A 71,107-nucleotide genomic window follows, 5' to 3' on the forward strand; every position below is an offset into this window, starting at 1 on the left:
CGGTTTTGGGGGGCGATAAATTATAACAAATATGATAGGTTGCAGCCCTCCAAGTTTAAGAGTGAGAACTTCAAAGGAGTTAAATTCATCACAGCGTACTTGATGACATTTAAAATTTTTCCTATACACGCTCACTAGCCCACCACCACGACCACTGACCCTCGGTTGACTAAAACAATCATATTGAGGCGGACACAGTTCAGCTAGCTGGCTATAGTCATTCATTTGCAACCATGATTCAGTTAAAAACATAAAATCTAGATTTGCAGACAAGATAAAATCATTTAAGATAAAAGTCTTACTTGAAAGTGATCTCACATTGAAGAGAGCCATTTTAAATGAGTTTGTTCTGGGTGCTGGAGTTGGTGCAGTTGTCCTAATCCTTAAGAGATTACTAATATTTCTGTGTGGGATGTGCACATTTCGGTTTACTGGTCTATGCGTGATGATGACAGGAATGGAAGTCTTTGGAACAGCGCTGGGAGCAGATGGCTTTACATGCCAGCAGGTGGAGACAGTTATTAGTGGCAGTGAGGAAGAGATGTGTTCAGTGAGCGGTGGTGTGTCCTGCCAACACCTCCCATCCCTGCCTGTCATTATACAGGCAGGGATGGGAAAAAGGGTCTTCCATTGTTTTACTTGTCCTCCTTGTCCTCTATAGACCAATTACCATCCAGAAGACCTAATGCCATGAATTTACGAACTCGACACAATAGGTGGCGGTATGCACCTTTAAAGTTCTGATCCGCCGATAAGAACTTAGAAGAAGAAAACTACCTTATTTTGAAAGGATTGTAACCCGGAAATAAATAACTTCACGTGTTGGTGTGTGTGAAAATGTCTGCTGGCGTTGCGGTGAAAAGACCCAAAACTATGCCCTCTGAGGTACTGTTACACTATTATTTTAAATAAAAATGACTTTAAACTTTCTCTACGTCTGTAATTTGTTTCTGGATTTCTACAGGCAGGGGACAGGGTGGACTGGAAGAAAAGGAAAGCAGAACGTGAGTAAACAGCTAACTTAGCTAACGTTAACTACATTTAGCGAACAGCCTTCACCTAACGTCACAGTTTGGTTTGATACACAAGTTACAGTAACATCTTTTAAGCGCTACAACGCAAAAGTAAAGTGTTAAAATGTCTTTGTTCGGGAATGAATGTTTGTTTTTAACGTTACAGTATTGTAATATCTGAGTATTTCATGCGGTGTTTCAGCATGTGTTTTGCCATCGCATTAATGTAGAATTTATGGTGATTTGTAACTTAAGTCAGTGTCAAAACATTTAACAGTTGTCAATTTAGCTCCAGCACTCAAGTATCACAGCTGGATTTTATTTATTAAATGGACAGGGTTTGAAATAGTCCAGTTTATTTGTATTGCCACAAATCAAAAATTTGACCCAAAGGGCTTTTACACTCTGTTGAGCTGATAGTGCGTCTCTGTTCTTAGACCAGTGGTTCGCAATTTAGCGGTCAGGACCCCCATTGGATCTCTAGATACATCTAGCATTACATAAAACCATGTATATATTTTTTACACCTTTTCTTTCAGCATGGGTTATAGCCAATTCTGTGGTTTTTTATTACTGTAGGTTTTATTATACTGAGATTTATTACTGCAGGTTAACCACACAAACTGCAATATACAGTGCAACAATAAGAATATAGGAATAATCGATAATATTGTAGGCTATATTTATCAAAGTATTAGGATCTAGATGGATGTATTAGCCTACTGTAGATTGGCTACAACCACACAAGCTGCAATATACTGTAGGCCTACAGTGCATTCATAAGAGGCATTATCGATAATATAGTATATTTTACAAAGTATTGTGATCTAGAAAGATGTACACACTTTCATTCACAGGTGATAACACAGGCCTTGTTATAGGCAAGGACTAAAGATAGATAGATGTAGGCTATTACTGTAGAATTATGATACAGTAGATATAACCGACTGCAACCAGTGGTCAGTGTGGCAGCGACCTCTATCTTTAGCGCCCCTAGTGGCAGCGACCACACCGACCAGTGTGGCAGCAGTGTGGAGCCTCATCTCATGCCCACACACACAGCAGTCCACAACTTGCCCCAGATGTCTGCGATATTGCAACAAAGTTTGAGTTTCAATAGCGTGAAAAATGCCACCAAAGACTATTGCTCAAGGAGAGACGCAATTTCACCCTTTATGGTAGGTATAATATTTAAGTGTTGTTATTATTTTACGCACTGATGGCCGCCGGCACACAGTAGGAAGCATATTATCATGTAATATGTAACATGTAGCGCTGTACTAATTGGAGGATGCATCAAAAAGCCAATAATGCAAAACAAATAAGCAGCAGTCAATACAGAGTCTAATTCTAGTTTCATGTTCGCTGGTCGCGGCCTTAACCTGTTTGTTCAAAACTGTGAGCACGATAGTGGCTGATGGTAGAGAAGTGCAGACATCCTGTCAGTCATGCGGTGCGCAGCACAGTCAATCAGATCTATGTCAGTGGTGTAACACTGGACAATGTAGAACACATCATGCATTGTAGTTAATATAATGTAGGGACGGAGACTTTAAGAAACATAGTACATGAGACAGGGCACGAATGGAGTTTAAAATCACCATTGAGGACAGGACGGGGCTTCAGGAAAATAAGAAGGGGATTGGTAGATGATTAAAGGAATCAGAAAAAAATACACTTATGTTACATAAACCATGTTTATTTTTATTTTACTGTGGAGTAAAAATCATGCTTTGTTTGAGTTGCTGATAAACTGGATATTGCCTCATTTTAAGGGGTCACGAGCCAAAAGGGTTCAGGACCCCTGCCTTCGACCATCAATTTGGATATCTCCACTCTGTCTACCTACTCTGTGTATATGTCATTTTCTTATCAATGTCATTGATTCTTCCTCAATAACAGTAAAGGAGGCTAATAAGCAAAAGAAAGAGGCCAAGCTGATCAAACAGTTGGAAAAGCAGAAGCGGCAAGAGGCCACGGAGAGAGAGAAACTTGAACAAGGCCAAAACAAAAAAGGTAACCTTTATTATCATGTCATGGTTTGCTTTTAGCCCACAAACCTGTGTATAGAGTGCTGTAATGTGTGATCAATATATATCTCTTAGGTCGGGCTTACACAGTGAGTGTGGCCCTGCCAGGTTCTGTCCTGGATAACGCTCAGTCCACTGAACTTCGTACATACCTGGCCGGACAGATCGCCCGAGCCTGTGTCGTGTTCTGTGTTGATGAGATTGTTGTGTTTGACGAACAAGGGGAAGATGTGAAGTAAGTTAACTGAGAAGGTACAATTAATTAGTAAAGCACTCCCTAAACCACCAGAAACCTATAGAAAAGATTTGCATCTTTTTTTTTTGTCTCACAGAAGCGTTGAAGGAGAATTTAAAGGTGTTGGGAAGAAAGGGCATGCTTGTATTCAGCTTGCCAGAATACTTCAGTACCTGGAATGTCCACAGTAAGTAGTAAATGTATTCTGATCACCAGTATCAATCCCGTTTTATCAGATTGTGATTACAGTTTATCTTCTCCACTAGGTATCTGCGCAAGTGGTTTTTCCCAAAGCACCAAGATTTACAGTATGCAGGTAATAATCAAATTTCATTTCCTCCTCCTCAAATTACCTATTAATTATTTTTTCTATAATTTCTAAGCAATTGTATGGGGAGTGTATTATCGATGACATATAATGATATCCACAGAAAGTGTACACTGAATCTAAAAAATATGTTTATCGGGCACTAAACAGTTTCAAAGTAACTTTAATTTTCTTGTTGAGCTGTACAATTGAGGCCAAAATTATTAGTCCGCCTTATGAAATTATACAAAACTCTTGATTTCTCCATGGAAATGACCATTAACAACAAGTGTTTTATAGTTTATTTGTTTCCAACATAACAAAGACTACATGTCCAGTAAGTTTGATTAGGAAATGTTGATGTTGCATTGAGTTGAAACAAGAAAGGGCAAAAATGAGACGTCGACATCGACAGAAACATTTAAAGCCCTGCCTCATGAATGAAAGAAAGCAACATCAGAATAAGGTGGAAAATGAGAGTTGCCAGGAGCTTTGGCGGCTGACCTGATGGCACACTAGATACCTGATATCTATGTATAGATTACATTATAATACCAGGTATAAACAAACCCTTAAATGAAAGCAAAAGAAGATACATTTTCACAAGTTATTGGTGGGTTTTTTTTCTACCAGGTTTGCTTAACCCTTTAGACAGTCCTCACCACATGAGGATAGACGATGAATCAGAATACCGGGAAGGAATAGTCCTCGACCGGCCGACTAAACAAGGAAAAGGCTCATTAGTCAACTGTGGAATGAGAAAGGTGAGCATGTCCCAGTAACTGTTACTGTCACCATCTGATGTGAACACTATGATCGTAGATATTGTTGGCATTTACAAGGCAATACGAACTGTAGGTCTGCATCTAACAATTATTTTCATCCTGATTAATCTTCCAGGTATTCTCTAGATGAATCGATTATAAAATGTCAAATAGTGAAACATGCCCATTAAAATGTGTGTTGTTTTGTCCAACCAACAGTCCAAACCCAAATATATTCTTTATATTGTGTTTTTTTGCTTAAAAAAATTACCCAAACATTTAATGAATTACCAAAATTGTTTCTGATAATTATACTGTTGCACGATGATTCATTTCAGCTCTAATAGACTGAATTATGTCCACGCACTCCCGCAGGATGTTCGCATTGATAAACAGCTGCAGTCTGGACTTCGAGTCACAGTACAGCTCAATCAGAGACAGAATCAAGGTGTGTGTGTGTGTGTGTGTGTGTGTGTGTGTGTGTGTGTGTGTTTGGTGTGTGTGTGTGTGTGTGTGTTTATTTTTTAAAATTTTTTCTTCTGAGAAAAAAATTTGTACATCAGTTCCGTGTGTGTGCGTGTGTCCATCATCCTCAGAGAGCAAAGTATGTAAAGGTGTGGTGGTGGCTCCTCACATGCCCAGGACTGAAGGAGGTCTCTACTGGGGTTACAGTGTCCGCCTGGCATCTTGCCTCAGTACGTTCCCAATGCTCACAATACACTCCTATTACTCAAACATATGCTCAAAATGTATTTGTAATAACAGCCTTGGCCCTGCTATGACTGCTTTATCCTCACTTGCTGTTGGTTTTTTAATACAGGTGCAGTTTTCACAGAAAGTCCATATAAAGAAGGATACGATCTGACTATTGGCACATCAGAGAGGGGCAGCAACATGGACCAAACGACACTGTCACCATTCAAGTAGGTTCAGAACCAATAAGATGTTAGGGGAAGTCGGAGAACTTTTTTTTATTAGCTATGCTAGCGGCATGGCGGTGTTGGTCTGTCGGTCGTTCCACTTTGGTCCAAACTGAAATATTTCTATTGGAGATTGCCATGACATTTTGTTCAGACATTCATGGTCCCCAGATGATTAATCCTGTTAACTTTAACGTTTTCCCTGACTTTTCCTCTGGTTCCACCATGATGTTGACATTTGTGGTTTTAATAAAATGGCTCATCAACTACCAGAATTGAAATGAGATTGAATGTATGTGCCAAATACCTGCTAAACTAATTACATTACCATCAGCCTTAGCTGTACTTTGCCTTGACTGCTAATTAGCAAATGTTACCTTGCTAAAACACTAAACTGAAATGGTGGATATAGTTAAACATGCTAAACATCAGGCATGTTGGCATAGTCATTGTAAGTCAAGCGATACTGTGATTCTTAAGGTGTTTGTTGACATTTTTGCTGCTTTCCTGAAGTGCCCCGATCTATTCAATAATGGCTCCTGTCACATGTGGCTTGTCTATTCAACATTTTAGCAACTGACACTCTGTGAGTCTGATCCATTTTAATGACTGTCCCCTTGGTTTTTATACTCCATTAGTAATGAGTGATAGCCGGCTTAACTATCACTGGGCTAGTCACAGGAGCGTTGATTTGAATAACCTGATCGCAATTCACTGTTCAGTGACACCACTTGCAGCTCTGGAGACTGTGACCCAAATTTGGAGAAAAAATTTAAGTGCTTAATGCTCTTGCTTATATTGATCCAAAAAAAAGAGCGCTTAGTATATATTATATATTATACTTATATGTTATATTAGCAGCTCCATTTGTAGTCGAATGCTTAACTTATATTTTTAATCTGACTGTGGTAACAGAAGGCATTCCTGAGCTTTGTAAGACACCCTACGTCCTACCATTGCAAAAGAGGTCAATCCAATGAGCTAAATAATTATCGACCAATTTCTAAACTAAGGTGTTTAGCTAAACATGACTGCATTTAAACCTGAGTACTGAAATGTGGAAACTGACTCTTTCAAGTGGAGCAATCTGCAGAAGGTTGTAAAATTAGACAAGCTTATTCCTTTTAATCAATTTAAGTCTCTTTTGACTGACAGAGCAGTGTGAATGTTGAATCGGTGTTGTCTCTTTATGTCCTTGGCCTGTTTGTTGCATCATTTGTTGTCTGTAACTTTCCTATGCTTTTATTTAATATGTTCTTAATCAGGGCATCTTGTAAAAGAGATCTTTCTCTCAATGGCCTTCCCAGTTTAAATAAAGGTTAGCATCTAGCTCAAAGCACTGCTGTGCCTAAATACAGCCTCACAGAGCTGCTAGCATGGCTATAGACTCTTACTCTTATAAAATGAATGGTATTTTCTCATTTTGTTTTATTAATTTAAACTCTCCTTCTCATTTAGGCATCTTTTGGTAGTTTTTGGAGGTCTTCAGGGATTGGAGGCCAGTGTAGATACCGACCAAAACCTGGACGTGACTGACCCCCGTGTTTTATTTGACCTTTACCTCAACACATGCCCGGGTCAGGGCAGCAGGACCATTCGCACAGAGGTGAGGGCATATTAGATGACATATTTGTCAAACCACAAAACATTGCTTGACTAGATAAATGTACATTCTTTGTTCATAAGGAAATGACTTTCTGTTCGGCTCACCAATGCGGGGGAGTAATTTTACTTTTTTCTTTTTTCTTTTTTCTTTTCAACAGGAGGCCATCTTAGTTTCCATGGCAGGGCTGAGACCGAAGATCACAGCTGCCTTTTCAGACATTTCCAATGGTTTATTAAAGAGTTAGTGATGGAGGAAAGTAAACAGAGACATGCTGGCAGACATTTTGTCATCTTCCAAATTCCATAATCAACCTTTTAGCGTTACTTACTGTTAAAACAACTAAAACCTCAAACATCACATTACACACATCAATGCATTGAACTGTTAGATACCTGTAAAATGTTAAGTCTGTATGTCTTTTGTTTTTGAATGGCTCAACAAATTGTACATATTTAAATACAAATACTATCCACGGGCTTGAACTGACTCACTGACTGTATTTTTCAAAGCATGTAATTAGTTTTTTGATTAAAAGTACCAGAACAACAAGGACAAAACATTTGGCACTGAACTTCTGAGTTAAATTTTCATCAAAGAACTCCACACTCAGCTTCAAGTTTCTGAGCGAGGAGATCAAACACTTTCCTGCATTAAGAGAAAGTCGCCCACCTGCTTCTAGTAACGTTTGTAGATTACAAGCCTTTACAGCTCTCAGTTTGTGTTGTGGGTGCAATCACTTTCCAGTCACCATGCATGCTGCATGCATCTACCTAAATTTTATTTTCCATCATATAAGCCAGGCCCAGATTTATTTTAATGCCAGATTTAAATGAGGCTTGCAGTATTCTTCTAGGTTATTTGTGAGGCACCTGTGTGTTATTGTGGATAAGAGTGATATGCACTCAGTTTCCAGATTGCTAGAACACCTAACGGAAACTAATGCAGTCTGATGCAACAGTCCTGCAATAAATCCTACCTTCACGAAGGTTACTATGTTCAGCTTCTGTTGAAACTGTTTTAGAGAGGTGCTGAGTCAACGTTTTGGTAATTTTGGAGCCTGTAGTTGGTGGTGCTGTTGAGTTTTATTCACAGGTAGTCACTGAAACTTATTCTACCCTCATTGGTATAAATTTAATGGTCAAATTTTTAGAAACTTCTGATCATGACTAATGAAGCACATTTGCGTGTAAAGTGAAGCAGCAGGGCCTTAAGATCAATATTCTTACACATTATGTCCACAGGTTAATTATTTCCACAAGGCAAAACAGTTTATGAAATTACACCCTTCTCTGCTTCACATTTTAAATTTAAAATTGCAATTTCACTTTTAATTTAATCACACTGAGAGCAACATACTGATACATATCATAACACTACCATGATGCATTCTGTTGACTATTTGAACTTAAGATGCATGCGCTGGAATGCCACTGAGGTTAAAAAAAAAAAAATACTAAAAAAAGTTTTAAGTTCATGAGGCAGTTTGTACGTTCATAGTCTCTAACATTAAAATCAACATCTAGTGCAGCAAAAAGTTTACAATGCAGTAGTAATATCAAATTGAGGGTAAATCACTTGTTTGGGATGAACAGACTTTAAAGAACTTCTGTGTAATGTGCAAATGTGGATCTCTAGGATACATTTGGTGCCACAAAACTTGTGCAATCTGAATGTGTCCAGTAATTGCAAATGAGAAATACTGACACACCAACAGGGTTGTAATTATTTAACGCTGTTGAATCAACACAGATGAAATTCCTTAAATTGAAGGCACCTAGATGCTCCATCCTCCTAGTGATCTAGGACAATGACATAGGTTACCCAGGGCTGGATTGTGAGCCTCAAAACCTTACTTTTGTTTAAATCCAGATTATAATGCATCTGTAGCACCAAGTACAGAAAGTACGCCAAGTTTATTTTTGTAAAGCACTTCCTAGAGAAAGGTCACAAAGTGCTTTACAAGAGTCAATTTAAGTAGGATGGCATTGAATCCTTGGTCAGACTGTTCTCTCACTGATGTCGGTTGTAAACTCGAGTATACAACTGACACCTCTTAATTTAAATCACCATTTTGCCAATTTTAGACACTTATTTAGTTTTACCGACGTAAAGATAAACACTGATGCTTTTGGCAAATTTTTTTGAATGAAAGTGTATGTGGAAATCGTGATATTATTCAAGCCAAGATATTGGGAAAAGCATGCTTTTGGTATCAGTTCAGGCACTGCTTTCATAAAATTTCAAATGTTGCCCAGCCCCATTACTCACATATTGCATTGTGGAGCTCAAATGTACATTGTAGACATCAAAAACATGTACCGGTATATTAAGTTGATTCTCCAGTCATGCTCTTGACCAGTGTCTATAGAACTAGAGTTGGGTCTAATACTTAGGATCAGATTAATGCAAAGATTTCATTTCATTAGACATTGTACTGTGTATGACTGTGAATGTGACAATAAACTTGATGTGATTGATTTAGACTGCATTTGTGGTCTGCTGAATCTGACTGCACTTACTGTAGAATATAATCTCTGTATAATGGCAATCTGACAGAATATAGGGTTTTGTAGGCCACTTGGTCATATCTAATAAGAATGCTGGCGGATATGACCCCCCCCCCCAAACATGGGAAACATAAGTGCATTTCCAATACAGAATAACAAAAATATTATAAACATGTAAAAATTAATCTTTAAATTCATTTTCTTTTCTATTTACATAATTGTCAATACAATTCTTGTCAGATGGCCGAGTGTTTTCAGGAACCTCTCAAAACTGAGATTCTCCTCTTTGCGCGACAGAAAACATTCCCAGACATCCAGTCATTTGGTCCAATAATGGTTTTTCCAAAAGCTTTATCATCCTCGTGGCGCTTCCTGAAAGTAGCTGTCATTCATCATGTGGCTATTTCAAAGGCTCATTCGGGGAAGTTAGAAAGAAGCCCATAGCACTCAATCAGGCTCCTGTGCGTGCAGAGATCTCTTTGTGGTTTTCACTAAAGACTTTTCACCAAGTGGGATGAATGAAGGTGATGTTGTACTGCTTTGCCCAGCGTGCAAACACGTGTTTCTCTGTAATAAAGCGATGGTGGTTCCCTCTTCGGCCGCCCTCATTCTGTATGTATGTTAAACATTCTTCAGGTCCCCTGGGCTTGTAGTAGTGGTAGGGCATCTTTTTGGATCCAGTTTTTTTACTAGAAAAAAAGAATGATTTATTAATGATTAGTTTAAGAGCTTGTTTATCTGTGACTTTTAATGTGACAACTAAGGAGTTGATAGTGTCTCAAAGAGTCTACGTAAGATGATTAGTGCAATCATTATACTTACCCACAGTGGTTGGGTGGAACCATCCCATACACTTTGATATTATCACATATCTCGATGGCTATAACCATGGTGAACCAGCCTGTGCTCAACCATGAGTGAGATTTTTGTCTGAGCAGAAAAAACGAAAATGTAAAACATAGTTTGTGAAAGTTACATTTACCCAATTTGGGGCTAATGCACAATAAGATATGACTGACGTTACAGTAACTCCCTAAAAAAACTCACCTATCTCGTCCTGTCTCCCTGTGAAACAGATTGTCAAATCTGCGCATCTTGCTGGCTGTGATACTGAAACAAGACAAGTTGGTGTAGGTCATGCTGACTCTCTGGATCAATCTGTACAAGGTTCCTTTGGCCTCCTTCCCAATCTTGTTTGGGGGTCCCCAGAAGATAATCACAGGGTTGCTGTCTGGCCGTTGTAGGAACTCATTAGGCCTCCGGACCACCCTGAACACACTAGAGTGGGCTACGACCCTCAGAGAGGTCTGGTTCCCCACGTCAGTCTCGTACCCCATCGTTGGGGCGTCATTCATACGAATCACACACTCCGTACGGTCAATCTCTGCTCCTGCTCCAGTACCCAGGACGTGGCTGGAGCTCGTCACCAGTGCACAGTTATGACAGCGTAGGGTCATATTCTGAAAAGAAAAGACAACATGAAACTTTGTAAGTGAATGTATTAAAAAATACCATGAGGTTGAAATGGTTGGTTCTTTGGCTGGATTTAAATGATTGGTACACATCCAGTGCCCATGGCAGGTCAACATTTTAATTTGTTCAATACTTTGGTTTATGGCTAAATACCTGCAAGCCTAATAACATTCCCATCATCAAGATGCTGATCAGACAGCATGGGTATTGCACAGGTGTGCCTTTGGCTGGCCACAATAAAAGGCCACTCAAAAATGTGCAGTTCCATCACACAGCACAATACCACAGATGCTGCAAGTTTTGAGGGAGCGTGCAATTGGCATGCTGACTACAGGAATGTCCACCAGAGCTGTTGCCTCTGAATTGAATGTTCATTTCTCTAACATAAGCCGTCTCCAAATGCGTTTCAGAGAATTGACAGTACATCCAACCAGCCTCACAATCGCTTTGCATAACCAACGGTCTCTGCACAAACTGTCAGAAACCGTCTCAGGGAAGCTCATCTGCATGCTTTGTCCTCATCAGGGTCTCGACCTGACTGCAACTACGCAAAGCCATTGAAGAGGAGTGGACCAACATTCCACAGGCCACAATCAACAACCTGATCAACTCTATGCGAAGGAGATGTGTTGCACTGCGGCAGGCAAATGTTGGTCAGACCAGATACTGGTTTCCGGATCCCCCCAATACAGTGAAACTGCATTTTTGAGTGGCCTTTTATTCTGGCCAGCCTAAGGCACACCTGTGCAATACCCATGCTGTCTGATAAGCATCTTGATGTGCCATACCTGTGAGGTGGATGGATTATCTCTGCAAAGGAGAAGTGCTCACTAAAATAGATTTTGACACGTTTGTGAACAATATTTGAGAGAATTTGTGTACATAGAGAAAGTCTTAGATCTTTGAGTTGATGTATGGGGGCAAAAACAAAAGTATTGCGTTTATAAATGTCGTTTATAATTTTGTTCAGTGTACTTAGTGCTAATTAGCAAATGTTTACATGCTAACACACTAAACTAAGATGGCAAAGACAGTTAACCCTGCTTAGAATTTAGCTCAAACCACCACAGTGCCACTTGTTATGCAGCGTTTAAATAACTGAGTTAAGTAGCTGAGTTAACAGACATGGCAACACTACTGAGAATATTCTGTAGTGTTCACATGCCTGTTAAATTTAGAGTACTGACTGTACAGGTGCTGGTCATATAATTAGAATGCCACGCCGCATTGCTGCAGTAATTCAGGCAAAAGGAGCCCCAACTAAGTACTGAGTGCTGTACATGCTCATACTTTTCATGTTCATACTTTTCAGTTGGCCAACATTTCTAAAAATCCTTTTTTTGTATCGGTTCTAATTATATGACCAGCAACTGTAAGTAAGTTCACACTTTCAGCGCACTTCCTCTTTTTCCGAGTGCAGCAGCAAAAGAAAACATTTCACTTCTGCACCCTTCGCCATGCCCCCTGATATTTACAGTTAATCAAATCAACTGCAAACTAGTATACAAATCACTCCATGAGTTACATTGACATCCAGCAATCCAAACATATGCGGTTTTCTTCATCATGAAAGTTTAATGAAGTTTGTGTAGAACCTATAAAGTACCTTGTTTCCATAAACGGGCACATAACCCTCTCTTCCAGCCCACTTCTTCAAATCTGTGGTCCTGAGCGCATGATTTGTGGCCACGTGGAAGGGAGCATATACTTCATCGATGACATTGTTGGAGCCATACAGGATGAGGAGTGTCATGAGGACGAAGAGGGCCGCCAAGATCACCATCCTGTGGCTCTGTTGTCCCTGCAATGTAAACAGTGATGAAATGTAGTTATGTTACATTCATTTTACAAATTTAAAGTACTTGTAGTTCACTTGAGTATTTCCATTTTTTGCCACTTAATACTTATACCCCTCTACATTTCAGAGATAATGAATGTACTATTTACCCTACTGCATTATCAGTTATTTAGACTTTGTGTGGAAGGTTTTTCTAGGTAGTCGATAGACCTAAACTTGAAACTTTGGGTCAAACTACACAAACAAAACACAAGGATGAGATGCAGATAGGGTCCACATGCCACTTGGATAATTCTAATGCAATATGACAGATCACAACAATGTTACAACTGAACATCAAACTTGGCACAGGACTTTTATACCTCAAAACAAACCCTCATAATCTGTCTGTGTGTGTCTGTGTGTGTACCTTACTTAGCTGTTATGTGTACATGTACGTGTGTCACAACATCCTGTTGTGTATGTATGTCTGTGAGTGTGTATGTTTGGGACTTTCTGAGGGGTGACACACTTCAACACTTTGATCACTGTTGCTGTAACATCAAGAATCATTCTTTCCCACACATTCTAGACCACATCCTTTTTTGTAGTGCTTGTAAATGAATGCATAAAAAATCTGTCGGAACCAGTAAGAAACTACATTCAGACACCAAACAACAAAGTTATGATTAACATAGGCCTATGCAGAGACTCAGCCTCAAGTCACTCTCATAATGGTTTGCTGAATTGTCACCCTTTATATTATAATTTCCAACATTTGCATACAAAATGTATGAGGATTCTTTAAGCTATGATGCATTAAGAATGAAACTACTCAGTAGTACATAAAATTAATCAATTTAGATGACCAACAAAAGTTTTATCTGCAACAGTTTTTGATAACTGATTAATCATTTAACAAATTTTTCATGCAAACATGTCAAATGTCACTCTGGGTGAGTGTGAAGGCATTTCTCATTATGTTCTGATGTTTTACAAATTAAAAAAAAAAAAATCAGCAGATTAATCATTAATGAATCTTATTTCAAAATTAGCTCCACTTTTACCACAGTAAACACAACAGTAAAATGCCGCTTACACCTTCATTTATGAGTAATCGAATGATATTGTGTATAATAGCCACTGAGTGACAGCATACTTTTACTTTTGATACTTAAAGTTCATCTTCTTGATATACTTTCTATGCAGGACTAGTATTTATGCAGCGTGGTATTAATACTTTTACTTAAGTTAAGTGATCTGAATACATAGGACCTCCACCACCTGTATTGACATTGATAATACTTGCATGGATGCAATACTCTTTGCACTAAAGCTGCTGATGGTGATGAATTGCAAGAGATCTGGGTACCGCACCCTGTCTTACCTTGCCACCGAGTTTGAGCCCCATGCTTTCTGATCACGCTGTGTACCAACACACTGGCGGTAGCCGTCTGTCATCATATCTGACAGGAAGAAAGACAAAAAAAACTGCACATTGAAATCCATCTCTGATCGTTTTCTGGCACTCCTTTCCAGATGATACCAAACATTATAGGCTATTTAAATTCTGGTAGCCGAGATGTTTACGTGTCAGTAAGGACAACGGTGTTTCTTCAACACATAGGCTATTTACAGTTATTGATAACTTAAATAGATAAAGAAATCTGCTAATGACAGTGTCACAGCTTAGCTATTATTATTTGATCTAATATTTACCTAACGCCATAGACATACAAGAGAATAAAATGTTTTTTAGATTTTTTAAAAATACCATCCTACGCAGCTGTTTGCAGTCCATTGTTGACGTACATACGGGCTACTGACCTTCTTTTTTTTTTTAAAACAATCAATCTGATATCCCGTATTAACTGTCATGACATGTCAAAGTGTCTTAATTAAGACCAGTGTTAATCTGGTTTACCGTTACATCGCCTTTGCGGTCCTGGTGATGTCCCCCTCGTCTCTCTCGTCTCCCATCTTCCTGCACCACTTGCTGACGTCATCACCACGTCTCTCACTGCAGCACGGTTTATAATGTGAGATGTGGGCCGTCTGACCGCTTTACACTCGAAATTGAAATTTGGTTGTATATGAAGGGGTTATATATTGATGTATAAATGTACAAAATAACATTACAGGCGCCTCTTAATTTGAATCTTAAAAGGTTAACCCCAAATAGAGTTCATCAATTGACAAATTTGTGGATTGATACATATTAAGGAGTTTGGAATGGATTGTCTGCATAGAGGGCTTTTGAGGGGTCAAAACCATGTAAAGTTTACCAGAGAGCTTAAAAGTCATGTCTGAATTTTCATTTTCTTAATTGAATTTTAGGTGATTTTTTACCATTTTAAAGCCCTGTGGTGCAAATAATCCATTAAAAATACCTCATATTAAAACTGATTTATTTATCCATAAATCATCCCTTTAAAACCCCATTCAAATACCTCAGTTACATCATAATTGATTGGTGAATTAATGTAATTTTAAAATAAAAACAATTTGGGGTAGGCTATATGTATAAAATATATAGACAATACCATTCATTTGAAAATAAAAAGTGTAGTCCTTACTAGAGTGTGTGATAAAAAATCAAGTATATCAAGCATGTACACACCCACTGTCCAGGGAAGAAATCTAATCAGTGAAAACACACGTGTTGGTCGATCTGCTTAGAGCCTTTAAAATGAATTTCCATGTGTAGATACAAGTCAGCTGGTTCAGAGGTAAAGTCCATTTGTCTACACAAAGTCAGCAAACACACAAGCAGACTGTATTTGACAGCATATTTATTCATGTTGACCAATTGGTCAAGTTTACATACAAGATTTTACTTTGCACATTTCACCACATAGTCCACTATTTATGGTTACCCCAAAGTCATGAATAATATGTTTTAATTCAAACAATCCATGTCTGAAATATCCAGTAAAATACTTTGACACAGTAGTTTGCTCAGTAGTGCAAATACTATTAGTAGTCTTTGGAATTAGTCACAAAATAAGCATTGTGTAACTGAAAAGGCAACGCTATGTTTTTCATTGTAAACAGGCAGCAAAATTTAAAGGGTAAACTATTTTAAACTACATGTCTGAAGACAAGTAACAACTTTAATGTGTATGATATTGGGCTTATTACATTAAAAGTTAAAACAAAATACCAAGGATCCTATTCTTAGCCTTCGACCACAACTTTCTGTTGATTTCTTTCACAGGTTTAGGGCGCCACATAGTGGAAGCAGCTCTCCATATCCCTCCAGTGAAATACAAACAATACACATTAACCCCGAAGATCATTCTCACTGTATTTAATACTGTGTTTTTGGCCACTGATCTGCATTAAACCTGCAAGCTGTATATCAGAGGACTGCTGTAAACTACAAGTACAAGGACAGTAGATCTGCAGTTACATTTTAATACTGTCTGCTCTGTGGTTGGTATACACATGACATCATAGATACATGTAACCGTTCTCCATCACCCCTGTTTAACCACTGATGTAGCACGACTGTAAACTGCATAATCACTCTTTGGGTTAAATGGCACTCTCACATAGACCATTTTGGTTCAATGAAGTGCTTACTACTACAGTTACTACTTCAAGCCTTTAAACACTGTAACTGGTTGCAGTCAGGGTAAGTAATATTCAACTTTTCAAAAATAACAATAAGTAGTTTATAAAGAATAAAGTATTAGCCTGAAGTTGAATGAAGTTGAATTCATTTGTTGTTGTCTGCAGTATGACCATTAACTGCTGAAAATGGTTGAACAAAGTAATTGAGATCAGTGAACTTGAACTGACTGAAAACTTGAAAACTGATGTACATTTTTGTAAACTATTTTCATATATATATATACACACATACACACAATATACTTCTTATTTCAAAGAGTAAAGGTGCATACAGTAGCTGCAGGCCAGACTGCACCCTAAAATAAAACAGTGTGCAGAATAAGACTGAAAGTCAAGGCACATGTATAACTACATTAAAAAAGCTTCCGTTTGGTGGCTTACTATTCTTAATTAGCATCTATACTGACATGTGGCTATACATAACAGATGTATTCAGTTATATTTGAGGGTGGTCCTTCACCACCTGTTACCAGTTAAATGCTGGTAAACTTGGCTATATTAAGCATAGATACAAAACTGATTTTATATTTATGGTTGTAGATAATTTCATCCACTGTGGGCTGGTATCAAATGGGAGCCTTTTCTACTTGAAAACTGTTGAGTTGGTAAAAAAAAAATAAAAATAGAAAAGTCAAATGAAAGCTGGTTTCCACTTGATACATTTCCTGGTCAGGCAACACTCAAATCTTCAGCAAAAGGATCAAAAGCCAACCAGTCATAAAAGTGACTCCCGCTGTACAGCAGTTTAATATTTCCTTCTTTAGAAGCTCCAAGACGGGTGTTTAAAGTCCATCCTGTGCTGTGTGGCCCATCTGGCATAGATGGCCTTCTCAGTGATGAAGCGATGGCCCCCACGCTTCGTGTGCTCGTGGACCCTGTACATCCTGCACTCATCAATTCGGTTCCCCTCATAGTAATGGTAAGGAACAACATTGTGATTGGGTCGGCTGACAGGAGGAGTAAAGTACAAGAGGTAGGTAAAGGTTATTTAAGATACTCAAATGTGAAAAAGCTGGAGCTTGAGTAGGAGATCATAAAATCGGGTCTCACCTGCAGTAGTTATCATCGATCATTCCATAAACATGAATGCTGTCACACATGTCTATTGCCAAAATCATTGTGAAGAAACCAGTACTGAGAAACGCCCCCGTCTTCATTCTGAGTGAGACACCAAACATCTGTTAAAACATTTTAAAAACTCTTACATGACCAAAATTAAAACCAAAAACTAGCACCTTACATCATTGCTGTTTATATTATTATTATTTCTATAGCTAAGCAAAGTTTGCGTGTGTATTTTGTTTAATAGCTTTTATTTTGTTATTTCTTGTACACACGCAAGTACCTTGTTTTGAAGGGAGCTTTGTGACAAATGGAAATGAATGGTAAAAAAACGTAACACTCACAGAGACAGATAATTATACAAACACACATGCATAAATTAAAAAATGTTGCAGTGTTTATATACAGTTATTTATATTTGTATGGTATTTTCCTTATATATATGTATTATTAATATCATCATTGTGTTTATGTACAGGTTTTTATTCCACACTTCCTTTAGCAATGTCTGTTTCCCATACCAATAAATCCCTATTGAATTGAACTGAATAATAAATAAGGATGAACACAGAGCATTATTTTTAATATATTTAAGCTATGTGTTTGAAAGGAGTTTCAGTTTATTTAAAGTTAACTTACTTTGTGTTGCCAATATCCAATTAATGAAACGGAAATAGGTCCTACAGACTTAATTTTTATTCTCTTGCCTTTGTTTACTTTTCTGTTAAGCTCTTACGCTGGTTTGATGAAATTAAGCTTCTTCTTTTTTTTTTTATTTGACTGCGATGCTAAACTCAAACTATACCTGTTTTTTCCAGTTTCATTCTGAAAAACCTTGTCACAGTACTGGATCTTCTCTCTAGTCACAGCGTAGATTCTGACGTTAGGGTACTTCCTTGCTATTTTCAGCAGAGTATTGAAGATGCGTCCTTTCCCATCTTGCCTCATGTTCCTCTCAGGACCCCAGAACACATACGTAGTTTCGGCTGACTGCTGGAAATAGTAGAGCTCGTTTTTCACCAACAGGGGAACACTGGTGTGAGACACAACCCGAACACTGGTGCGGTTCCCTACATCTTTCTCATACCCCAGCGTGGGTGCATTGTTCATCCGGATCACGCACTCGGTCTTGTCTATCTCTTCTCCAACGCCAGCTCCAAGCATCTGACCTGAGCTGGAGACTAAGGCACACTGGCTGCAGTGCATGTTCAGGACCTGTTGAGGAAGAGGACAGGATAAGAAAGTTTGTGTTAAATTTCTATTGTTATGCTGCCACAATTACAGAAGTCCTCCAGAACCTACACTGGCGAGAGAACCTTCTTCATAGCTGCACCCTCCCTCTGTAACTTTCTTGGACTTGGACTCACATATTCGTTTCAAGCAGTGGCACCTGGGCTGTGGGAAGCTCTGTTGATTCTTTAAAAAGCAATTTAAGACTGTTTGGATTTTACGGCTGTCTAGTTTATGTTTTTCCTATGTATTTCTATGTTTTTGTGTATTGTATCTCATTTTATTGTGAAGCACTTTGCGATTTTTATCTCTGAAAATGCTATGCTATATAAATAAATTTACTTACTCACTAACTCTGAAAGCTGTTTGTTGTGTAACCCCAAACCCTGGCTCTCACCTGGTCCATCCTGCCGGGGGTGATCTTCATGTAGCCCCTGAGCCCGGTGCTTTGCACAGCAGTGGCTGGACCGACCCGTCTCATCACATATCCAAACCAAAACAACAGAGAAAGGCTCAGGCTAAGCAGGCAGAGCCAGCGGAGCATCTTTATCGGTCGGGGGAAAGTGGAACATAGCGGTTTAGGTTTGAAGGATGCACATCCGGACATGCAGGCTAACTTAATAAACATCTAATATATGAGTACGCATTGAATTAAATAACAGACTCGTTCTTACCAGAGAGTTCATATCAAGGTCTTTGGGAAAGCCCTGCTCCAGAGAGCCCGGCGGCGCTCATTTTTCCAGCCGCTTAACGTGAGGGAGAATCGGCGAGAGAGACAAGCCCAGCCACGGACGAACCACGATCAACAGGATTCATATTTAGCCTACAGATTTTAATGGCTACTCTCAGTCCGGTGAGTTCTCAAGTCCAGGATCCTTTTTCTTTTCAGTGTAACTTTAGTTTTCATTGCCTGGCATACAACAGTTCTGCTGTTATTGTCTAACGTTAATCTATAGTTGGTTAAATGTACTATTATCTGAAATCTGTTAGTTGTTTACTGTTATCTCATCTGGTGTGTTTATTTACACATCCCCTCCTGAAGATTTCTAGAACCTCAATGTGTTCCTCTCTCTCTCTCCAGCACAGAGCTTCCGGTACGGCTTTTTCACACAACAAGTGTAATCTGAACACAAGGGCCTACAACCTTAGCCCACAAAAATACCCAGGCAGCAAAAGGCAAATATACATTTATACAAAACATGGCCATAGAAACTATTGTACGCCTATATTTCGACAACTACAGCATAAAATACATAGGCCAACGCACTTCTTCTGTATTTACCTGTCGCGGATGCTTTATTCTGAAATCTAGATCATATGCCAAAACCGGAAACAACCGCGACAACTGTGTATGCCGCCTTCATGTGTCACTCGTAAATTTACCGTTCCACAATACAAAGTCGCAGAAATGATTGTGGGCTACGAAGACTGTTCTCAAGCGTCCTCGTTTGCTTGTTTATAAAAGCACTATTATATGGCGGGTCTCTGTATCAGAGAAGAACGCCCAAAATGTAATTTTATATCCAGGAGCAAAAGTAACGTAACACAGAAAGGAAGCTGCTATAAACTTTGAGATTCTTAGGCCTCTTATTATTATATATTATAACATGGTATGTATATATTATATATTGTATAATAATGTATGTGATTATTTATAACAAACATAACTCCTCTACATGTCTTTCGTGTTATGTTAATGGATTATTTACAAATACACGCCTCACAGGAAACTTTCTGACAGTTTTTCCCTTTTGAGCTGTGTCCATGCAGGGACGGTGCTGTATGATCTACGACCTGATTGGATTGTAATAGTTCGTACTCCTCTCACCTTCCATCCGATTGGTCAAGAAAAAAAGCAACACTCCGTTCTCCTTCTCCCATTGGCTGGCCGTCGCGTCAGTATTCCTGCTTTTCTGAAGCCCTTGCCCCCGAGAGAAAAGGCTAGTGTGCGGCTTTCACTGACTGTGACACAGGTATGTCCTTCCCTGCCGCCTTAGATGCTCACGGTATGTACCTATGTGAGGGATTATGTTATTAGTTGTGCCGCTGATGAGCTGTACACAGAGCCACTGAAGCCTCCGAGGTGTCAGTTTAAAGCCCCACAGGATGATGCTGTGATGTGAGGTGACAGATGAGGCTGAGCTAGGCTAGCGAAGTGTGCTAGCTAACGTTAGCATGCTCGCCTGTGAGGACTGTTGCCTACTTGCTGGTTGTGATTTTGGCCAGTCATTAACACATTGTTCCAAGACAGAGCTCAGACTAGATATGTGTTTTAGTAAAAATCGAACGTTTGATTCATGGTCTCCGCTGCCTGGACGGGCTAACTGCCTAGGTTGCTATTCACCTTATACGTTTGACAAGTCTCCCTCAGCTAACGTTAAGAGCAGCCTCTCTGTCGGACTGGAAAAATATTGTTATATTTTGGCCGCCGACGTTTTATTGTATTACTCAGTTCTGCCCCAAGGTGTGAGGAAAAAGTCAGCCAGTCTAGTGCTGAAGCCGCTCCTGCTGTTTGTCAGTTACAGTAACATTAAGTGAGGGTTAGCCTGCTCCACTGGCTGCATACCAATCAGGGTAGACAGATAAGTCGCTGGAAGAATGTCATGTTGCTCTGGTGCTTAACTGTTAATGTAAGCGTGATTTTCCCTGCTTAAACCATTGCGTGTGTGTGCGTGTGTCAAGGGTGTGTGCCCTGAAGCCAACACTCCTGTTTTAGAGATAAGTATGTCTATTGATGCCATGTCCTTATCATTACAAAGCCTGTGCAATGTAATGCTGCTCTGAAGTAGGAGGAGGCTGGTACACTCAGATCATTTCCATAATTCATGTCTTATCATTTGTAGGGTAATAAATCTACAGTCAGACACTGGATCAGTGCAGGCCCAGGAGTGTATGACGACAGACGGCTCATCGGCAAGCCCCTGAGCTGGCTGATCTCAGAGCAGAGGGGGAGACCTTCTTTAGGGTGAATGTGAGGGAGCTTTGGACAGCTGTGGCCTGAAGGCATTTCAGTATCTGAGATGTCAATCAAACAAGCAGAGGGGATGTCTATCGCCCAGGCTCTGGCCATGACGGTAGCAGAGATACCGGTGTTTCTCTATTCCACATTTGGGCAGGTAAACCACTTTGCATGTACAGTTAAGTTTTGCATCTCCATACACAAGAACTATTTGCTATCCTGTGTCAACTTGTTCAATAAAACATTTGCCTCTCCTGCTTTCAGTCCATATTTTCCCAGTTAAAGCTTACCCCAAACTTGAAGAAGGTGCTCTTTGCTACAGCACTGGGTAGTGTAGCTCTGGCGCTCACCGCTCATCAGCTGAAAAGGCGGGGGAGAAAAAGGAAGCAGGTAACACAAGGGAAGGAGGGCCAGAAGACAGTGGGAATACCTGAGGCGCTGATGAAGACAGGAAGACCCTCATCATTAAAGAGAGGTGTGCATGACGTACTGCTTCAGTTTTGCTTTGTGGTTACTGGTGTATCAACATCTACTGAGAAATATGCCAACAAGAGGATGTTTTTCTCTGCACAGGTCCGTTTCCTGGCCGACAGATGATGAGTCCCAGCACTCGCAGCAATGACACCATGAGTGGAATTTCTTCCCTGGCCCCCAGTAAACACTCAAGTTCTTCACACAGTCTGGCATCTGTTAGTTTCACAATTTGCTACAAATTATATTAAATGGTTGCTTACCATTTCCCTTATTCCACATTTTCCTAATGTGTCTTTCTGTGTGTGTTTCTGGCATAGATGCGGGTCCCAAGCTCTCCAAATCAGTCCGCCAATCCATCCACCCCCTGGGAAGCAGAGCCTGTGGTGGAAGAGCCAGGAGCAGTAGAGGATGCAAATGCAGAGAATCTCTATTTAATGGGTAGTTATTTACCATTACTCCTGCTTTTATAAAAATGTAATACTCAAGTTGCATGTCAAATGTGGTGACATTTTTTTGCTTTCTTACCTGAGAGATAGTGAGAGGGACAGAGAGATAAGCTATACTTGCCACTTTGTGTTTGTTAAGTACTTTTTAGTCAGAAATAACGATGGATCATGAAACAAAATCATCTGTTTTGGTGACAATTGTAAAAATTGCTCCATTGGCAGAATGTGGAGGGGAAAATATTCACATGTGCATTTGGTTTGGCTTCTAATCTTTAGATCTTGATTATAATGTAAAAGGTATTTGTCTTTGTGTTGATACCATGTTAGTTATAATTATAATACAGCATGCATTTTCTGCTTGTTGGTAATGTAGAACAAGTGGAGGAAGTCTAATATATAATCAGTTAAATGTTGGACTTTTGGAGCCAGAGTTCTGTTGTTTGGCATTCGGATTATCCTGCAGGAATTCTGTCATTCCCCCACACACACACACATTTTGCAACTGTACAGACTCAGGTCACTTAAACCTCTGAGGAACTCTGAGGCTCTGTGCCACATTTGTTCAATTCTAGCTCAAAGTTTTGATTTTCCTGCTCACAAATAGACAGTTTAGTTTAGTAATCACCCTTTTTCTTGCTAGGGATGGAGCTGTTTGAGGAAGCTCTACAAAAGTGGGAACAGGCCCTGAATATTCGCCATCACACACACTCGAACTCCAGTAACAACAGCCTCGCTCTGCAGGGGGCAGCGCGTGGAGACTTTCCTATGGTAACCATCGAACAATCATTAACAGTACAGACTGGCTGAAATTCTTGTACATGTGTGGATAACTTTACACTCAGTGCAGTTGTGATTTCACCTGCTGTACTTGTGATGCTCTTAAGTGACACCATATTTATTTATTAAATGCTATTAAGTATTTAATTAACTATTTAAGTAATTAGGTAACTTTAACTTGTTTTATGCTTTCCCCCTCTTCATTATAGGGTGAAGCCCGTAATAAAGTGTTTGCTGAGAAGTTGGAGACATTACTGCACAGGGCGTACCACCTACAAGAGGATTTTGGCAGCACCATCCCAACAGACAGTGTGCTGGCAGACTTTGGTAAGAATCATATTGATTTTATGACTTTAAAATGTGTAAGATATGTTTTGTTTAAAACAAAAAAATTGTTATAATGTAAGAGTTTGTATATATAGTGTTTCAGAGATCTCTTCTGAAATTAGCATACTAACCAGCTAGCCCTGGCCCCCGTCCTGTCTCATAATACCACTTTGTACCTCAATAGATGATAGTCCAATAGTGTAGCTCAGCTCAGGTCTGGGATTAGCTAATGGAGGGTATCAGGAGAGGATGTAGCTGTCCTGATGCTCTGTTCTTGCCTGTCAGCAAAGACTGTTACACCAAACTCCATTCACAAAGCTCTGAAATTAAAGTTCCCTTGCTTCTCAGCACACATTCTTCTGTCAGAGTCTTGGTCGGAGCCACTGTAAAGAGGCCCACCCACACTTTCTTAAATTAATTATTAAATAATATCGTATATAGGTGCTCCCATGCAAATATTTTGATTGCAAAGAACTTTGTGATAAATAGCAGTGCAGTTTGTGGGCTACAGCTCCATTGCTTCACATTGAAACAAATAAAGTATATACAGTGAACAGAAGCAGTAAGTAGCACAGCGATTCGACAGAACACCTGAGCTCCGACTGCGTAGTCCCACTCACTGAACATTCAATTCGGCTGGTTAACTTGTGAGCTGAGGACGGTAGTTTGTGAAGGATAAGCCAGTCAGCTAAGAATTTAGTTGGATACGATGGATACGATTTTAAATGTTTAAGAAAAATAGCAAACAAAGATAAGGCAGTCAATGTTGATAATGTGGTGGGCTGACACAAATAAATCAATGAATAGGAAACACTGGAGTTGCAGCGAAAAAAATAACTTGTTTAAGGAGAATCTTGGCGACTGGCTGGCCTGCACTATCATCCAGGCAGAGCGCCTCTTCAACCCCTGTTCTTAGTAGTAAACCTCCCCAACAACCGAGTGTGCAAGTAAATCTGTGTTTTGATTCTTGCCCTGTCAGTCAGAGTTTATGTTGCTCCTTTGGCAGAGAGTGAAGGAACTCTTATCTTGCCTCAAGTGGAGAGTTTCCACAGACTTCGAGATGATGATGCGACCACTGTTACCTCTGACGAGTCCTTCTTCTCGGCTGCAGAGGTTAGTTCCTTTCCATCATCACAGCAGTCGCTGATTTACCAACCCCCCCTAGTATTTGTATCAAGGACACATACTAGTACACTCTTATGCCTTGCAGATGCATTCACAGACTAAACTGAGGTATATGTGTTTCTTTTCTGCGCAGCTGTTTGATGCCATGTCTCTAGAAGAGGTCTACCAGCCACTTAAGCCAGCAGCTCTGTATGAAGAAGCCTTGTCTCTGGTCCGGGAGAGCAAAGTGGCCTATAGGTCCCTGAGGTAACACTGAAGTGTAACATCTGTACCTACAGTAAATACTTAAAGCTGCGCTAACCCACAGAGAAGTATCACCCGACTCCGCTTTACCCACACATCTATGGAGAGTTTAAATGTCTTTTAGCACATTGTTTAGGTTTTATGGTCCAACACTTTGGCAGCTGTTTTGGTTCACCCTCACTGCTCTCGTCACTGTCATTTCCAGACGTAGTAGCAGTCAGCTGTTTCCTGCGAAATAGCTCAAGTCAACGCACTGTACGCTATCTGCCCAGCCCCAAACAGCAGACAGAAACAGTTAGCAACTAGCTGGTGAACATAATGGAGCTAAAGAGCCAGATGTTTCCCACAAACGTAAAAGGAGTGAAAATTGGAATTACATTCATCAAGTGGCGACAAACATGCCACCAAATGAATGCTAATGTTGCTCTGTGTCAACTGGATGTCTAAAAATATAATTGTTTGGATCTCCCAAGCTGCCAAAAAGTCAATTTATAGACCTCTGAATGAACAGTAGCAAAGAGAGGAATAACGTTTATTTGAGCTTCATACGTCTCTCTCTCTCTTTTTCACCAGGACGGAATTACTTGAATGTTTTGGTGACCAAGACTTCCTTGCCAAGCTTCATTGTGTGAGACAAGCATTCCAGGTCAGTTTCAGCTCACATGACTTACCCATACTACATAGATCATTCTCTTTGCTCAGATGATTGTGGTTGTTGTGATGACCCACAACATTAAGCCATTTCCTAATGTTTTGAAACTGCAAACATCATCAAAACACTGCTCTCTGACATTACTAGTGGTCAAAAGCTTGGTAGCTTATAATGGTAATCATTTTGGTTATATACACTGTCACATCCAGCAGACATTGCATTAAATCTTTCAGCATTACTCAGAATGTAAAGAACAAATAGCATTGCGAAAATACGTTGGCTGCAGTGGTCTGTGTGACCGTGGGACCATAGGGGTCTGTGAGCGTGACTGGCTGGCCACCTTGCCAGCTACCCCCTGGTCAGCTTGCTAGCTACACCTGCTGGGACTTTTGAGCTCCTCTACTACAATTCTCTGACCAATTTTTCAGTTCAAGCCCTACAAAACCTACAAGGTGAAAAAAAAACAGCTGCTGCAATCAGGAGAGGGGACTCACGGTGAAACATGGATGAAACTTTGGTCATTGTCTCTGCTTTGTTTTCTAGTCTCAGGCAAACGTCTGTGTTGCACTTTACAGTGGAGTATATATTTCCTTTTGGCCCGTGACGATGATTGTACATTGGTTTTCAATGATCAGATGGACAGTTTACTACATAGAAAATAGACTGATAATGCTTTTTCTTTTCAGTTTCTGTTGTTAGATGAAAGTCACCGCACATTTTTCATGGAGACCGGGAAGCAAATGATTACAGGGTTAATGGTGAAGGCAAACAAGGTAAAACATTACTCATTTAGAGCCACACTTATTAACTTGTCTTATCTGGATAAAGTGTCTGCTTCTGTGGACATCTGTAACTAATCAGTTCCTGTGTAATTTTTTTGCTTCATCACAGAGTCCCAAAGCCTTCCTGGAGAGCTATGAAGACATGCTGCTTTACACTCAGCGAGAGGAAACGTGGCCCATCACTAAGATGGAGCTGGAGGGCCGAGGGGTGAGTAATAATGCCGTTCTGTTGTCAAACATCCTGCAATTGTTAGAACCTGTGAGTGGTGTCGTGAATGTAGCTCAAAGGTCTGTCAGGCTATATTACAGGGTCAGTCTTTCAGACAGCAGAATCTTAAATAAATGAGATTTCACTTTTGAATTTTCTGTTTACAGTTTTGTTCCAACTATGTTTAACGATGTGTGTATTGGTTTATTCATGGGAATGGCGATACTGGGACTTGATACCCTGTGACAAACCTGAATTAAACTTGAAGTACGGCCTTCAGTCAGGTTACTTTATGCTTTACTCGGTGTAAAGCTCACTTTTAGGGTCACATTGTAGTTGTTTGGGTAACTGACAAATATTCCTATAATCCTAAAATCTTTCTATAAATTATTCATTTGGTATAATATGAATCCGATCTCTTGAAAGATTTCCAATACACATGCAGCCATTTTTGGTTTCATTTTCAACTCAACATAAATGTTGAAATCACCTCCAGTGGTTGATTAATAAGCGTCATCATGAAATAAATAAATCATGAAATTAATTTTAAAAAGCCCGCTTCAAATAGATACAGAATTAATTAAAACACATCGAATATAGTTGGAGGGGAGTTTTATAGTAGTAAACATATTTCTTATTTATATTGAACACTGATTTATTTTGATATATTTCATGGCTAATTTGTTTATTTCAATGCCTCCTTACTAATTTAGAGAGAGAGATATTTATATTTTTTATTTGATCTTTATTTATTTAATTTCTTATGAATGTATTTCATCCCTTATTTATTTATTTATTTATTTATTTGTGTATTTATTGTCAATTTATCAGTGTAGTTAATATAATAATCTCTAATCTTCGATTTCATTCTTGCCTTTGTTGGCACGTTGCTACATAACTTGGGAAATTACTGCCACCAACTGTTAATCAGTGAAATAGTGTGAACTCATCAGCAGGACTGTGTCTCACACAAATAAATAAAGGGACCCGCTCTTTTAAATATTGCTTCTCATTGGTTGTCATGTCATAATCCCTGCAGGTGGTGTGTATGAACTTTTTCGACATAGTGTTGGACTTCATCCTGATGGATGCATTTGAAGACCTGGAGAGCCCTCCCTCCTCTGTGGTAGCTGTGTTGAGGAACCGTTGGCTCTCTGACAGCTTCAAGGAGACGGTTAATTTACACACACACACACACACACACACACACACACACACACGTCCTTGATTATGCCACTGATAGCTTAGTCACAAGATACTCTAATAACGGAGTTGTTTTTCTGTCAGGCTCTGGCGACTGCTTGCTGGTCTGTCCTAAAAGCGAAAAGGCGTCTTCTTATGGTGGGTTTGAGTGCTTTTTATTGCATTTTTGTTTGTCAAACCATTTTGTATCTTTAATTCTGATGACTCCTTACTCTCCATAGGTTCCTGATGGTTTTATCTCCCACTTCTATGCCATATCAGAACATGTGAGCCCAGTTTTAGCTTTTGGGTTTTTAGGACCCAGGCAACACTTAAGTGAAGTGTGCACTATCTTCAAGGTGAGAGGATACGCAACTAAGAAGTGCTGTGATTTTTGTCAATACTTTGGAAAGCGAATAACTGTGGTGTAATTTAAAGGGGCACTCCAACGATTTTACACATGAGGTTCAGTTTACTTGTCATGAGGAGGACTATATAGCATTCAAAACATTTGTGTAATATCTTCAAAAGTCTGACAAATAACCTTTCATGACGTCATCAGGGTTTTCTCAATTTTTGCTTGTCAGATTTATAACAGAAAGCCTGCGTTACAAACTTGGGGTGGAGTTTGAAAAATGTTGGTGTTTCTCAGGCAGGTAGTTTCTAATGAAAGATGCTATTAAGTTGCATTTTGTGAAGTTTAGGATCCAGTGTTGGGGACGTGACTCATATTAGGGGCTAAAAGTCAGGATATCTCAGCCTCTGCCGCTTCAAGTTTGACTATTTAATCAGTTTCAGTGCTGCTGTGTTGGACTTCCATAAAGTTGTTAGGCTTGCAAGAGACACAGAGGAGCCTTTCTGTTATATATTTTTAGTCTCCCAACCCAATATGATGGGGTTTTTTTGATTTGACGAAGACATTAATGACTCAAGAGTTTAAGTTAAATAACCTTTCTGTGTAAAATCGGTGGACCCGTTTTTAAAGCTAGAATCACCATGTTGGGTACATAACCGTATCTGTCCTATTTCTCTCCTTCCCTCTGCAGCAACAAATCGTGCAGTACCTTAAGGATATGTTTGATCATGACAAGGTCCGTTTCACCTCCGCTCAGTCCTTGGCTGAGGACATCCTGAACCTTTCCCACCGCCGGAGTGAGATTTTACTGGGGTATCTGGGAATCAATAGCCTCGCGGAGCTCAATGGTGGCCTGCCCAGAGACACAGAGGGCACTTCAGGGCATAGCTAAGACGAGTACGGTCACTAATGGCTTCAGTGGGCTCGTACAGGCCAAATGCAGTGGACTGACCAGTAGGGAACGGCAAAAACTCAAGGCTCAACACTTTTTCTTGTATCTCCATTAACACTGGATGGAATCATGCTCCTGTGATGCACTGAGAATCAGCGTTACTCGTTCATCCATCTGAGTCCATCAAACACAACTACTGTAAGAGGATATATTTTCACCAGATCTACAGTATCACTCGTCCTTGTAGCAGTGAACGTGAGCGGATAGATAATGTGATGTAATCAGTTCTTTGTTGTCAGCTGATGTTTTGCGTATCAAGAATGCCTTCTGTAGTCACATAATTTCAGACGTGTGAGGACTTGTCTCTGCCTTGTTGGATGACTTGGATACTTCTTAAAAAACACACCAGACAGAACTGCTCCCACCACGTGAAGACTGGGCCTTCTTCGTTATTACTCCACATGGATCATATGTCTTCTGAGAACCAGTAATCTTGCATTCATCTGACTAGTGGGAATTGAGCAGGATATCGCAGTTTTCGTTATGTGAAAAGAAATAGTGTGAGAGTCTGTCAGTATTGTGCATTTGTATGTTTTATATTAAAGGGGATGGATATTTGTTAAAACCATGATAATCCTGACAGGCTTGGCCAGCTGAAGGCTTGTTCTGCGTGAAAGACATAATGCATTTGTCTGCTCACTGATTGTTCTTAAATCCGCTTTAATCCGAAGAAGCATTTATTCCAATTTGGTTTAATCGGGCACACATATCCAAGAGACTGTGTTGAATGCGAAAAGATGTGTAAAATTAGTGTAGAGTGCCAACATGTTACTCATATAGACTCTGAATTATCCCAAAGCGATATCTTGACCACAGACCACAGTTTTTTCCACACTTGACTTCTCAGTCAAAGTGGACATAGCAGTAATCCAGCTAAGATGCAAGTGCCTAAGTTTTGTAACGTTTGGTCACAGGGATCTCTCAGATTTTATCTGTCAATGGATCACATGAATATTACTAGTTTTAAGTGGCACGGAGGCACAAAAAGAAACCACTACCCACTGCAATGACGCAATACCAGGTGTGAAAACATCTGTCTGAAACCATCACATAGAGCATTATGTCAGTTTTGAAGGTGTAACAGAAAACAAATATCTCAAACCGTGCTCTCAGGGAGTAATATGTTACATTATGACTTGAAATCAATATTAGGATGTGTGTCACTTATTGACAGACAAATATTTGGGCCTAAATTGTAATTGCAATGCATAAATTCACCAACTAAAAAAAATACCAATTGTGACTTTGTTTAGGGAAAAGTATCAAAACACAGTAATATGATGATATAGTACAGTGTTTTTAATGTAGAATTTGGAACAATGGTACTTCCAGAATATGTTTGTCCTGTCATAGAGAAATAAAGAAGCCATAAAATATTTATATTTAAAGTAGCTTAAATAAGATAATTTTGGCTTTTATTTCTTAAAAAATCAAACCAGTTATCAAAATAGCTGGCGATTAATTTAATTGTTTACGATTAATTGTTGCAGCTCTACTGTAAACAAGTATAGGATGTGTGGTTCAGAAAAGAAAATCAGCTGTTTTCACTCGATCACAGCATTGTAGTAAAAGCACAGAGGTAATGTTAACGATGGCTCTGTTCTTATCAAGTGTCTCAGTAAGACGTGACAGCGAGCCAGCATGCACAATACCAGGAGGCCGACATCGAAGCAGCTAAATTATACTCAGCCATCATTCATTTGAATTATTTACACCTGTGCTTTTCATACTACAATGTCAAAATGTCATCCATAAAAATGCCAGAGACTTAAAAAATACAAAATTGATTAGAAACACACATGGGTATTTCCCATGTCTAGAGACATAACTGTGTGTAGCTTGTTTTCTCCCCAGAACATTTTAAAATCGACACAACCTCTGAATGAAACCGTGCCATCTGCTAGGGTTAGCAAGGATATCGTCTTTTTGATTTTGATTTCATGAGGACCTGTAATGAAGAACCATGCATTGTACAGTTAGACTGTAACCTGCACTGATGAAAACCCCTGAGTTTGTGTTTGTATTCCCCAATACTTGTTGGAGCACAGAGACACGGAAGGGGCAGTTTTCTTCTGCAATCCTAACATGGGTAACTCCACTACTATAAAAGCAGATTTGTGTTATGCAGACTGTAGTTAATGTTTGTTTAAGACACTGTCAAATACCTAAGTATCTTATTGAAATATATATATATACATATATAATAAAGAAAAGATGATTTATTTTTAATGGCAGTAGAAGCACAAAATGTATGCTTATGGTTGCCTGCGTGAGTGAGAAAAGGGAAGAGATATCTGTCAAATCATTTTGGGTTTCATAGATTGTGGTACTCTGACTTCAGTAGTTTATCATACAAATAAGCAGAAGTCAGCTTGTTATTCGTAATCATATAAGTGTGATTTGTGGGCTTGATAATCCAAATCCTGCTCTTGTTACAACATGCCTTTGAAATTCAGTGCTCAGAAATGGTTTTTGGACTCTCACATCTGGCAATACAGTCCCATTGTGTTTTGTTAAACTCTACTGGCTATGTCAAAAGTCATCAGCATTGTAGAATTATTTTTGTGTCTGTCTAACATGAGCCAGAACTTCCAACTGTAAATAGGGCTTTTACAGAAATTCATTTAGTTTTTGACACATGTGCAGCTTTTTGTTTTTAAGCATTTTGCACTTTATCAGAAAAGCAGAAAGATACACGAATGTCCAACAACCCCCTTTGAATAATCAATTATGAGAGTTTAACTGTACAAACATATTTAATTATTTATTGCATTGTAGAACTGAAATATTATTGATAACATAGAGCATAAATTGCTGTACTGTAGAGAAACTATCTTTTAAAAAAACTATATTATGGAAATGGTTTATTCTGGTTACAATCCAATGTTTTTGTCTCCATCTTTAAAATGTTCAAATTCTCAGTTTTAACTTGTGACTGCGTATTATCCAATCCCTGATGAACTGCTTTAAAAAAGCTATTCTCCATGTTTTAGTCCTGTTTTTGTAGAGTATCAAGTACATTCGCAACATGCTCACACAGGTAAATGCGATTATGTTTAGTCTTGTGTTGACATATTAGTCTGCTTTGTCCTGAGAGTAGATGATCAGAGATTAATTCCTTTAACAGCCTTTGCATGTTAACAGTGTAAATTCTCTGAAATGAATCAATCAGTGTATCCCTGTAACGTTTAGACCCAGACTCGGCTCTAGTTGTTAGTTTTGAAGATCCCAATTAGAAATTATTTTAAAGAAAATTTTTAGGAAGTCAAAGTTCATGCATGGACTTGACTAGTTAGCGTATATTCAATAGATTATATTGTTTAGCGAGGATTTCAGATGGCCAAAATGTGGAATGAATGATTTTTTTCACTGCTATACATTACAAGTGTCCTATTCATGCCTTTTGTCTTTTCTATTGTTAGATTACAATGCCAGCACAAATGTAAATTGATTTTGATTCTCCATATTAAATGTTATCTTTTCTTATTAAACAACTTGTTTATTATGCCTTTTCCCAACTGATGACGGCTCATTGTATTTCATGTTTCTGTGGTAGAGAGGTGTATTTTTCAAAATGACTAAGAACCACTGGCTTGATAAAAAAGAGGATATTCTGTCCTTAAAAAAGTATAAATGGAAATAAAAAGTGAGAAAAATGGATGAAAGGGGGCCTTTTGATGCACTGAGATGGCTAAAATTGTAACTGTAATTGTCAGACTATGAGATTGTCCACAAGGTGGCAAAAACACTGCAGTGTTTAAGACAGAGTGAACTGATATGAGATCCCAGTTATCACAGTTCCCTATACTCTTATGATTCAAAACAACTTTATACTGAATGTTGCCAGCAGTAGCAAAGGCATAAGTCATGAAGATTTCCCATTGTTGACAAAAGTATTTCCAAATCTTTCTTACTATAGCCAAAGGATATATTTAGAGTTTTTTTAAAGTAAGACGATAAAGATATAGATTTTAAAAGTTTAAAAGTTGTCAGTAGCTCTTACACGGCATAACAGTTGCTACTGGTGTTTTGGCTTCTACTCTTTAACATGTAGTGATATATCCCCACAGCTTTTGGATGGATTAATGTTACCATCAAATTTGGTACATACATCCCCCTAAGGATGAATTGTTATCACTTTAGTGACCCCTTAACCTTTCATCTACTGTCACCATCAGGACAAGTTTTATAGAGCCTATATAGCCTACAAAGACAAAGATGGAGGACATGGTAAACATTTTAATTGCTTAACATGTGGGCAGTATTAGCTCTGTAGGGACTTGGCTTACGAACCGGAGGGTCGCCAGTTTGTGTCCAGCACAGACCTTCTTGTTACAGTATTTCTGTATCCTTCTACTACCATCCCCAAACCGTAGAATCACAGGGCCACTTCTGTTTGTTCTGTTGCCGATGTATGGCTTGGAGGCTTTGAAACTCTGTTTAGTGGTGTCATTAAAAGACATTTTAGAGACTAAAGGGTACACACATCTTTTACCATATGTGCTTCCTCTATTATGTTGCTTTATAATTTACAGTGGGAGCTACAGTCTCTTTATTGAGTATGGAAAGTTAGTTTGCCCTTATTCAGGTTTTTGCTGTTTACTTTGTATGTCCTGTTTGCCGGTCTGTGTGCATCTGTTAGTCAGGGCTGACTTTATGTGATTTGGAAAAGCCACTGAGTTAGTCTGCTATGTGTATGGGTGAGTGTATACTGTCTTTCTCTGTCCAGTCCAGGTGGACACTTTCTCTGTACTGTTTTTGTTCTATGTTGTGTTTTCTGCTACAGCCTGTAATTCAACTGATTAATATTCATATTGCTACATGCACTTCTGTATAACAGTATTTTAGTCACTTTGCATTGATCATACTCAACAATCTTTTCTGGTCTGTCTAGTGATGTTTTGTAGCTGCATGGTTTCCATATCCATATACCAACATTTGTATACCAGTATTTAGATCTATTTGTAACTCATGTGGATGAAATAGGCTGTATCTAAGAGTGTCAATAGACCAACTCTAAAACAATCCTCCCTTTTTCAAGATACTGACACTGTTTTTTTCCCTGCACAGCAAACTACTGTTACTGTGTTTCTTTCTTCTTCTTTCTTTAAACCTAATGCAGTTTAATACAACAGTCCCGCAAGAAATCCTACATTCATGAAGGTTATAATGTTCATGTTTTTGTTGAAACTGTTTTGGAAAGGTGTTGATTCAGCTGTAGGCTGCAGTTTGCAATGCAGTTTGAGTGTACTGGATTAAAAAGAAAGGTGTTTTTATTATTTAGCCTAGACTCATTGATATAAGTGGGGTGGACTAAATAATAGAAACACCTGGCAGTACTATGAAAGATATGACATGTCAATGAAATATCTTTTGGTTAGTTAGTTGGTTGGTCACTTTAGATGTCACTTTTTATACATGTTATAGACTAAACAATTAATCATTTCATGTAGAAATCAGTAGATTAATCGATAATTAAAATAAACATCAGTTGCAGTTCTGCTGTTGGGAATGGCTCACATATCTGTTATAAAAAATAAGTTACAAATTGTTAACACTGTATAATAGGTGGCTTATTACAAAATGGTACAAAATCAATTTTAAAGTATTTGATCATTCAGATTTCAAGTACATATCTGGGCAAATACACATTATAGATGATTCAGGTGGTAAATAATTTATAGCCTACATTAATTTAGAATAACTTTGTCTATTTTACTTATTTTCTTATAAGTGCCGTTCGCTGATTTGATGTGAAGTGCTGGACTTTTGTGTTTTTTGTTCATTCAATAATTCTTCTCTATGGGCAAAACATCTTATCTCCAGTGTGCGGCTGGGATTGGACGGCTCCTGTGCTGCTGGGGTCCGCTTGAACACACAGCTCCGTTCACTATTGGTTAGACACGTGTTTGGGGCGTTTCACTGGGACTGCCCGGTTGTGTCCGGGTAAGATGGCGTTGGAAGAGCAGTGCTCGGCACCACCTCGATGGCGGTCCATATCTCTGACACACGTAGAGTTCCCCGAGGGTACGTAAACTCAACATCTTTCTCTAGCTACTAAAGCTCTACTAACCACCAGCCGCTTAGCAAATTTCGAAGACTGCGTGTTTGCTGCTTACTGAATGGACACGGCCGTTGGTGATGCTGCCAAATTGTGAGACGCTGTAACATCCTAGAGCACAGCGGGGAATGTAACCCAGACTGCAAAATTGTGAGACAGCGCCGCATGCGCAGTTAGCGACGATGTCCACAATGAAGGCTAGCTAGCCTATTAGCTGTGTTAATATCGGCTTTTATATGTTCTCTCATGAATTAGCCAATATGCCGTGACCTGTAACAATTACTCGATACAATTCAGCCATTCCGAACAGCAAAATATGATTTCTGACTGTGGTGGAAATTACTAGATATTTCACCGGATAGGATTGTAGCCAGGGCTATGGCTAACGGAGTAGCTAGCTCCATGGCCTGATACTGATTATAACTAGCAGAACCCTCATTGCACTGAGCTGTCTGATTGATCATATCCACGTATTGTGGTCTTGTTAGTTAGATGGTGGCTTAGCTATCTAACCACAGCAGCTTCCTGCCTGAACTCTCAGTAAAATATTTCATCCATCCGGGTTCAATGAAAACCTCATGAAGTGTCACTCCCATCAGTGCTAGGTGACTTTACTCTGGTTGATGAGTTGCCTTAACATAAGTACTATGTCACTATGTTTTAGGTGATCTAACGGGACGAGTGCTGGCCTACATCAGTCTCCTCCCTATAGCAATCCTTGTGGGATTTGTCACACTCATAGTGTTTAAACGGGAGCTACACACGGTAAGTGCACATGCATGTTGTTCTCAGAAGGAGCATCACTTTTAAAGTAAAGCTGTTTAGTGCCTCACAGGAACCTGAACAGTGGCGTCATGCAGGCCAGAAGTTAGTCAGTTAGTTTTTTTTTTTTTTTTTTACAGATTTCCTTCTTTGGTGGGCTCATCCTGAATGAAGGGGTGAACTGGCTGCTGAAGCACATTCTCAGAGAGCCGCGCCCATGTGCAGGTGAGTGAAGCAACACAAGCTGTTTACTGTGTTGATGTGTAATCGGCAGGGTTGGGCAACATTGCAAAAGCATCACAATAGCCAGAATATTGCCTTCTGATCATTATCCCTTTATCTTTTCAGCTGCAGAGCACCTGCAGTTCATTACAGTCTAGTCTGTCTTCATCACATTGGACCAAAAAACTAAAAATAAAACGCCCAAGTGGGCAATACATTAAAGTTTTTCCAGCATGCATTACATTAAGATAACATAGTTACATCATGCTCAGTTTGGCTTTTGATTAGTGTTACTGAGGCTAAAGTGGTACCAATAGCAGAGTCACTAGATACAATAAACTATTTATAGATATAATAAGCGTGGGTGATATGAGTAAAACCTATCACCCTATATACACTTTTATAGTGCAATATTGAGGGTAATATAGTAGAACTACAAGGATTTTTATGGGTTAGTTGGTTGTCAGAAAATAAAACTTATTTTCATAATTTTAGTCACATGCTGCTTCTGAAATGTGAGGAGTACTTTGCTTTGTCACACATGAACGGGACAACGAATATCTCACGTGTGATAATGAAAGTAAATGTCAGTTGCAGCCCTAATGTATTCTAGTGCTGCAACTAAAGATTGTTTTGATTCTTTTTCAATCTGCCAATACATTATTGGATTCATCATTTTAGTCAAAAGAGCCCGTTATAATTTCCCACAACCTAAAGTAATGTTTTATAATGTCTTGTTTTGTCCGGTCAACATTCCAAAACCCAAAGATATTTAATTTACAAAAGTATATACAACAAGGGAAAAAGTCAAATCCTCACATTTCAGAAACTGGAACCAGACAATGTTTGACTTTTTTGCATGAAATGATTATCAAAATACCTGACACATCAAGGTACTTCATCAGACTGATGCAAAGGTCATATGAAAATCCACACCTCATAAGAGAGAGAGGTTAAAGGCATTACATCAATTTAAACAGTATGGAAATATGTAGTTGTTTTGATTGGACAATATCGTGTTATTGTCCAACCCTTGACAAATATTTGTATATTGTTAAGTGATGAGAGATGCTCACTTTAATTGTAAATGTTGGTGGTTATTCTGATTTTTTTTTTTTTTTAAAGTATTCTGTATTTATATGAAGATGTACTCCTTATTGTAGTGGATATTTTTATCAGGTGCTGTTGTCTTTCTGCAGGGGCTCACACAACACTGCACACAGAGTATGGGATGCCCTCAAGCCATTCCCAACTTATCTGGTTCTTTGTTGTTTACTTCTTTCTTTTCCTTTATTTAAGGTGAGATTGTTTCTTCTTTGCATTTTGGGAGGTTAAATGGTGGAAATATGCCGCTGTGAAGTTCTTAATACTATAGGAACTAGCTAAAGTTTAATGTCCACAAACATCAAATACAGCTTTTCTTCATTTCTACAATGTTGCAATTTTACAATTAAATATTTTTGAAGTTGAGTATATAAAAAACAAAATCTAAATAATTATAATAATTATAAATGGTTTCATTTTACAGGTATGTTTGTACATAAAATGACAAAGCAGAGGAAATATTTTCTGTATTTGCTGTCACTCCATCCTGTCGTGGTGTGAACTCCTGCTGATCTCTCTTTTCAGAATGCATCAAACGAACAATGCTCGATGTGTGGACCTGCTGTGGAGACACATACTGTCCATCATCCTGTTGGGCATAGCCTTATCAGTCTCATACAGCAGGTAAGGGACTCCTGAAATAGCGTCAGCGCGATCTGCTAGATCCTTTTACTGGAGAAGAGCTATTAGTCAGAACTACAAAAACACTTGCGATTGTTCAGTGATGTTAATGAGTGAAGCTTCTCTGCTCACAAATGATCTTTGGCCAGGTACCAAAAAATTGCTCGCATAAAGTACTTTAACCAATAAAATATGTGAAGCTCATTAATCCCAGCATTATTGAGCATTTCCAGTAATTGCGCACTTGTGACAGGTGGACTAGAACATTTTGAGTATGCAGCAAAGTGTAGCAAAGGCATCAAAATAGTGCTACTTCCTGTGTAACACCATTTTCGCTGAGTGAACACACCAAGTTTGATACTATTTTGAGTCAATGCTGCTAGACTTTGTTTAATTTATGACTACAAGCACAATTGGTGTTTCCTTGAACATTGTTCTCTCCCATCCTCAGGGTCTACTTGTTGTATCACACCTGGAGCCAGGTTTTCTATGGTGGAGTGGCCGGTAGTACAATTGGCATAATCTGGTTCTTTTTCACACAAGAGGTGCTGACACCATTATTCCCCAAAATAGCAGCGTGGTAAGTAGTGGTCTCATTTCTCTGCTTCCTTCTTGTGTCACAGGGGGAATATGATTCATCCTCAGCCAGACTAAATGGATAAAACTGCTCTATTATGGCTGCTCTAATAACATGTTCTTTCGATTTCCTTTTTCACAATTAATAGGCCAATATCAGAGTACTTCCTGGTGCGAGACACAAGCCTGATCCCCAACATCTTATGGTTTGAGTATACAGTGACCAGATCAGAGGCAAGGTAAGTTTCCGTCTTGTCACTACCCACTACACCACATTTATAAAGGCCCAGTCACACCAGAAAGTGGCAGTAGTTTACCTACTCACTGATATAGTGAGTGCTCGCAGGGCTAGTTGGTGAACTACTGCAGCTCTTGTGCTATCAGCTAACCTGCTAGCAAGCCTGGAACATGCTAGCACTGGTCAGTCACAATAGCTGTCCGGGCTTCTTTGCGTTTTCTGTGCGCTACACCTTTTATGCCATTTTGTTCTCAAGCTTGTACATAATTAAATTCAATAGAAATTTTTTGAAGAGGAGGAAAAAAGCTCTCCCAACTGGCTTGCTGTGTGTTAGCAAGCACATTAGCTCAATTGCTGATGAGACGTTAACACATTTTCTTCAAAAAAAGTGTTTGTACCATCGACTCCTGTCTCCTAATTGTCTGCAAGCCACGTCTCAGTTACAGAGCAGTTTTATACTTTGACATAGGAGGTTAAATACAAGTGGATGGTGCAACACAGCTAATACACTACAATAGCTTTTTCCATTTTTGACTCTGGCTTGCTGTTCCCTTAAAGGTCAGCACTGTCAAGAGGGCTGTTTTTTCAACAGTGCAAACACATGGATCAGATTTCAGTTCAGAGTTGAACTAAACGCATAAGATTTCCATAGATTTACTTAGTCCCTGCTCATAAATCCATTTGAAATTGAATGGAGCGTGAAACTTCAGTTTTTTAAATACTGGTGTGACCAAGCCTTTAGTATGTTTGAGACCGTTGTAAATGTTGCGTGGCTCAATTCTCTCCATTTTTTCATGTAGGAACAGACAACGAAAGCTTGGAACAAAACTTCAGTGATCTACACAGTTCTTTGTGAAACTTTAGAGACACAGACACTCATGTACACATACACAAACAAACAAATGCTTATTCGACAAAAACACACTGGAGAACCATCTTTTGGACAGACGTGGTTGCAAGGAGTAAAGGGCAAAAAAACGTTTACAGGCGGCGAAAGAGTGCCTGGACCTGGCCCGGAGCCTACAGCCTGAGCAAGTCCGTCCACACGCCTCTCCTCCTTGTACAGCTTGCCCCAAATGCTCTTCAGTGCATGCAAGACTGTCCAAGAGGCATCCTATTTAATGATAGATTAATATATATATGTATGTATGTGTGTATATATATATATATATATATATATATAAACTATAAACGCACGCTGACAGTAACGGTGTTCTGTAAGAGATTCGAGGAGCCTAAAAGGAGGCTTTGGTCAAGTTTCAAACAAATTGGTGGGTGTCATTGCAGCATGTATTTAGTGATTCCTTTTTTAATCTATTCTGATGTATAGCTGGTGGGAACAGGTGGGGAGGGGGGTTGGTTATGGCTAGGTTTTCCATTTTTCATTGTTATATAATAGAAAATGAACAATTTCTAAAAAAAATTGGTTATGATGTAATATAAATAAAAATTTGCACTTTGTGAAATTTACAAGTAAAAAAAAAAAAAAAAACGACTAACACTAGTTAAATGTTAAGACCCCCCTTTTCCCCTCATCAGTCTTTACTTTCTATCTATGACTGTAGGTCCTACTATATTAGACTCCAAAGCTGATCTGCAACCAGTGTAAATTTAACGTACCTTCTGTACTATTACATTGAGGCTATGGTTTCTGTTCATATCCACGTTGGAGACTGAATCAGCGGCAGGCTTCAGTTATTTTTGTTGTCAAACACTTTGAGGTAGTGTTTTCTTACTGCCTCACACAGTAGCAGCCTGGGAGCAGAATTCTGGGAATCAGTTTTTCTTTTTTTATTCATATGTTGTTTTCTGCTGTTACAGAAAACGGTTTCTTTTTACCTGCATTTCCACGATAACATTCCATATAATTTAGTGAGAAAGCATACATAATGACTGCTGAGGGGATATGTTTTCTTTTTGTATTATTTTCGAAGAAAGGAGGAGAAAAAAAAAGCCTCAGGTCAGTCGTAGCATGTGATTATGCTTGATTCCTCACAGCTCACGGCAGCTAATGTTGAAAGCTGTCAAGTGGGGATCTGAAGCTGATTTAAAACTGTCATATCATTAGCTCCACAAAGGGAAGTAGTTCTCTTAGATTATGATTTTTTTTCCATGTGTAACCTATATCAGGCTGAATAAAATGTGTTTATGTACAAGAGATGGCTCAAGTGTCATACTTTGAAATACAGTGGCATCTTTTTGCATTTAGAATCCTGTTGTACTTTGTTGGGTTTTTACTGCAAATGTGGCACTTGATAGTCTGATTTACTGATCGTCTACGCGAAGTGTCTGTGTTATCCCACTACAATACCTCAGTTTATTTGTCCTGATGCATCACTGACTCCACTGGCGAGAGATACAATGTAATGACAGCAGTACTGATGGAAAAGAAACCCAGTATGATAATATAGAAGTAGATGTGTAGACATCACAGCCCTTCAGGAATATTGCAGTGATGCCAGGTAACAATCATACTCATGCCTAAAATGAAATTCTTCCCAAATATACACATATATATATATATTTTTTTTAAATGATTACAATATTTTTGGGAGACCATATGGGCTAGAGTAGGTGACAAATGAAAAATAGCCCTCTGTTAAGTTTAAACAATGAACAAGCTCCTTGTATTGTGAAGGGAGCATCATGCGCTTCTCTCACTGCACACTATTCCCCAATGTGAATGCTCCTTGAGAAAACACTTTTATCCTCTGACTTGCAGAGCACAAAAAGAAACATCTGCCCTATTTAATCAACCCATTCCATTTTTAATTCACTTCTCAGGTCTAACCTCAGGCCATCCCCAAACACCCGTCAGGAATGGGCACAGCCTAGATAAAAATGATGAAGACCTCGCCCTATTTCTGTTTCTGTAAGGTATTTTCTCTGACCTGCACTGTTTGGATGAGCAGTGAGCACTTCTGTAGTAAGCTGATGGATTGAGCTGGTGGAAATTTACTGAGCTGGGCCTGACCGTACAGATGGTTAATGCTTGTCTCACACACTGTCTATGTAATAAAATGTTACGGTAATTGTCAACTTAGCCGTTGTACGTGTACATACAGCATATTACACACTTCCAACAGAGGTGCCAATTATCCCTCAATGCAAAGCCCACTGAAATTTAAAACATAAAAATACTGACATCCACTGGATGAAGCTTGTTAGTGCATTGTTGAGATCATGTCGCAAAGCTTAAAGGGGAGACTGGGGGCAATTGTAACATTTTGTACTTTTTCCTTAATAACTCACAGACTACTTGAGATACACATATATAATATATATACACATATATAAACACATATGTGCACTAATTAATAATACAATTGATATATTTTCACTTATAAGAACAAGACTATAATATTTAATTAAATGCAAGAAGTCGGAGTGTTACCAATTGTAAGGTTTTTTTTGTATGGTTCAAATTATTTTCGATATCAGGCATCCTCTGCTAAGTTCTCTGTTCTAACTTCATAAAATTGCTTTTCACAAGTGAACTAGTCATTCTCTTTGGTTTTGATGGGTCTTATACAATCAACTACCTTAAATCCACTATATAGACAAACTGAAATTGAAAGGAACTTTACTTTTGCAGACTTAGGCCTATTTAACATTCACACTTTCTGTTAAACACATATAAAACACACATTATATTATACAAAGAACGTTGACCTATGTTAATTAATGATTTTATTTATACTAGAACAAATCCATTTTTTAAATACACCCTTTTTTTAATGTAGTTTTACATTTAGTGAAATATGTTCACTTTCTAACAAAAGTATTCAACACAGACAAACAAGCTGCTTACATTGGGCCATGTGGCCTGAACATCGGGGGCAATTGTAACACTGTGTTAACAATTGGCCCCAATGTTGCAGCCATGATAAAATCTTCTTTGCCCGCTAGCCACAACTACTTTAGCATAGCTTGTTAGTGTTAATTGTTAATCTATAACCTAGAGATAAAATCTATGTAAGTTTACATTTGTAGTCATCTAAACTTTAGACACCAGAAGAAAAATACTGTACATCCAAAAAGTTACTTTCATACCTCAAAATCAGTAATCTGTGAAATGATCCTGCTGCTTTTCCACGCAGAAAGAGAATCCTATTGAACATTCACAAGTATGCTCATGACACCTAGATGGCGCCGCAGACGGCCGTCTCTGGATTATGTTCTGTAGTGCTTTTTGTGTTAATAAATTCTGTATATAAACTCTGTTTTCTGCCGTCTCGCTCTTGTAACATTTACCAGAGAAGAGCTCTTAAATATTGGACTGTGTGGTGTAGCCTGACCAGAGTGGCTAGGAAGGTGGTAGGTAGGCAGACTCAAACATTGTATGTTCCCAGAGGTGTTTTATTTACAGTGGTCTGCAGTACACAGATAACTCAACCAACAAACTAACAGACTTAAGAAAATAACTCATTAAACTTATAGCAACGCTAGCAAAAGGCACGTGTTCACAGCAGCACAGCCTCACCTCTTTTTTTCCCCTTGGGAGCACAAATCCCACCATTTATACAGGGTGTTCAATTCACACCCAAACTGCTTCAGCCCATCCCATTCTGATGCAGGTTGATCTACTCCATAACATTACTACCTAGAAATCTCTTAACATTTGGAACTCAGTTACCAGTTCACTCTGCTCCAACTGATTAGAAAACAGGTCAGGGATATTTACACATTTATTTATAATAACCAAAAACAACCAAAAGAAACATTCCTATAAAAAAAGAAAACCCTCTACTTGGTTTGGCCGGTGATGTCATTCATGACCACCCTATTCCTATAAAACAGGAAATGCTTAGGCCGGCCCCTCCCCAAACAATTGTCCTGTGTGGTCAAACTGAACAAAGGAACAAACAATAGTAAGTATTAACAGGAAAACAATGAAACCAGGTTTAAACTTGCAACCTAATAAAATGGAACTGAAACTAACTTATGACTGTGTGTGTTTACTTTAACTTGCAAAATGCAATGCAAACACAAACAACCCAGGATAGTAAGTGGTGCACTTTTAGCTATGGTAAATTACAAAAAATAAACACTTTAGAAAAAAGTTAGAAGGTGTACTATAGATAATGATCTGTATGGGACAGGTGGTGAATAAACCCACTTTGTCACAAACTGCTCACACTATTCCACCACTCTTTATCAAAACTAGAACTTTTTCTGTGTTATTATTTGGAGCAGCACCCACTCTGTACGGGATATACTGGAGACGCCGAAGGGGTAAGCGTGCTGGCGCACTGGTTAAACTGAGACAGCAGGGTTTTCACACTGCGCTCCCTTCTATCCACCTGGCGAGTGTCCGCTCTCTGGCCAACACAATGGACAAACTGCTGCCCCAACAGAACTAACTCGGACTTCTGCAAATCTGCCGCCCTGTGTTTTACCACATCCTGGCAAACTTTACCTGGGATTTAATCTCTTCTGCGCTGATCGTGTAACGCTCACAGGAAAAAAGGGAAGGAGGACTCTGTTTCTACATAAAACGAAGGTTGGTGTACAGATGTCACAGTTTTGAAGAAATCATGCAGTCCTCACCTAAAGACACTATTCATAAACTGTAAACCTTTTTATTCTCCACGGCAGTTTTCCTCGTTTGTTCTGGTAGCAGTTTACATTCCACCTCAGGCCTGTGTTAGTGAAGCGCTACACCTGGCCGACCAGATAAATAACGTGGATAAAAAACCTCCAAACTCCCTGCTCATTGTTCTTCGGGACTTCAACAGAGCAAACCTCAGCCATGAACTTCCAAAGTACAGACAGCATATTTAGTGTCCCATCAGGGACACTAACACACTGGACCACTGCTACATTAAAGGTACGCTCTGTTCCCTGTGCAGCCTTAGGACTCTCTGATCACTGTCTGGTTCATCTTATTCCGACACACAGGCAAAAACTGAAATCTGCTAAAGCTGTTGTAAAGACTGTGAAAAGATGGACCAATGAGTCAAAGCTGGATTTACAGGCCTGCTGTAAATAAACACCTGCCTGAAAATCTGCCGTCATCACACAGATCTTCAACTGATCACTGGAGCTGTGTGAAGTTCCCTCCTGCTTCAAATGCTCCACAATCATCCTCAGACATCCTCATCACCAAACTCACCCAGCTCACTGTGCCAGCCTCCATCTGTCAGTGGATCACAAACTTCCTGACTGACAGGAGTCAGCAGGTGAGGCTGGGGAACATCACATCCAGCACCCAGACTATTAGCACTGGCGCCACCTAGGCGTGTGCGCTCTCCCCACTGCTCTTCTCCCTCTACACCAACGACTGCACCTCAGGAGACCCATCTGTGAAACTCCTGAAGTTTGCTGACGACACAACGGTCATCGGTCTCATCCGGGATGGTGACGAGTCGGCCTACAGACGGGAGGTTGATCAGTTGGCTCTCTGGTGCGGTCAGAACAACCTGGAGCTTAACACACTCAAAATTGTGGAGATGACCATGGACTTCAGGCGGAGCCCCCCTACTCTGCCCCCCATCACCATACTCAACAGCCCTGTGTCTGCTGTGGAATCCTTCAGGTTTCTGGGATCCACCATATCCCAGGACCTGAAGCCCAATACGGACACCATCATCAAGAAGGCCCAGCAGAGGATGCACTTCCTGCGCCAGCTCAGGAAGCTCAACCTGCCTAAAGAGCTGCTGCTCCAGTCTGTCCTCTGCATGTCCATGACCAAAAAGGACAGGGACAGACTACAACGGACAGTCAGGACTGCAGAAAAGATCATCAGTGCCAACCTGCCCTCCATTCTGGACTTATACGTTCCCAGAGTCAGGAAGGGGCAGGAAACATCACTGCAGATCCATCTCATCCCAGACACAACCTGTTCCAGCTCCTCCCCTCTGGTAGGCGCTACAGAGCACTGTACGCCAAAACCAACAGACTCAGGAACAGTTTCTTCCCACAAGCCATCACTCTGATGAACAGCTGATTTCTGACTCACAGTGTCAGGAACAACTCTGTCTCTTATCAGCCACCTGTTTACTGGTTACCACTTATTTTTTATTCATCATTATCTCGTTCTCTATTTCAGAGCTGTTCATAATGTTAATATTGTTATATTGTAGATACCGTATACCAAATCGACCTACCTCAAGTACATAATACTTATTTATTCCAACATCCTTTGCACTATACTCCATCTCACTGTGTACATGCGTACTTGTGTGTATGTACAGTATGTGTATGTGCTCCTGGATATCTCATCCACCTCCAACATGTACATAATAATAATAATAATGGTAGTAATAATTCACTCCTGCATCCTTTGCACTCTGCTCACTGCACTATTACCTCAATCTGTCAATATTGTTTTTGTACATAGTGGGTATATATGTGTTCTCTATACAGTAGCCTGTGTGTGATTTTATTACTGTATTATTGTAATAAGTAAGCACATCGTGAGCAATGAACAATCCAGAGTCAAATTCCTCATATGTGTGCGCATACCAGGCAATAAAAGCTGATTCTGATTCTGATAAAAGCTGATTCTAAAGTACTGTTTCAGTATATCTGCTGAAATTAGCATAGTCAGTTAGTCCTGGCCCGTCCTGTGTTGTAATACCACTAAGCCTCTCCTGGCAGATCATCACACAAGACCTTTTAACTTCATTGTCACAGAAGAAGTGAGGCTAATCCAGGAAGCAGGGTACACGTGGGGTCTCACAAGTATTTTAAAAGTCCTAAATTTCATATTCTAAAAATAAGGCCTTAAAAGTATTAAATATCGCTTACAAAGGTCTTAAATCTGTCCTTTCGTAGGATTAAATAAATGCCATAATGTCATAAATAAATATTTTTTGTGTGTGTGACTTTATAATTTACTCCGTATGGAGTGACTTATGTTGATTTTATGATGTTGTACGGCAGTTTCGCCGCAAAAACAGCTTCTTCCCATCTGCAGCTAGCCTCATCAACAAGGGACCCTCACTGACACTCCCCCCTTGCAAATAATACAAATGTCACTGCACATGTAAACACTATTTCATTTCATATAATGCACAAACCTGGCATATTGCACACATTTGTTGTTAATTGTTAAATCCTTATATATATTTATATTGTCAATTTATATATTTTGTTGCAATACGTCTGCACTACACAAACCCGGAATAATGCACATGTTCTGCAAATAGTTGTATATTATCACCAAAACAAATTCCTCGTATGTGTGTAACACTAGCCTACTTGGCAATAAAGCTCCTTCTGATTCAGATTCTGATTCTGATACAGGTAACGTTACTGTTTCCGTCAGTGTTTAGCTTTACACTCTCGACTGTGGAGTGTTCACGATGCACAAGCTCTGCCATCCAAGCTCTGCAAGTATCAGTCAGTTGTTAGGAAAGAAAACTAAATGTTTCTGACATGCTACTAACAAGCTAACATTAGCTCGTTGAATGAAGAATGGGCAAGTGTCTGAATTTCAGAAGGCCAGAGATATGGACAAGTTGGCGGACAAGGCTGAGGGCAATGGCGCTGAGGTTAACACAACAAGCAGATCTTGTGCGAGTCAGTCTATTTTTTTGGAGCATGTTGTCAGGAATTACACATTGGACCTTTAATGTAAGCTGTCAAGTGTTAAATCACAATATTAGTCCACAGCTTCATCACTGTATAATGTCTGTAAATGTTCGTAATGGAGTAAAAAATGTAACAAATGGAAATAAACAGGGGCAATTGTAACACACTCAGTTTCTCCAAACAGAAACAAGCTGGAGTGATGACACTTAATCTGCACATGCTCAGTAGGATTCTCTCTCTGCCTGCGGAAAAGGAGCAGGATCATTTCACCTCAGCAGAGGTTTTTAACAAAATACTGATTTTGAGGTATGAAAGTAACTTTCTGGATGTACAGTATTTTTCTTCTGGTGTCTAAAGTTTAAATTACTACAAATTTAAACATACATAGATTTCATCTCTAGGTTTATATAGATTTATATATTTATATATATATATTTTAGGTATTGATTAACAATCAACACTAACAAAATATGCTAATATAGATTTTATCATGGCTGCAACATCGGGGGCAAGTGTAACACTGTGTTCAGGCCACATGGCCCAATGTAAGCAGCTTGTTTGTCTGTGTTGAATACTTTTGTTAGAAAGTGAACATATTTCACTAAATTAAAATGTAAAACTACATTAAAAAAGTGTGTATTAAAAGAAATGGATTTGTTCTAGTATAAACAAATCATCAATTAACATAGGTCAACGTTCTTTGTATAATATAATGTGTGTTTTATATGTGTTTAACAGAAAGTGTGAATGTTAAATAGGCCTAAGTCTGCAAAAGTAAAGTTCCTTTCAATTTCAGTTTGTCTATATAGTGGATTTAAGGTAGTTGATTGTATAAGACCCATCAAAACCAAAGAGAATGACTAGTTCACTTGTGAAAAGCAATTTTATGAAGTTAGAACAGAGAACTTAGCAGAGGATGCCTAATATCTAAAATAATTTGAACCATATAAAAACACTCTTAAGTAACATTAGCAGTAAAGTAATTACTTTGAGGTAGCCCTAGGCCTTTACTTTACATACAGTGGGTTAATATGACTTATTTTTCAGTGTTACAATTGCCCCCTTGCCGTGTTACAATTGTAACACTCTGACTTCTTGCATTTAATTAAATATTATAGTATTTTTCTTATAAGTGAAAATATATAAATTATATTATTAATTAGTGCACATATATGTGTTTCTTGTATCAAAAGATGACTTGTGTATCTCAAGTAGCCTAGTCTGTGAGTTATTAAGGAAAATGTAAAAAATGTTACAATTGCCCCCGGTCTCAAAAGTACTTAACAGTAGATGATGGTGGTTGTTTTGTGATATCTGTATTCTGTATGTAAAGGCCTAACTGTATATTTCACATAATGAGTGGTAAAATGGTAAATTCTCAATCTCATTTTTTTTTTAAACAATCTAAAATGTATATCAACAAGGAGTAAAATTCAAAGTTGGACTGGAACACCAGTCACTACCAAATTGATTAGCATTTGTTTCGCGCATGGATTAACACCAATTAACACCAAGTTGTACAGTGGCTAATGTTTTCTGGTAATCTTAAAGTTTTTTCTTGTTACCACAGGGTTTAAACAGGCATTTTATGTATTTGAATATAATTAATATAGTCAGAAATGTACTGGTTTAATGTCAGTATGAGTAGTAGTAAGAGACTGGAGGGATGAACACCACTACATCACTAATTTGCATGGGATGTGCACGGCCCAGGACTGGAGGGCTCTGCAGCGGGTGATTAAAACTGCTCAGAAGATCATTGGTACCCGTCTCCCGAGCATGATATCATTGAGGTGAGATGTATCCATTTCCATTTTCCATATTCTTTCCATTTGTTTTGTCATGACAGATGTGTGTTTTGGTAACTTGGGGTTCTTTGCTTTAAAGAAAAAAAGAAATGTTAACATGTTAAATGGTGTCATATTCCATTCCTTGTACTATCTGAACACAAATTAGTGGATTTGAATCAAAAGGGGTTTAACTGGCAATTTGGATGAAAAGTACACATAGCAAGCAAAGGATCTTGGGGGGATTTATTTAATTATGTAAACAACTTGTTATTTGTATTTCTTGAATTCCCTGCTTTGGTTCGGCTGTGCCAAAACTGCCTCAAATCTTGGATTCAGATCGTCCTATACTACCTCAACATTTATGACAACAAACACTGAAATTGTTGCTCTGATTTGGATTTTTTTGTCAGATTTTACTGACTGGCAAGTAACATTTATTCCAGAAGACATTGGCAAGATTTTCTGAGTGTAATCTCACAGGACACGAGCAGCAGCTCTGAGTGTGTTCACTCTGAGAAATGGAAGCTGTTCAATGTCGCTGCTCAAATTTACCGTTTTCAGTCTTACTGTATAGACATGTGCAGAGTTAAAAGCACATAGGCTGTTTATAAAATATACAGGGTTTTGGTAGATTTACAGGTGGTCACATTGCCTCAAGATGATTTCCTTAAGAATGTAGGAATTCTGCGGTAAAGTAATGTCAGACACTCACCTATAGATGTTCTAACTGCAGCATGAATAACACAAGAAGTAACTTGGTGACAATTAAACCTTTTTAGAATAAATCCTAATCCAAGAAAGGATAATGGACATTAAATCACATACACTCAGGTAGTTTCCCTTATGTCAAAAATACAAGTCATGTCAAACTGGCAGTACTTCATTGGATGTGTTTTATACACAGTGCTGTTGAACCAGTACCACTAGATGGCAGCCATCTTACATCTACAGTAAGGACTGTAGATAGCGCATATTTGTTTAGTACCTATCACATGTTAATACAGTGCAGCTTTACTGTATCATACCACCAACCACAACATAAGCAGACCATCAACATGCATTTGACTCTCTGTGAGTTTTACTAAACTGCTTTTAACCCCTTTAATGGTATTCCATTTAATGGAAGTGAACTAGCCACAAGACAGGATTTTAAGAAGCAGATATTATAAAACATTTATGTTAAAAATATTAAGAAGATGCCCAACACAACCAGCAAATAAATAAATACACTTCAGCCTATACCATTTTTGTTTTGTTATAGTGTCTTACACGTTCTTAGATCAATAAGCAGTGCCGATTCCATTCCCCCGAGGGGCCCAAAGCAAAGTGATACTGAGCAGACCCTCCATACTGACTTTTCACACACTGTCATCATGACACTGATGTACAGTATTTTAGTAAGGATTTCACAGACTAAATGACAAGTCGGCTGGTAAATCTACAGTCGACAATATGATTTTAGAAATAAACAAAAACAAACTTTCATTAACAAATCAAAAGGTAAAATAAGTAGATGCACCCATTAGGATAAAAATAAATGACAAAGGTCCAGGAAAATAGGGTTTCAAAATCACAATTTTATATCAACTCTGCCAACTTGAAACACCAAAGAGTCTGTGATAATTAGTGGCTGAAGAGCCACTATCTCCTCCGCTGAAATATGCAAAGTGTTTGTACAGAAAACTATTGTTTTACGAAATGTATGAGCAGTGGCATAAGGCGCCTTGATGCTGCCGCCCTCAGATTTATTTTATTTGTCTCTTGGATAGATTACAAAACACCACAAACAACCTGCTAGATCTTAAATTAAACTACAATTGTGTTTTAACAAATGTTTGAGCAATGACAGCGCATTAATTAACTTCTCTGTACTGATTTCTTATTCAGTTTTTTGTTTGTTTATTTGGACATATTTATATCTTTTTGAAGTAAAATGGGTATTGTTCATGAGCCAAATGATTGTCTTAATTTTATCCAAAATCCCAAATCAGCTAGCCTGAGCCTGTTGATTCACTACATTTTATGAGAAATCTTGAAAATGTGAAAAATAAATGTTCTTTATTTGAAGTCTTCAGTTTTTACCTACTGATTTAATATGCATATTTTTAGCTAACAAAGTAATATCATCAGCTGTCCTGGCCAGAGACATCTTTACTTTCAGCTGGTGGATCCCTACTCAGATGTTTGTAGTAGAAGAATATGAGCAGATTCCTGCTGCGGCAACAACACTAGCACACTGACTGGAGCACAGAAAACAAGCACTAAACAAACAAACAAAAACCAAATGGTTCTGTTCACTTGGGTTTGACCAAGTCAATTTATATTAAACCACAGGCTGAGCGGCCCTGTGGCAAGGTCTGTCAATTGGTCGGCCAAGACTAAAATATCTTAACAACTACAGGATTGATTGCCATGACATTTTGTACAGATATTCGTGGTCCCTGGAGGATCAATTGTTATCACCTTGGTGATCTCTTTTTCTATCTAGTGCCATTTTCAGGTCAAATTTTTCATTTTTACAATATGTACGATACTTTGATTTATGACAAAATACCTGCAAAACTAACATTCCCCTCAGCCTCAGCTTTACTTTTTGTATTTTATTAATTAGCCAATGTTAGCAAGTTAACATGCTAAATGGTGAACGTAATATAAACATTATACTTGTTCAACATCACCATTGTCATTGTGAGCACGTTTATATGCTGATGGTAGCATTTGGCTTAAAGCACAGCCTCACTGTGCCATTAGCATGTCTGTAAACTCTTAGTCTTGTTTTCTCCTCGTTTATAGGTAAAATTTACTATAAATACATCCAAACAATAATAAAGTTACATATTTATTAGAGGCATTTGGTTATTTGGGCCTAATTTGTCACAGTGAATTTAAACTCTTCAGAACGATTTCTGCATATTTTGGGATATTTTTGGACATTGGGTTAGATTTTACTTCCTATTAAGCAAAACAAACACAATCAGTTAAATTTATCCTTAACATAATGTGTCTCCTGTTCAAGTAACTTGAGATGAAGCCACTTGGAATTGCATTATATCCTCTGTAACATGCACAGATTTTAGTTGACAACTGTGTTCCTGTCCATTATCAAGGCTCATGAGAAATGTCATAATCAATTTCTGTCTATTTCACCTGAGCAAGCAGATCTGCTTCGCCTGACTGCAGCTGCTACTTTATGTGTGGGACCAGGGACACGAAGCCCTGAAGTGAACACCAATCTCAATAAGCTGAGCAGCCATGACAAGCACCCAATAAAGTAGACAAAGCCTACAGAAAACTTTTTATTACATTACATTACATACACTACATTACAACATATTGTTGTTCATGAAGGTTTTAATTGATTCATTCATATTTTGCAAAAGAGAAAAACAAACAAAAAATCCATAGACATTCACAAAGTTTGAGACCAACTCTTTCATTTTTTTGTATTTTCAGTTTTACAATCAAAAACATTAGATGAAAAACTGCAAAACAGTTTGCCTCAGTTGACAACATTACGTTCATGTGTAGCTATTATTCTTACAAATTACAAATAAAACTTAATAAAAAAAAAAGTATTTAATCAGTTTAATTTAGCAGTGACAGTGCACATTAATAAGCATAGATGCAAATGCGCCAGACTTAGCCAAAAGACTATTTTTCATCTGTAGTCCCTGGACAGTTGTTACATAGTCAACCTATAAAACTTAAAAAACAATTATAAAATTAATTTAACAATCTTTTAAAATGAAGTCATGAATGCATGCATTAAAATGACAGATACACATACAGCTATAAAAAGGCAGACTAGCAGTAAGAATGCCACTAGTAACAACAGACAGCCTGAGGCCAGCAACATGCAATTTCAATTTTAGTGTTGACAGAGCTGAGTACTGATTAACCACTTCTTTAAACGGATTTTAAATGAGCTGTATGTATCCAATTCTCCGATAGCAGTTGGGATGGAATTTCATTCTGATGCAGCTTTAACCGAAAATGCAGATTGACTGAAATTACTTTTTCTTAATGGGATAATACAATCCCCTCTTGCTGACCCTCTTGTGCGATGAAATGCAGTTGTTTTTGTAGTAACAAACTGACTGAGTGGGGGAGAAGTCAGTCCTTGTATAATCTTGTACATGAGACAAGCATTTACATATTTAAACAGATTTTTCCATCTCAACAAGTTGTATTTTGCTAATATTGGGCAATGATGAAAACGTACTGATTCTTTGTCCAGAACTTTAAGTGTTTGTTTATACAGTGACTGTAATGGTAGTAGCGTAGTGGCACTAGCCTGTGACCAAGTTGTTAGACAATAAGTAATGTGTGAAATGATCATAGAGTACATATACATTTTAGCCGACTCTGTTGACATGTAATCTCTTATGAACCTAAAATTAGAAAGATTGAATTTGACCCTGTTACATACCCTTTTCATCTGAGCTTTGAAAGAGAGTGTGGAATCAATCAGGATTCCAAGATACTTGTACTCAGATGCGACCTGTAGTCGTTCCCCTAATACGAAGACATCTAGCTCTACACTTGAACTGTTTGTCTTAGAGAAAAACATGCACATTGTTTTTGCCACATTTAGCTGCAAACAGTATCGCTGCAACCATGCTGTTACATAAGCCATGGAATTTGTAAGTCCATTAGCAACTTGTGTCCTACTGCTACCATGTAGATAAATTACAGTATCATCTGCATACATTTGGATGTTGGTGTCAGGGCATACAGATGGATCATTAATATATAATGTAAATAGTAATGGACCCAAAATAGATCCTTGTGGGACCTTGTGATCGATGATTCTGTATTTGGACGGACTGGGATCGATTTAATAGAGAAGATTCTAGCCACTTGAGTGCAGTTGAAGAAACATTTAGGCTACATAACTTGGATATGAGAATTCTGTGATTAACAGTGTCAAAAGCCTTCTTAAGGTCAAGAAACACAGCTCCAACAACACCACCTTTATCTAATAAGGATTTGATTTTTTCTACAAAAAAGCAGTTAGCTGTCTCAGTTGAATAATTGGATCTGACGCCAAACTGCATTGGGTGCAGGACAAAAGAACTAGTATTCAAATAACAAATGATTTGCTCTGCCCCCAGTTTCTCTGCAACCTTGGACACTGTAGGTAAGATGCTGATAGGTCTGTAATTACAGGTAGAAAAGGAATCTCCACTCTTGTAAATTGGAACAACAACAGCCGGCTTCCAGACACTTGGAAACTTTGCCTGGGAAATCAAGAGGTTAATAATTCTTGTAATAGGACTATTTAATGTTATACCATGTTCTTTGAGCATAACTGCATCCGTGCCAAATATGTCCTTAGCCCTAGATGGTTTGAGAGATCTGATTATTCTCATAACCTCTGATTCAGTAACATTTCTTATGTTGAAAGTCAGCTCTGTTGTTTTAACAGGACATATATCCGTGTACTCAGGTGAAAAACACTGTGTAATAGTAGCTACAGAATCAATAAAGTGGTGGTTGAAAGCTTAAGCTACTTCCGCTGGATTATTTGTGAGCTTGTCGTTTACTTTAAGTTCTGGCAGCTTCACTTCTTTATGGTAATTTCCTGTTAGTTTTTTTAGCTGGTTCCAGATGATTTTAGAGTTTCCCTTTGCTCTTTCTATTATTATTATTATTATTATATATTTCTATTAAGAAAAAAATTTCCTTAGATTTCCTCAACATCTTTACCACATTGTTCCGTAATGCAGCAAAGCGCTGTCAGTCATGTATGAATTTAGTTTTTATTGCAGTTTTTAAGGCAAGATCCCTTTCCTTCATGAGTTTTAAAATAGTGTTTTTGGTTCTTTTGTGCCTAAATGTACTGTTAAAATCTTTAATAGTGCTCTCCATTACTTTCGAGAATATTTGACTGTCTTCTATTTGTGTGTCTATTGTGTCTATTTCCATCAGTAGATCATCCCATTTAATTTGCTGAACAGCATTTTTAAAGTCCTCCTGTTTGTTTTTAGGGATTCATATTCAGTGACAAAAGGGCTGAATCGCTTATTGGTTAGTTTTCTGGCCACACGGGTCAGATTATGATCAGACAGTCCAGTTAACACATTTAACGTATTTAAAAATTCTTTCAGGTCTGTTACTAAATATTAAATCAATCTGTGTCCTAGTGGAGTTAGTTATTCTAGTTGGCCCATTTACAAGCTGTGTGAGATTAAACTGATCAGTTATCTGTTTGAGATTCTTTCTAATTGATTTATCCATCCAATTTATATTAAAATCTCCCATTATGATTACCTCTTTATTGAAATTACATTCTCTTAAAAGGTTCTTAAAATGTTCATAGAATCTACTATTGGAAGAAGGTGGCCGGTAGATTACAATAAGAACGAACGACATCTGTGGTGAGAGTATAATATTTAGATCAATACATTCCAGCTCCTTACAGTTTGACCAACTGATTTCATTGCACTGGATATTATCTTTAACATAAATCATAACTCCGCCTCCCTTTTAGTCCACTCTATCTCTCCTGAAACTCTTAAAACCAGGCACATTTGATGCTGCTGAAGGAGAACTTTCCTTTAGCCATGGCTCAGATAAACAAAGAAAGTCTAAGTTAGAATCCGTAATTTTAATACTTCTTATATTCAAATAACCACCTAAAATGCCCCTTGGTTTAGCTTTCGGATCCCAAACTGTCCTTGAATGATTGACAGTCCGAAATACATCCCACTTCCTGTTCTTTGAAATATCAAGTCTAGTCGAGTCTATCATTTGACCTTTAATGTCATCACAGTATTGTTAAGCATGGATACATATACCAAGTGTTGAAAAGAGTATACAGATCCTTCTTAAGTAAAAGTAACAATACAACAATGTAAAACTACTCTGATAGAAGTTAAAATCCTGCTTTACATAAGTACAAGTGCAGAAGTATTGTCAACAAAATGTATTTACTGTTGTAGTATCAAACGTACTGTAGAATGGCCTTTTTCATAAAGTGTTAAATATAGTTGTCTGTCTACATTTGGGTTCTAAAAAATTTACTTTCTTAAAACAAGTGAAAATAAATTTGATTTAAAAACTTGTTGTTTTTTTCAACTGGATTGACTTTGTCTAAAAGATTGTCTCTATTTTGAAATAAGAAAATAAAAGGCGCCTCACTTCACTAGACTTGTGAAAAAATGTGAAACAAACTAATTTACAGTGAAAACAGGCTGGAACATTCTTACTGCCCAATACATACATTGAGAACGTCAGATTTTAGGACTATTATAGGCTATTATAGTTGTGGTCATTTTATTTTCGATGAAGAATCTTAATTAATGAAGTAACTACTTAGTAAAGCTCATAAAAAATGTAGCAGAGGAAAACGAACAATATTTCTTTCTCAAATGTTGTGGAGTATAAAGTAACATAAACTGGAAATGGAAAGTATCTAAAAAAGTTCACGTAAGTACAGTACTTCAGAAAATAGTTACTTTCCACCCATGAATGTACCAGTAAAAGCTAGCATGTTTCATTAATCTATGATTAATAGATAATATTATCTTCACTTTAACTGTAATATTGTTTTCAGGTAAATGTCAGGTAAAAAGCCTTTACTGCCTGAACTTCACAATTGTCTGACTTTGTTTTTCCACAGTCTCTCCACTTGGGGGCAACACACACTGACCCTAGGTACTGTATGTTTTAGAAGGTAGAAGTTCCCTTTTAACATGAGTTGGTTCAAGGACAAAACAGATATTTAAAGGACAACAATTATAGGGAGTCAAAATGTGGTAACATTTTTGTTTGTAGGTATCTTTTTTTTTAGTAGTAGCCAATTAAAGTCTAACAATATTTTTAAGGGCTGGTTTAGGTCTTGTCCAAGAACAAGAAAATGTGTCCAATAAAACCTTCAATAAATTATGTGATAGTCTAGGAATAGTTCAGGCAAGCAGTTGGTGGACTTTGAAAGATGTTTTAAAAGCTTTGATTGCTGAGATTTTTCTCACCTCTAATAGTTTTAGTCTTTATTTAGACACTGAAAGAACAATCAGGGGAAACAGTAGACTCTGTTAGGTCCTGATCTTGCTGGTGAACATGTGGTGCTATTTTTACACAATATGGAGCTTATGTTGCACTCATTTTAATAATGCAGAGGGTAAAGCAAACAAATACAACACTTACACAGTTCTCAAGCCGTGGTCTGGCACTATGTATACCAAATATTGCACCCACAAAACACAACATCTGCTTGTGTACATTGGGTTTTGTAAAAATCCTGGCCTTGGTCTCATACAGCTTCAGAGCAGATCTAATTGCCACAAGTTGTACTCTAATTTGAGTCACTTTCACATCTCAGAATGTCCTCTCAAAGACAGACCAGTTGTACACTGCAGATGGGGGTGAAATCTGCACTGCAGTGAGATTAAAGCAATGGGGGACATTTCTTTGGCGCCTGGCAGCCCTCTTCACCTTAATAAAACAGTGAGCTGAAAACCTGTGGAAGCAAATAGTAGTATGTTAGTCTTAGAAGCGTACTGACCACCTAATTGTGGAATGTATCCACTACTAAATACTAAATATGGCCACAAGTTACTTTAGCATTAAAAAGCAGAATATAAACATATAATAACTGTAATAACACACTGTAATGTAGTTGTAAGCCGATACAAGTGTACAACTCATATATATATATATATATATATATATATATATATATATATAGAGAGAGAGAGAGAGAGAGAGAGAGAGAGAGAGAGAGAGAGAGAGAGAGAGAGAGAGAGATGTAAGAATGGTTATTGCTGAAAAAATGTAGACCCTAGATAATATCATGGGTTTTGATTTTATGAAACTCTATATGGAGTAACTTAAATGTAAGAGGGGTTGCATTGCTTCTATAATGTTTCAGTGAACAGTGATTTATAGAGCTTGGCTTGTGCTTACTGTCCTGCGAACAATTTTTTCTCTGATACTCCTTCCATCTCATGTACTTTGTTTTGCCTTGTACTTCACTTTTTTGCCTTCTTTTTCGCTCTCTTCACAGCCTTTTTCCAATTCTTTTCAGCTGTTTTCTTCAAACATATACTTACCTCCCTGCAGCCCTAGGCCGTCACTTTCCTTCACTACCTAACCTTTTATTTCTTCACCGTCTCTCAGCTTTCTCTCTCCTCTTTCCATTGATCCCTCTATACTTCACAACCAGACCTTTTGTCTTCTTCCCTGTACTCTCTCCTGGTTACCACAGCAGCCAGTAACGGTTTCATGTGATGACCAGTTTCTTGTAAAAAAAAAAACCCAATAACTTTACTTTTGCCATAGGGCAGGAATAAGATACTGAAAGAGTCAGATTTTCTTTCTGAGGACACAGAACAGACAACTAGCGGACCATAAGGAGACACACTGACTTTAACAAGACGACGTGTATTGAATTAGAATCATATACCCCACCTTTAAAGAATCGATAGATTATAAATACCATATAAACTATAAATGATTCAATACAGACTTGAAGGAGACTTTAACTTTAAATTAATTTGATTCTGTGAGATATAGCAACTGCTATGACAAGTACAATGAAAGGACATGAAACTGTGCCGGGAGTGACCTTTTCTCTGTGTTTTTGTTTTTTCCTGTGCTTTTGCTTCTTCTGATCATATTCATCTAAGTAAAAGATAATAACTCCCACCTTCCCATTTCCTGCACTTGCTATCTTTTTATCAATTTTCTATCAGGTCGAGGATCACATTTGTGGAATTATTACATTCAGACTGCAAAATGACCTTAATCCCACAATAAATATAAATATAGACTTTAGGCTTTTGATGAACAAAGCTACTTGAACACTCCCACATACACATGCATACACAAATGCAGCCAGAATAGTTTGTGCCTCTATGGATGGCAATGTTGGTCTGTCACGGCTGGCCGGTCAGTCCACCACTTTGGTCCATGAACTGTAGAAAAGCTTAATGCATTAACTTGAGAAAAAAATTTCTGTTTTTTGGAATTAATGAGATAATTATCTCAAAATTACGAGATAAGTTTTCATGGGAAAAAAATCCTGCTCTGTTTTTCTAAATTAATGAGATACCTCAAAATCCTATGAGAAGCTCTAACCTGCATGGTTGCTGATGCTAATCAGCCTGAACCTTCAGTACTAAGCCTGTGTGATTTCAAATATGGGATCAATAAACTAATAACAATACCATCTACATTTCTTAAAGAGAGGAATATCTCCCAATTCCTTAAACCCAAACCAAAAAAAAAATGGATAAAAGGCGGGACATGTTTGCTTCCATAAAATCAAGCTAAATGAGAGCTTCTCTTGGGATTTTGAGGTATCTTGTTAATTCAGAAAAACAGCAGAATTGTTTTGTCTAGTGGAAACTTATCTTGATCTTCTGAAACATCGTTATCGTTAATTAAGAAAAATTATTGTTTTGCTTAAGTGAATGCAATACACATCCGTATTGCCATAAATGTTTGTGCAGATATTTTTGTTTCCTCTTTGTTCCCGGAGGATGAATCCTAGTGACTTTGGTGATCCCCTGACTTTACATCCAACGCTACCATCACATTGACATTATAGATTTTTTGTGAAATGTCTCGTCAGAAATTGGATGTACGCTATTGCCATTACATTTGGTACAGAAATTCATGTTTTCCTCGCAAAAATAAATGTAATTATTTGACGATCCCTACAGTACGGCTATTTTGGTTTATGAACAAATACCCGAAATACTAATGACATCCCTATCAGCCCCAGCTATACTTTCTGTCTAGTGCTAATTAGAAAATGTTAGCATGCTAACATAGTAAACAAAGATAGTGAATATGGTAAACATTACACCTTTATCAGCATGTTAACATTGTCATTGTGAGCATGTTAGCATGTCATTGTAAGTAGGCCTATAGCCTCACAGAGCTGCTAGCATGGCTGTAGACTCTTATTCTTCTTCTTTGTGTAATGTCTTCTCTCTTTTACTGTTTAAAAAGTTTGTCTACTTTTTCATGCTTTAAATGGATATGCTTTAAATCTTCATTTAGTTGTTTTTATGCCCATTTATTGCATGTTTCCCTTGTGTTACTGACTGTTTCCCCCTATATAGCTTCTTATTATTGCACTGTTTTTATCAGGTTCTGTTGGTGCAAAATTGATTATAATTTAAATTGCATTTTCTGACAGACATTAAAATAACAACAATACTTGGGGCCCCTTGTTACAGTTGCACCTGTCCACTGGTTGGCACTTTTTCCTGTTTCATTTAAATACTTTATAGAGTTCCGAGGCAGCAAAAGTATCTAGTAAGAAAGTCATTTATCTATAGCATGAAGGTGACACTCAGACATACTATGTTAATTCAAAATTATTAAAAGGCCCAATTGAACAGCTGAGGTTGGCTCAAGATGAGTCAGATCATGAGCCTACTTTGTGGATTGTAGAAAATAATTTGCAGTGAAGTGATCACTGATGGTAAGGCCCATGTGGTTCTTTTTAATTAGTGAAAAATAAATAAAGTGCGTGTATTGCACCTGGACTACCTGGCATGATAAATCACATTGCATTCATTTGTTTTCTTGTTGTTGTTTTTTACAGTTTAGGCCTATGTTAAAGCTCTAATCAACATCTTTATGTTGACAATGGATGAAATGACTATGTGTAATGTGAAAGCTGAAAGTTGTACTGAAGAACCTACAGAGAATTATTACACATAATGTAATTATTACAACTCTGAAGTTCCCCTGAACTCTAAAGAGCAATTTAGCATCTTTCAGCTCATTAGCTGGTGAACAGATGGAAGCATTTTGCATCTAAAGAGCCAGATATTTCTCTCAGGAGTTGGTGGAGACCAAAACAGAGCTAAAAAACAAAGCTAAAAGGAGAGTGAATATTGGACTTATATTCATCACGTGGCCAGCAATACAACTCCAAATGAGTCATAATGTTGCTTCCTGTTTCCTGAATGTGTAAAACTGTTTGTCCACATGGCCGCCGTATAAACTTTATAAGGTGAAAATCAATATGTCAGTGTTGTGTTTATAGTTTGTTCTCGCTCCCGTCAAGTGGCCGAAAAATCAGTTAATGCATGTTTAAATGTTTGTTAACATATTTTAGTTTAGTTTGCTTTGCTGCCTTTTGGAACGGTCTAATCTCTAATTAGTATGATTTTTACTGATTTGTCCACACCCATGCACTAATTCTCCTGCCAGAACAGAACAGAGGAAGCTTCTTTGCAAGTTCACCTGTCCCCACTGGTGAACAGGATGCTGCCACTAATGCTTCACTTCAGGTGTGATGCTGATGCCTGCTTTAAACTAGCAATATCAGTTTGCACTATGTCTTCAGTCTTCATTTAATCAAACCATAGTCTTTTGCATCATGGACAAGAATCTTTCACTGCCTTATTGCAAACTCCAGTCTGCTGCCTTCTGCCATCTGGCCACTCTCCCACACAGTCCAGATTTGTGAAGTGCTGCACTAAGTGTTGTCTTTCCAGAAAATTCTCTTGTAGCAGCCAAGGAACGCTGTAGTTGAGTTGGACAGGTCTTTTGATCTCAGTCACCTCCGCCTCGGTCCATTGTTGTCTCTCGCTTGATTTGTGGTTGAACATCCAGCTCTTAGAAGGAAGCCGTACTCTGGACATTTCGATATTCTCTGTGTTCTCGTAAAGCCCTTTCCAGGAAATAGATTTCCAATTCGGTAAAAGAAAATGAAGAAAATACTGTGTTAATGCACAATCCAGACACAGTATGGGTCTTGTTCAGTTCATAGAGATGATGTGACTGGCGTGGGACACAGTTTTCTCTCATTTAATTCAGTGCTTCTGAATACTGCACTGAGTTAAACAGTGAGTTATTCCTAAGGAGCGCCTTGTCATACTTTGTGTTTAACTGATGGAACGTGTTATCAAGTGTGCAGTGATAGACAGCAGTGATCCATTTGAGAGCTGCAGGGAGCTTAGTCCACATGCTTTCCTGATTTCCTGAGCTTTCTGACAGCATCATGAATATTTCCCCATACTGACACCCTTCACTGCTGCGACATTTTTTGTTTTATTCATTTTGAATATTTCTTCACTCTAATTAAACTCTAAAAACCCCACAGGGTGTGTAGCTTTTAAGCAAGAAATTTGACCAAAGGTAGGCCAGCAGCACTTCCCATTTCTCACGGTCTCACCTTTGTTCATCAAAACATTTATTATTAATATGAAGACTAATTTAGTGAATCACTTTGTTTGAGGTTGAATACAAGGAATTTAACTAAAAATGATTTTCTCAAGCACCTTGAGAAACATAAATGTGGTTGTCCATTTTGTTGAAAAACAATCTTTTTCTTTTACTGTACAGTCCAGATTTCCTCTTATCCCATTATCTAAAATTGTACATCTTGAAAAACTCATTAGAAAACACAACAACAGCTGGAAAATAATATTTGCAGTAATAGTAGACCTTTCTTACTGCAGCAGGAAACACACAGGTGCAACAAATAACAGCAACAATGGCTCTTTCCAGAAAAGCAGCCATTATTGATGATTATTAGTTACACCTGTGTTTGTGTAAGTCAACTTGTCCACTGTAAAAAAAAAATAAAAACATATAAAAGTCAAATACTACCAGTATTTTAAATTCCACAGTACGGACATGAATCTCTTTCTCTTTTAGCTAAGAGAGGAATACAAAATACACAGGAATTAGGGAAGTTGGACACACATAGACACAACTACATAGAGCTGTGCACACAAAGACTGTATGAATGCATTAAGATGCCAATCACACCTCCTGGCAGTGTAGGCATTACAACATATATTAATCATCGCCTCTGTGTGCATTGGATTAATTTGCCCCACCTGACATTGTAACATGTTTCCTAAAATTGAAAAATTAAGTCATCTCTGGTCTGTGTGTTACCAGGAACATGTGTGCTTGCCCTCATTAGCTCAATCACTTTGGCAAACAAACCTATACATATTTTAAGTGCATTTATGTCTCTATCTTTTGTTTTGTTGTGCTTTTAAAATATCTATTTAATTTAGTCTTTAATTGCACAAATTATTGGTCATAGTCATTTTAGTTTTAATATACGTCTTTAAATTTGCATACTGCATTGCAAATCTAACAACATTTGGCAGAGCTTTAGCTCTCCTGTCCTTAGGGAACCACCTGGCACTGCTTCATCAATACCATGGCTTGGTGGCAGACTCAAAAAACAACAGCAACAAATGAGATATGTACAGGGTGTGGTACACATCTTTCAAGGACCAAGGTTACCAAGTTTCAGCCTTAGTGGATTGCACAGTGAAATGCAGTTGTAGCCCCCAGTCCACGCTACACACTCTGAAAATGCATGTCATATATTTTAAATCGGAATAGAATAAAACAATAAAATAGGCAAAGAAATAGGAATAAAAAAGCATACAGTATACAGTAACAATGTCATACAATAATAATAAATAACTTACACTTTGGTCAAGAGGTCATCTTCTTAACGTAACACAGATGACTTGGTGAATTTCTAATTATGTAACTTTGCCAGACTGGCGCATTAAGAAGAAGATGCAAAAGACTTGGCAGGTCTGCGGTCTGCAAGGTCTCCTGTGTGGCCTGCACATGCTGAGCTGGTGACCATATTCTCTAATGTCACAATAAATGAATGCACTTTTATTAAATAACACCATGGAGTGGGTTTTAAGTAAAATCCTAACCAAAATTATTATAAATTGGGCTGCATTACATGCAGAGAAAATTTGCAGATTGTCAGCAGATTATCAGATTCCAAGATTAGAGGATGCGTCACATCTGATAACATTAAAGAAATCATTACGGGAAATACATTTGTCTGCTGTCCTAAACAGATTTACACGAGACTATCAATAACAATTTAATCTCTGCACATCCAGTACAGAGATGCAGAACATGTTAGCCGAGCTCTGTGAAAAGCTAGTCATATTTGTGGTAAATAAAACACATTCATTATAATTATTATTTCTGTAAATGTCAAGCAGAAGTGTGCTAAGAAAAACAAGCAGAGACACCACTTCCTGTTGGCTCCTCTCAGAAATCATTTGCTCCAGTACATCCTCATCATCAGTGGCAGTGGTACAGGGTATGATGGCATGGCAGACCTGGTCACAGATGGCACACTTAGGCGCCCCAGAGGCTGCCTGCTGACAGGACACACACATTACATAAAAAACACTGTTATCCTCTGCTTCCGCTTCAGACACTCTGACCAAACACCTCCGTCAGATCCTCCTCACTGATATGTGTACTACTCTTTGGGTATCTGGCAGACTTCTTCATATACTTGAATAGCCTGTTTTTTCTCCATTTTTTACAAAACAAATGAGAGACTTGTCTATACTATACTATTCTACTGTGGGTGAACTTTTATAGCAGTTCTAAATGAGTTGTGACTGCAATAAACCAGTCTTGTTTTTAATGATATCAGATCTGCAAAGCCCTGAATGGAACACATGCCAAAGCATAGGTTCACTGAAAAAAAAATCCTGATCCTGATGATCAAGATTTATAATAATGGATTTTAGATTTCCATTATTATGAGTTAGTGTAAACACAAGAAATTCCAGACTAGTGCGAAATGTAAAGATGCCCATAAACTTTTGTGCAACAGGTAATTATACCCTGTGATGTTAGTCCTGGGTTTCTGTTCCCAGGTCTGCAGGGAGATTCTGAACAGTCTCACTTTCTTGCTCTTTCTAAATTGACCTTGTTGACTCCATCTCTATCTCTTTCTTGTGATAAAGTGCTTTTGGCAGATCTCATTAAAGCTAGACGTTACATCTAAAAGAGTGGCAGATCTCTCCAAGGCCCTGCATGTCTTTAACAACATCGAAAATTTCTTGAATCAATCAGAAAACCCCCACTGTTGCTTATCCTGACAGTCTTTTAAAATCTTTAGTCTTGACGGTTAGAAAGTAAAATGATACAAACATTCACAATTCTCAGGTGATGAATCCTATGCCACTTCTAGGGTTTTTAACCTTTTTTTTTATTAAGGGAAGTTTCATTGAGAGGAAGGAGCTCTCTTTTTGCAGGAACACCACATCTCCAAGAGTCACATAGTTACCTCATTCACACAAAGCTGTCCAGTAGAACCACAATCTGACTTGCTGGCCACTGAGCAGCTCCACTGGAGTAGTTGGGGTTGCTCAGGGGCACCTCAGTGGTGGTAATGAGGGAAAGGCAAGTGCTGCTTTTTTACTTTCCCCACCCAGATTGATCCTGGTCACAAGCTCTCTAACTGTTAGGCCACCACTGTCCCTGGTTTACTTATGGTTATGAACGAAATGTCAATTAAATATTGAATGTACTGCCATGAAAATTAGTAGAGACAGTCATGTCCCCCTCAGGACAAGGATGTAGAGTCTTGTTTCCTTATCAATTCCATTCAAGGGCACTGATTCATCATTTTAATTTTTAATTTGAATGGCAAGTATCAGGGTTTAACTGACAACCTTTGTATCCAAATATTGTTTCATTATTTCAGAAAAGTGTTTTATTTTTTCCATCAGTATACAGTAAATACTTAACTGAAGCCTTCACTTGAATGTTCAGATGTGTGGCAGTTGCTGACACAGTGCTCTGCCATCCATGAAGAAACTGCAGGAGAGGGATAGCCTTGAGAGGAGTTTTTGAGCAAGACATACCAGAGTGGAAACTGCAAAAGAGATGGAAATATACTTTCTAACAGAGAAACAAAACACAGAAAACAAAGACAGAAATATGAAAAATAAATACAATCCCCAGAATTTCAAGATATCACAAAGAGCTGTTATATATGGTACTTCATATCCAAACAAAAAGAAAGATAAAAATTACGGGTGCCAAAACAAAACTGGAGAGTACACATAATGGGCACTGTAGGCTGACCTTAATCATGGTATTTAGTAGGGATACAACAATTAGTCAACATAATTGACAACATGAAATTTCATTGTCAACAGGTTGTTACAGAGAGGCTGTTTAAGGGACAGATAGCGATCTTATTAAGAACATTTCTGGTTGTTCATTTCTTCTACAGAAGTATTATGAAAGGGGACGGTTGCTTTATTATTCTAAATAGACAGTATATTGTTAGTGTACAGTTGTGGTTATAGTACTTGCTTTATATTTGCTTTTATTTTCTATAGTTCCAAAGCAAAAATCTTTGTTAAAAAGTTAAAAGTTTTAAAGTTAAAACCTACTTGGCAATAAATGAGATTATGAGCTTATTTTTTTGTTTGATAAAGCCTTGCTGTTATCTTGGAGCAGCCTCTCCATAGTTCTTTGCATTCCTGGTTTTGCGGTCTCATGGATGACGCTTGCTAAGAGAACGCACTTTTAGTTGTGTTAGAAAACACATTAAATGCAACAATGAATCAGTGAATTATATGAGTAGCCTACGCTGTCGTGTCTTCTTCCCTGGTTTCCCCCTGGCGTTGATACTAGTTTTCATTTTGAATAGTAAACCCTGTTTACTTAATGGTGTGTACTACTCTTTGGGTACTCTTTGAGATCAGTAATTCACTTGAAAGATATTTAATTAGTTAAATGGTTTAATTAGGGTTAGGGGGTGACAAAAATAATCGCAACCAGTCGACTAATTGAATAAATAATTAACAGATTAGTCAACTGCGAAAATAATCATTAGTTGCAACCCTGGTATTTAGTAGCTTTGCATCCTCCTTTTTGCTGATACTGTTAAAATCATCATACACTTCCACCAACACTAAAATAATGGAAACATACACTGTGCAATACTGTATACATTAAATATGCAAATTACTTTTACTGCCTTTTTGTATCCCTTCCCCCAAAAGAAGGCTGTTTCTCCGTTTGCTCTGTCAGTTTCTTTTGAAAAGGATGCTGAGACTGAACTGTGCCATCTTCTAAGCAAAACTCTCAGTCTTCAGGTAACGTAAACTACAGACATGTCACTGCTGGAGATGGTGTTTACTCTGCAGAGTCGAACATTTCTTAAATGTCAGTGCGTCTTTGTTGATGAACCCTGCTTCCTTCCCTCATGTCAGTTAGTTGCCAAGTGTTCTTTGTGTCTGATTTAAAAAAAAAATTAATAAAAAAGACTATTTCTTGCTCCAATTTCTCTTGACCTCCATATTGCTGAGTGGTGTGTTTCTCAGATCCCATTTTTAATCAGCTCAGTTGGACAGGCTGAAATCAGAGAAGTGGGTTTGTGAATTCCCTCCTGCTGCTTGAATTGAATTACTGTCACTGTGTATACCCAAATTCCTGTTTGGTTCCATGTATTTGGGCACATTTCATACAAAGGACAGACTATTTGCTTCTAAGGTGGTTCTTAAAAAATCTTCAGCTGTTTCTCCTTTTCTTCTTCAAGCGTTTTCTTTCAGTCTCTCTTGACATGACAGGTACTACTTTACCCAAATTTGATTTTTAGACAAAGCCATCTGGAGGTACGTGGACTCTGCTGTTTCCCATGACTGTGAGGAATGACGGTCAGGTCCCTTGTGTTTTTAATGGCTAAAGTTTCTTCATATGAATAAAGTGTCCAACCTGCAGATGAATGCACCTGTGTCACCTGTGGTTTTGACATATCATTGCCAAAAAATACACCAGGTGTATCAATGATGAGTATGCAAAAATATGCATGCCCAACTTTTCATGCAAAGGCTGATATTTATCAATGTAATTTGGAAGATTTATCTTGTCATCTCACTGTAGAGATCCAAAAAGCATCCTATTTGCTACCAATTATTTTTATTTTGGTATACATACATTTGTTAACAATAATTTATACTGATTCATAAATTTGACCTTTCCCAGTGTATAATGAATGTGCCAACCACTAGGGCTGCTTCAAGGCCATTACAGAACAAGTCTGCTTCCCCGTGGTCACCTTATTATAAATTAAACATAGTAAATGTAAAGCAGTCAAGACAAAATATCTGGTTATGTGTGCTCCACGCATTTTTTCAACAGAATTTTGAATGCATTGTACATTTCATTGGCCTAACACCAAAACAACAAGAATAACCAATTATTTAATGAACTTTGCAGTGAAAGAATTTTTTATTATTATTGCAGTAGCACACAACATTAGTGTAACGTGTTTCATTAGAGGCTGTTCAGTGGAAAAAACATAAGGAAAATGTAATCTATGAGGATTATAGATAATATATACCTGCTTGCTCTCTCTGGGTTTGCCAACCACTTGTAAATGAGAGGGGAACTTGTTTGATGTTTGAGCCCTTCAGTCTAATGAAGAGGAGCTATGACAATGGGAGTCTGGGCCTCCAGTCACTGAAGCCCCTTTGGCAGGATGCAGTTGAAAGTGGCAGAACAATGGTCACTTGGAGGATGCAGAGTCCAGTGATGGAAAATAACAAAGTAAAATCACCATCTCTGTTCTTTCCATTTCCTAATATAGAGTTTTTACACCTGTTTTTAAAACTTGTTTTAGATCCCCAGTATTTCTCATCATGTGGTCAGTTGGCCCCACACGTGGAATATATTTAGATCCAAAAGAGACATATAATTTATGAATTTTGACTGAATTTAAATCGTAACCTTTTCCTTCACCGGCTCCTATTGAGTTTCTTCAAATGAGTGAAACAGCGCCCCCCTCGGTTTTAAGAGCTGGTCAATGTCTCCCAGTCTCTGTGGTGAAAGACGGCATTACACCCTTAAAGTCGAGGGAGTCGCGTGGAGTCTACAGAAGGACAGACAGGCGCAATTCCCAATTTTTGATTAAAAACACCCCGGTATATATTAAACAAACACCGTGAGGACATCGTCATGTTCTCTTTAGACAAAGTCTGAAGTACATAAAACAGCCGAAATGTAACATTTATATAAAACAACTGAGAGTTAGCATGTTTGCTAGTGTTAGTATCAGCTGCCATGTTTTTGTAAGACTGGTTAGCATGCAGCAATAGAAGGAAGAATTGAGGCATTATCACAGTATCAACATGACATTATACAGTGTGGATATGGACCACTCCTCTACATGAAAGAAAGGCATGTGGACTTTCACGTCAAACATGGTGAGTCAGATACATCCTGTCTGTCTCTTTTTGCTTGCTTTCCTGGCTGTTAAATGAAACTATGGCTTTGTGTATTTAACTTCTTGCTGTGTGGTTGTTGAAGAGATCATGTTAAGTAACTACTGTGCCTTGTTTGTGGAGGCACTGAAGTCACTTAAGCTGTTGTGATATTGTCAGTTTTGGAAGTATATACCACACTGTGAAAATAAGGGTAGCCTGAAAAGTAATGCATTCAAAACATTACTGAAGTAAAAGTTTATAAGCAAAAGTTAGGCTACTTAAAGTAAAAGTCACTTTACTCATCTCTACAGCGTTTTAAGGTTTAAGGATTAATGTTACTGCTGTATTACAGTTTTTTGTCACATTCTGCCTGTGGCCATGTTTAAGTGTGGCCCTCTGTGAATTTTTGTTATATTGTGTTTTAGGGTTCAGCCCGGTCTGTTGTCCTGTGTCCAGTCGGTTAATGTCATTGTGAGCTCTTCCTGATTTGTTATCCGTTTGGTTATTATCTGTCTGTGTTTATCTGTTCAGTTATCTTAGTCTGTGGTTGAGTTTTTCTCTTACCTTGAAGTCCTTAGCCACTCTGTGTTTTTAGTTCGGCCCCTGTTTGTGTTGTTGCTAACGCCTTGCATAAAACTAACTGTTGCGGTCCTGTGTTTAAACTTTAGCAGTTGGTCCATGTTTTCTGTTTGTGGTTGGTTCCTGGTCTTGTGTTCTCTGTTTAATCTTGTGTATTCCCTTGTTCATTTACTGGTTCTGTTTTGCTCAATTTGTACCTGTCTGTCACATATTCTGTGTAGCCTTGTTTATGATGTTATTCATCCGCATCTTTCAGTCTTTTAGTATCTGTCTTGTCTCTTAGGTCTAGCTCTGCATCTGAGCCCTGTGTCCTAGTTCTGTGTCTCAGTTCATGTCTTAGTGTTTACTTCTGGTCTGTGTACTTGTGTGTTCTGAGTTAACTGTCTGCCTGCCTGCCGGTCTCTCTGTTTTCCTGCTGTCTCTCTGCCTGCCTCATTAACCTGATCCCGGTCACCTGTGTTGCTCCCTCCCAGCTTGTTAACCCATGTGTGTATATATACTTGTTTGTTTCCTCAGTCTGTGTCCGGTCATTGTAGTGTGTTCACTCAGTCATGTTTGTCTTGTAGAGTGTTCTGTCTGCCTGTGTGGATCTTCCAGTCAGCTGCCTGTAAGCCTGTTGCCATTGTGGATTAAAATCCCTGAACCTTATCTCTGCCTTGGTGTCTTGCATTTGGGCTCACCTCCTCTGCACTCCTCCACAAACCCTGACATTTTTTTCAATTGGTAAGATGCAGTGGTCACATCTGAAGCCACTTTTTCAAAACTCTTCACACAGTCTGCATGACCAACATGCATCTTGGCCAAACAGTTAATCTGACCTCCAAAAGTCACTCAAACCACCAAAACACTTCGTACAAGTCTCAAAATAGACTCGTTCAACCAAAACACTGGCAACAATTCTCATTTAGAAAGCATACAGTCTCACTCATAACACACTGACCTACAAAACACTGACAACAGGGAGCATTACATAAATGAAGGACTTTTATCTTTGAAGCGTGAGCGAATAAATTAGGTTTTCATTATACAATAACATATTTTCACTTTGACGGTACTAAAGTATATGTGACAAGAATGCATCAGAAATGCAGCAATTTGCTTCAATATCCTTTATTTGTTCTATATCTGTGGAAAGTATTGTAAACTGTGAAAAATGTTACTGTAAGTTGAAACAAACCCCCTGCCCCACAAATTTCTGGAATTCCAGGGCTGCAAGCAGTAATACAAATAAGAAACACCTCAAACACGCATAATGTACAGTACTTGAGGGTGCTAGTCCTCCCTCTCTGCTGCATTTGGCCACAAGTTCTCATCAACATCACATCTTATGTCTTCCCTGGCGATGCATCTTGGAAAGTATCTTCTGGAATGTCTAATCCAACCCTGGCAGTCTTCAGGAGAAGTGTCTCCACATCCCTCATTCATGGCATCCAGTAAGGTCATCTGGTCATGTGGATGGTGGTCATACACCTTCCACCTCCATGCAGAGAAAAACTCCTCTATGGGGTTTAGGAAGGGGGAGTATGGAGGCAGGAACAGTCCTGACATCCTGGGATGTGCAGTGAACCAGTCTGTAACTGCAGCAG

At 38.4% G+C, this 71,107-nt stretch overlaps 5 protein-coding genes across 7 annotated transcripts; 3 read left to right on the plus strand and 2 right to left on the minus strand.

Annotated features, from left to right (window-relative positions):
- The first annotated feature begins 767 nt into the window (after positions 1 to 767).
- Positions 768 to 9,356, plus strand: spout1 (SPOUT domain containing methyltransferase 1). Its single transcript, XM_046066598.1, has 12 exons — positions 768 to 885; positions 965 to 1,004; positions 2,916 to 3,029; positions 3,119 to 3,278; positions 3,376 to 3,465; positions 3,545 to 3,594; positions 4,219 to 4,349; positions 4,725 to 4,797; positions 4,946 to 5,044; positions 5,170 to 5,272; positions 6,728 to 6,875; positions 7,033 to 9,356. Exons 1-12 carry the CDS (start codon positions 838 to 840, stop codon positions 7,117 to 7,119), a joined length of 1,143 nt encoding a protein of 380 aa, XP_045922554.1. The 5' UTR covers positions 768 to 837; the 3' UTR covers positions 7,120 to 9,356.
- On the minus strand, positions 7,985 to 14,611 carry st6galnac6 (ST6 (alpha-N-acetyl-neuraminyl-2,3-beta-galactosyl-1,3)-N-acetylgalactosaminide alpha-2,6-sialyltransferase 6). Its single transcript, XM_046066599.1, has 6 exons — positions 14,557 to 14,611; positions 14,020 to 14,098; positions 12,462 to 12,656; positions 10,430 to 10,842; positions 10,205 to 10,312; positions 7,985 to 10,071 (listed from the first exon to the last, which is right to left on the minus strand). Exons 2-6 carry the CDS (start codon positions 14,041 to 14,043, stop codon positions 9,885 to 9,887), a joined length of 927 nt encoding a protein of 308 aa, XP_045922555.1. The 5' UTR covers positions 14,044 to 14,098; positions 14,557 to 14,611; the 3' UTR covers positions 7,985 to 9,884.
- A 796-nt stretch (positions 14,612 to 15,407) lies between these two features.
- On the minus strand, positions 15,408 to 19,790 carry st6galnac4 (ST6 (alpha-N-acetyl-neuraminyl-2,3-beta-galactosyl-1,3)-N-acetylgalactosaminide alpha-2,6-sialyltransferase 4). Its single transcript, XM_046067681.1, has 5 exons — positions 19,235 to 19,790; positions 18,958 to 19,104; positions 18,136 to 18,545; positions 17,319 to 17,426; positions 15,408 to 17,215 (listed from the first exon to the last, which is right to left on the minus strand). Exons 1-5 carry the CDS (start codon positions 19,244 to 19,246, stop codon positions 17,029 to 17,031), a joined length of 864 nt encoding a protein of 287 aa, XP_045923637.1. The 5' UTR covers positions 19,247 to 19,790; the 3' UTR covers positions 15,408 to 17,028.
- A 615-nt stretch (positions 19,791 to 20,405) lies between these two features.
- On the plus strand, positions 20,406 to 32,547 carry miga2 (mitoguardin 2). 3 transcript variants are annotated; one of them, XM_046067017.1, is made up of 16 exons: positions 20,406 to 20,533; positions 21,404 to 21,676; positions 21,784 to 21,994; positions 22,093 to 22,208; positions 22,311 to 22,431; positions 23,080 to 23,207; positions 23,426 to 23,543; positions 24,523 to 24,656; positions 24,802 to 24,914; positions 25,485 to 25,557; positions 26,250 to 26,336; positions 26,455 to 26,553; positions 27,593 to 27,727; positions 27,841 to 27,894; positions 27,978 to 28,094; positions 28,782 to 32,547. In XM_046067017.1, exons 2-16 carry the CDS (start codon positions 21,581 to 21,583, stop codon positions 28,980 to 28,982), a joined length of 1,803 nt encoding a protein of 600 aa, XP_045922973.1. In that variant the 5' UTR covers positions 20,406 to 20,533; positions 21,404 to 21,580; the 3' UTR covers positions 28,983 to 32,547. The 3 variants fall into 3 exon arrangements, with proteins under 3 accessions (XP_045922973.1, XP_045922975.1, XP_045922974.1); XM_046067019.1 differs by having other exon boundaries at positions 24,550 to 24,656; XM_046067018.1 differs by having other exon boundaries at positions 20,513 to 20,566.
- Positions 32,548 to 34,919: 2,372 nt separating this feature from the next.
- Positions 34,920 to 40,782, plus strand: dolpp1 (dolichyldiphosphatase 1). Its single transcript, XM_046067769.1, has 8 exons — positions 34,920 to 35,069; positions 35,768 to 35,868; positions 36,006 to 36,090; positions 37,287 to 37,386; positions 37,717 to 37,815; positions 38,264 to 38,392; positions 38,538 to 38,627; positions 39,427 to 40,782. The coding sequence occupies exons 1-8, from the start codon at positions 34,994 to 34,996 to the stop codon at positions 39,461 to 39,463; spliced, it is 717 nt and encodes a 238-aa protein (XP_045923725.1). The 5' UTR covers positions 34,920 to 34,993; the 3' UTR covers positions 39,464 to 40,782.
- Positions 40,783 to 71,107: the final 30,325 nt, after the last annotated feature.

This window comes from Micropterus dolomieu, linkage group LG13, assembly GCF_021292245.1.
Source record: "Micropterus dolomieu isolate WLL.071019.BEF.003 ecotype Adirondacks linkage group LG13, ASM2129224v1, whole genome shotgun sequence".
Classification (NCBI taxonomy): domain Eukaryota; kingdom Metazoa; phylum Chordata; class Actinopteri; order Centrarchiformes; family Centrarchidae; genus Micropterus; species Micropterus dolomieu.

What these genes read in the sequence shown, in the direction of transcription:
- st6galnac4 (XM_046067681.1), bottom strand. An exon ending in AATGAAACTGGAAAAAACAG is followed by an intron (nt 17,427 to 18,135) that starts GTATAGTTTGAG and finishes TGTCTCACTCAG; the next exon opens with AATGAAGACGGGGGCGTTTC. An exon ending in ATCGATGATAACTACTGCAG is followed by an intron (nt 17,216 to 17,318) that starts GTGAGACCCGAT and finishes TCCTCCTGTCAG; the next exon opens with CCGACCCAATCACAATGTTG.
- st6galnac6 (XM_046066599.1), bottom strand. Translation starts at nt 14,043, where the DNA reads ATGGGGCTCAAACTCGGTGGCAAG. An exon ending in TGCCCGTTTATGGAAACAAG is followed by an intron (nt 10,843 to 12,461) that starts GTACTTTATAGG and finishes TTTTCTTTTCAG; the next exon opens with AATATGACCCTACGCTGTCA. An exon ending in GTTCCACCCAACCACTGTGG is followed by an intron (nt 10,072 to 10,204) that starts GTAAGTATAATG and finishes CTTTTTTTCTAG; the next exon opens with TAAAAAAACTGGATCCAAAA.
- spout1 (XM_046066598.1), top strand. Translation starts at nt 838, where the DNA reads ATGTCTGCTGGCGTTGCGGTGAAAAGACCCAAAACTATGCCCTCTGAG. An exon ending in CAGTACCTGGAATGTCCACA is followed by an intron (nt 3,466 to 3,544) that starts GTAAGTAGTAAA and finishes CTTCTCCACTAG; the next exon opens with GTATCTGCGCAAGTGGTTTT. An exon ending in TCAACTGTGGAATGAGAAAG is followed by an intron (nt 4,350 to 4,724) that starts GTGAGCATGTCC and finishes GCACTCCCGCAG; the next exon opens with GATGTTCGCATTGATAAACA.
- dolpp1 (XM_046067769.1), top strand. Translation starts at nt 34,994, where the DNA reads ATGGCGTTGGAAGAGCAGTGCTCGGCACCACCTCGATGGCGGTCCATA. An exon ending in ACACGTAGAGTTCCCCGAGG is followed by an intron (nt 35,070 to 35,767) that starts GTACGTAAACTC and finishes ACTATGTTTTAG; the next exon opens with GTGATCTAACGGGACGAGTG. An exon ending in TTCCCCAAAATAGCAGCGTG is followed by an intron (nt 38,393 to 38,537) that starts GTAAGTAGTGGT and finishes CACAATTAATAG; the next exon opens with GCCAATATCAGAGTACTTCC.
- miga2 (XM_046067017.1), top strand. Translation starts at nt 21,581, where the DNA reads ATGTCAATCAAACAAGCAGAGGGGATGTCTATCGCCCAGGCTCTGGCC. An exon ending in TCTATTCCACATTTGGGCAG is followed by an intron (nt 21,677 to 21,783) that starts GTAAACCACTTT and finishes TCCTGCTTTCAG; the next exon opens with TCCATATTTTCCCAGTTAAA. An exon ending in ACCCTCATCATTAAAGAGAG is followed by an intron (nt 21,995 to 22,092) that starts GTGTGCATGACG and finishes TTCTCTGCACAG; the next exon opens with GTCCGTTTCCTGGCCGACAG.